Here is a 58,595-nt window from a genome sequence, read left to right on the forward strand (position 1 = left end):
CGGCCTGCCTGCCTCCCTGCTGGCTCTGAGGAGGAGGCGGCGGCAGCGTTCGCAGAGCGTCTCCTGCGCACGCGCAGGAGACGCTCTTGCACTTTCGGGGGGATTTAAACATCCCCCCGAAAAAATTTTTAACTTTTTTTATTTTTGTGCACACGTGGGGACTGGCCCACGTGTGCACAAACCTCCCCCGGCCCCCCAGCTGCCCCCGGAGCGCTGATTTAGCGATCCGCACTCCGGGGGCAAGTTCACTATTAGATATATAGATAGTTGCCCCCATTCAAGGCAATAGGGTAAAAATCATTTTTCTGGAGAGAGTGGTGAGATAATGGTGGAAACCAGGTGAGGAACAAGCAGGGCTTCATCGCATCCCAGATTCTCCTCCTGATTGGCAGTTGGGCTGTCCAGACCCCACCCCTGTTGTAGCCGGGAAGTGCAATACCAGTAGTGGTGCAGGCATTGACTGTCTGGCCAAAGGATCCCCTCTGTTCCAGAAGTCCCAGGGCATTGTAGCGCATCTCATATACCAACCCATCCTCTCATATATACACCAAAACCTAGGCATCTCTGCAAGGGTAGTTGGGGATGGGGTGTGTACTTAGGATTCATCCCCTTTCTTCCCCTCTCCACTTCCCTTCCCATGTAATGCCAGTGTAAACAGATAGTGGTAAGTTCTAGAATTAGATTGAAATCTAATAGCAATGAAACAACCTATGTTCACTGTTTTTCTCATTGCTTAGGGGGCTGCTGAATGGCCTAATTGCTTTCACATTGCTGGGGATAACAATCCACAGGCTGTGAAGAGAACAGCAAATAATATCTCCTCTTTGCTGAAGCAAATTCAAAGCAAAGAAAGGTAACAAGGAAAGTATAGAGCAGTATCTATTTCCACATTGTATTTGTTCAGATTTTCCCAGCAATGCCTGCCACACTCAAATCAGTTGCAGCTCAATCGCAAGATTTTTAAAATCATCCTTATGGAATATGTCCTCCCAGAGGAGATGAGGGAAGATGCTGTCCCTGGCTTTTTTGTAAATACATTACAAAGAATTATTGTTCCAAAGAGCCTTCAAAGGGTATTGATACTTTTGTTGGACGGTGGCTGGTTGGGAGGTATTGAATTTTTGGGGCTGTTTGGTATGTGTTTGTTGTTTTTTCTTTGTTATATACTGTGGGGTTTTTTCCTTTTGATACATGCTCTTGTAACCTTTGAGCCTTTGTATATGGCATGAAAGAATATAAATAAAATGCACTTCTAGACCATGTTCATTTAAGTAACTTCTACTTGTTTTACAAATGCTCATTTCTAAATTGATTTTTTAAAATATGACACGCATTTTTGTTTAAGAAGCTTTTTTTCTAAAATTGTAATTTTTTATCTGATTTTTGTTTTTAATTAATGATAGCTCATCTGTTAGCAAACCCATAGATAATATACAGTGGGATATCTGCAGTCTACCATTAAGAACTGGTTCTGTGGATGTCATTGTGACAGATATGCCATTTGGAAAGAGGTAAGGACTAATTAAACTTATGTTTATTTTATATTTATTTATTAGATTTATATCCCGCCTTTCCACATGTGTCATCTACATTTGCTCTCTTAAGGTTGCTATCAAGGTTTTAAGACCTGTTAAATTTCTGTGGGTCTTCAGATGTGCCCAATAATTGTCAACATACATGTGGCTCGTAGATATTTCTAGGTCTTGCGTGTTTTGTGTGATCATCTAAGCCAGTTGCTGTATCATCTAATTATGCCGAGCATGCAAGTTTGCATAGTTAATGTCCCTCCCCCCGATTCAGACAGCTCTGTTCACACAGGGTGGGTTTTTTTAAAAAGAGGGATGGTTTTCACAACAGGGGTGGGGGGTGGAATGAATACATATGTAAGGCTGGAGGCTTTGAGGCCCATAGGTTGATTGGAGGTACGCTGCCTCAGATTACGGAGAACACTGCTCCCTTTTCTGGACTTTTTTGAAATTGCTTGACACGTTTCAGAGTGTGCTTTGCATCCACAAATACCAGGAATTTTTTAAAAGAGTAAACATGAATTCATCAGGTTCTCCACATTACGCAAGTAATTAATAAGCAAGATTATATCAAAGTTTCTTTGTGTCAATTTGTGCTGTGGGTGATTAGGTACATGAACATGCAATATATTCAGCTCAGAAGGCTACTACGGACTGTATATCACTGTGGAAAGAAATTGGCTTGCAATAGCGAAAAATACTGAACACAAACTCAATTCACTTGCTGCTGTTTCTCAATTTCGCTATAGAATCGGGTCTAAGAAAAAGAATTGGGATCTCTATCCAGCCTGCCTTATGGAGATGGGTCGGATCTGCAGGCCACGGACTGGCCGAGCTGTGCTGCTGACGCAAGATAGGAAATGTTTTGCCAAGGTAGGTAGCAGCAGGCTGCCCTCAGGTGCTCATTGTCATGATTTTGCACTGTGCAGCTGACTCTCAATGGCTAAAAACATCATATGGCCTAAAGGGTTTATCCTGTTATTCAGAACAAATGTTTGGTAAGAAATACACTCAGCCTAAAGGAGGATTTATGGGAGGGTGGCAAAGGGGTCTGTGGATCACTAAGCTGTAGTGCCCTTGGCATTCTCGTTTTTATTGTCCAGCTGCAGTCTTAATATGCTGCATCCTGTGATTTATTTCAAAGCTGAAGATAGAAGGAATTTTCTAAAGAAAAACGGAGCACACTGGAAATTGCTTTTCTCTGTGACCTTTTTGATCATGATAGGAAAACAATGGAAGTTTCAGTTAAGTGTTTGAAATAAGTTTGGGAATTCAGTCAAATTTATTACTGCAGTTTAAAATAGACAACTGCTGTAACCTTGATGTCTGCCAGACTGTGTTAAGCCAAACTTGGAATTGTTTTCTATTCTAGGCCTTGTCCAAAATGGGACACATATGGCGAAAGTCTCACACGATTTGGGTGAATGTTGGGGGACTCCATGCTGCTGTGTATCTCCTGAAACGCCTTGAAGAAAAAAATGAAGAGACCAAATCAAAGTGGTAACTTCCTACACCCTTCTGGGTCTCTGAAGGCTCTTTGCAACATGTCTGCCTGAAGTCATTCCATCTTAAACCCTTGAATGGGCAGAAGATACAAGTCAGCAAGCAAGCACAGTGATGCAAGGATCCATTGGGATGGGATGGAGGGGAAAGGTTGTACTCAGAAGTTCTTAAGGGAGCTTTATGCGTTAAGTAGAAAAATGAAACTAGTAATCCCTTTCTTTGCCTGTAAGTCATACTCATGTTTCAGCATGAGTGCAAATGTAAGCTTGTTTTCATTGTGACAGGGAAGTTAACTATTCTGAGAAAAAGCAAGGGTGGCTGTATTCCCTCCTACCCCCCAGATTGCAGAAGACCTAATTTTTCTGCAGGTATTGTTTCAAATTCCTGAAGACTGTTTCCTTAAGTAATAGCCAGCTGGGGATATCTTTTAGGTACACAGGGGTTGCTTGAATGAAAACATTTTGCCAATTGAGAAAACTCTGGTTTTTTTTACATTGCAGTAATGGGCAACAGGGCAACATTGCGCTGTTCATGGTGGAATCTCTGGTAGAGGCTAGAAGCTCAGTAGTGCCACCTATGTTCCTACCTGCTACCTCAAATAAGTCCCTGTTTATTTTATGTTTACTTTTTTTGTGCCATGTATATTGCTACTGTTCATAGGGCTGAGTATATGTTCTGTCAGCCTTAGTGTCTGTAGTCACTGTTCTGATTAACAATAAGACTTGAAAAAAATACTGTAGCTATTTTCACATTTGCTGGTTTTGCTTTTGGACACAGGATAGAATTAGACTGGAATGTTTATAGTCTGTTGAATTTAAGTTTAAAAAGACAAGCAGATAGCTGTGCCATCTGCTTACATAAAACAGACTGACCAGTTAGACAGCAGGAACCTGCGTGGCTCTTGGGCACAAAACTTATGAACAAGATCTATGCAAGGTCACAGCAGTTACCAAGTAGAATCGTGTCCATAGTTTAATACATGTATTGTAACTGATTTGTCAAATTTGGGAGCCTTTTCCCACCAGCCTGAAAAGAACAGCTAAAACACTAATGGAAGGGTTTTAAAGAATATGGTGGATGCACTGCCCTTCAGTTTCAAAAATTTGTTAGGATCTTTCAGTCCATATATAATGGGGAAAAGTTTACTAGGTTTGGGATTTGTTGAAGCTTTCCTTTAAGGCATTCAGGAGTTGTGTGATCACTTGTGGGCTACCATGTGGACCTGAAAGGCTACTGAATGAGGTTTTTCTTAAAGAGAGCAAGCACACCAGCACTCTTCGAGTTGATAGAAAGATGGTATTGCCCCTCAACAACTTTGTAAAGCACTTTTGCCATCCCAAGTTGACAGCTTTTGCCTATGGGCATTGCTTTGGTATTTCTTAGTACACTTTTGTTGTTGCTGTTGTATTGAACTTTTAAGTTTACAATTTTACTTGTACGTAATAAAGTCTCTACAAAGGATTATCTTGCATTTGTACTGGCACTCTTTAAGATTACATAAAACAGGTAATTTCTTCTAACAGAAGTGTGTTTACATATGTATTTCCTTAGTACAGTTTTATTAGCTTTTAAATTCACCTTTATCCAAGCAAGGACTCAAGGGTGATGATGATGGTAATGAAAATAACGTAATTCACTTCTGAAAATCATAATAAGATTACCTTCTCCCAAAACATCAAAATATCCAACCAAATCCAGCAAACCACAACATCAATACAACACAATTCACCCCAGGATAGCCCAAGGCTTTAAAAAAAAAAAAAAAGTCAACTATTCATCCTTGTTGCTACCTCATTTTCTTTAACATTGCGTGCTCATACCTCATGTAAGCAATACTCTAATGGCCATATATTGTATCTTAAATATGGTACAGTTACTGAAATCCTCACTGAAGGACTCTGCCGTCTTTTCATGAAAAAGCAAATGTGTTTGAAAACTTGCAATGCTGGTCATAAGGGGAGAGTTGATATGTTCGTGAGGTTTTTGTAAGACAAACTGAGAAAAGGGAGCAGGAAAATATGAATTATAGAAACAAATATGGAGGAGACCTTTTTTTCCTGATACTGTAAAAAACCCTGAAATGTATAGAACTACATAACTTTGGGGACATTCTTCTGGGGCTACTGAAACACTAAACTTCACATACACTGCTTTCTTACAAATAGTATTCTTACTTGGTTCTCATGGAACATGGGTGGTCATACACGTGGATCCTAGAGTGTCAGTTGGTTCACAATATACATTACAGTAGATATTTTATTGGGTTTATTTTATAGTCTTCTCCGTAAATTGCTGAGTTAGCTATGGAGGGGGGGATAGTCTCTAGGCTTAAAGGAGAAAAATGCTCAGTATGAAAATAAACCACCTCTTGTCCTCACTACTCTTAGCCAACATTCCTTGAAATCAAGGCCGACTTTCATGGGAGTGGCTTATTTTGCTCTTAAAAAGGGGGGGGAAGAGCCAGTGTACAGTACATGAACCAAAAAAGAACACCACTGACTGAAAAAGAGCAAATAACAAGTATAATAATCATATAAGCACACAGCAAGTATAATATAATTCAATTGGCCAAAGCAGTAATGAAACATAAGCAGCACCATCTACAGTCTTTCCATGTGTCTTACTCCAGCGTAGAAGCAAATATCAAAGTCCAAAATGAAGTGCATGTAATCAATTTTCTGAATCATGTAATCAATTTTCTGCAATCCTCCTTGACTGACCATTTTGGCTTTGTATATGCCAGACTTTGAGACTGGGTCCCATTACAGCCATGCTTGAATAAGAATTATTCGAAACGCGGTATCAGGCATCCGGATTACGTGTTGGCTTTTGGCTTTTCATGGCTCAGGAAACTGGGCTTTTCATGATTCAGAAAATTGATTACATGCACTTCATTTTGGACTTTGATATTTGCTTCTACACTGGAGTAAGACACATGGAAAGACTAGATGGTGCTTCTTCTTATATGTTTCATTACTGCTTTGGCCAATTGAATTATATTATACTTGCTGTGTGCTTATATGATTATTATACTTGTTATTTGCTCTTTTTCAGTCGGTGGTGTTCTTTTTTGCTTCTTATTTTGCTCTTAAACAATGAAATCACCCAAGATTTCACACTAAATTTACCCATTTATATGAATAAAACTTACATAGACCAGAACATCCATAACACTTCTTACTTTTCCTCTCTTGCGTATACATACTTAGACAGATGATCAATACCTGTCACACTATAAGCAAAGGAGAGCAACTCCCACTTCTCACTGCAGCCATGTTTGCTTCCTAAAATCATGCTTATTCAGGTCTGCCAATTCAAAGGAACCTGGGGCTGGTTTTAAAGTGGGTGTATGCAGCGGGGGGGGGGGGATCAGACAAAATGGTCTTCTCTCTTCAATTGGAAAGGCCATTCTAACAGGAGCTTCTACACCAACTTTATGGCACCATCGGCCACAAACAGTAAGTGATAACACAGCAAAAAATCAAAAAATAAGCAAAGCTGCACAATAGAAGACGCTGAGAGTAGCCAAAGCTAATAAATACAATATTGTAATATATAGACAGATGAGAATAGAATCAAGAATAACAAAGCCATCAAATACAACAAGCACATTAATAAATCATGATGCTATAAAGCATAAGTAGGTCAAGCAGGTAAGTAGTCCGATGAGTTGATACGAAGGTTCTGGATATAAATAACTTCATTTCAACATTCTTCAGTTAAGACTATTACAAGTTATCTCAGGTATAATTTTCAATACAACCAGGATATACACATCTCAGAAGAATATCCCTCAGAAGGATATGCAGTTTGTATAAATGGCCAACCAGTCACTAACCAAAGAAACCTTAGAAAGAAATTCTAACACCATTTCTTGCTGCTGGTCAGGCCCTGTGTGCCTCAGAGTTGTGTTCCCATGACAAAAATGGCAAAACAGCAGCTGATGGAAAATTCTTGCGGTTGACCAGGAAACTAATGTGTAGTTTGGCTCTCAAAAAAAGTAAAAGTAAACTGATACAAAGTCAGCAATGTTAGATGTTGGTAAGAGATTCCTGAGATGCCATTTGAGAGTCTGTAGTATTTTACATCAAGTGAAATTCAAAATGCCATTGAAGGGCAGTGCCATGTTGTGAAAGTTTTAAACCATTTAGGCAGGTACTAGTGCCAACCTGTTTGCTTCTGATTCTACAGCATCTGAACAACATTCTTTCCACTCTTTTTGTTTTGTTTTCACAAGCTCATTCCCAAAATCTATGCTCGACCAGTGAGTTTTGAAGCTTCTGTTTTATGTGATATGCTTATTTTTTAGAATCCTTACATCTCATCTCTTCCATCTCCAACAGCAACTCAAAAACCAATAGACAGCCTGTGTGTACATGTAGGTTTGGATTCCACAAACCACAAACGGAAGACACTCACAGTCAGACCTTCCCCACTTGTTCCTTTCCCTAGGAGCTCCCATTGGCTGTCTGAAAAGCCAGTACTGGAAATCAGGTGCCTCATCTACAAAATATCCACTGCACGGGTGTTGAAATATGTACAAGTTCTCTCCCTGGTGTCACGAAAGAGTTAACAAAAAGGAAGGGAAGAGGGAAGGGGAAAAAAAGGGGTTGGGGAACTCAACCCAAAAAGTTGCTATGGATACACAAGGGTTAAGCTGACACTAAATATTATGAAAATGCAAAATTTATTCAGGTGTACACATTTTAAAACTTAGACTCATTAAAAATATATCATTCAGACATAAAAAAACTTTCCAACATTCATACATAGATGGGTTAGTGCTGTGCAACTGAACCAAACGTGTTTCGGCCCCTCAAAGGACCTTCCTCAGTGGTCACAATTCCAATTACAAATTTGACATACATTCAAATAATTTTTTACATAAGATGTTAAATACATATACAGTATAAGGCCAGATGTTGTTTCCTAAATACTTCTGTATTTGTTTATTATTATTTTATAAGATGGGCCTCCAGTCTAGCCAATTAAAGTCCACCAATAATTCTGGTAGCACAAACTTGCGTGAGTTGAATGTATGTCACTCCATCCTGTACAAATGTTGCAAGTCTCCATCTTGGAGTAAATATCAGCTACGAAGATGTAGCTTAGTCAGCTAGACTGTATATTGTTTTTATTCCTCCATGTAATCTTCCCTAATCGTGAACTTTTAGCTAATTCGCACATGTGTGATGCATTATTATTTTAATGTGCCAACAACAGGAACTAGTGAGACTGGAGAATTAGGCAAAACCTGCCCTCTCATTCTTGCATGACTGAGAAGTTTTCTAAGCTTCGTCCACTGGTGAGATAGGGGCATAGTTGTGATTTTGTTCATCTCCCCTTCCTCACTCCATTCCACATGACTCTCCTATCTTCCAACATGACCTTTTCAGGAGTCATAGGAGGCTGTTGTGGGAAGGAGAAGGTGCATTTACAGAGTCCTCACAAGCACGACAAGGAAGAGGCAGGCAACAGTGCAGGCATAGATTTGTATTATAACCACTTCTTTATACTCTCCTGTCTCCATCCAGGTGGATCACAAAGCTAGTGCTATGTGTAGTTAACAATGACAACAAGTTGCAAAAAATAAATGTCTACTGGCTTAATGTATGGAAATGGGCAGGTGAAGCTTTCCAAGGCATGGAGGTAAACAATATCACCTGGTAAATAGCATCCCATTAAGCATCTATTAAAGATACAGGGCACTTTTTCTCCAAGCTTTTGGCAACCTTGCCAATAATTTGGCAGGCTGGTCACCAATAATATCAATATGAAAATATAAAAGCAACAGTACACAAAAACAAGAACAATTTTCCTAAGCAAAATGGCTTAGATGTGGATGTAGTTTTTTAAAAAAACAGCATTGCTAGATCACAGAGGTTCACTCACTCCAGCATTCTGTTTCATCCACCGGCCAATCAAACATTCCCAGAATGCCTACCAGAAAGGCATGGAAGTTCTTCTGGTTTCACTCCATGGCACTGATATCACCATCTCTGAACATGGGGGTTCTATTTACTTACTGGGGCTAACAGCCTCTCATCTGAAAAGGTGTCTTATTCCCTATTAAAGACAGCAAAAGTAATAGCCATCGTAATCATAACATCCCGTAGCAGTGAATTCCACAAGTCAGTCATTTTTTGAGTGAAAAAAGAATTTTCGTCAGCTCAGGGAATATGCCCTACTTAACTCAATGTTCCTTATTTCTGAGTAAACAGATCTAGTTTGTGCTGATAAAGACTAAACTATAAACCATGGTAGGGCTGCCGGCCTCCAGGTGGGGCCTGGGGATCTCCCACTTTTACAACTGATCTCCAGCTGACAGAGATCAGTTCCCCTGGAGAAAATGGCTGCTTTGAAGGGTGGACTCTATGGCATTGTACCATGCTGAGGCCCCTCCCCTCCTCTCCCCAAACCCCACCCTCTCCTGGCTCCACCTCCAAAGTCTCCAGGTATTTTCCAACCCAGACCTGCAACCCTAAACCATGACCCCAATTCCAAGTTCACCTAAACCATGAATAAGGCAATAGGTGACATCACAACCAATCCTATGCATATTTTCTCAGAAGTAAATTCTGCTGTGTTCAACAATACTGTTATTAGTATAGAACTATAACCTTGGGAAGGGACCTGTTCCACTTGGGGATACCAATAGTGGCCTCTTTGCAGTGTTGTGAGAATTGCTGTGAATGTGTATGTGAATTGTATTAGGGTTACCCAGATGTTCTCTTTTTAAAGGGCAGGTGTGTGTCTATCCTCTTTTGGTCTCTTTTTTAAAAAACTAGTGAAAAATATCATCTTTTTTGCTTTTCAAAATATGGTAACCCTAATTGTATTAAACATTCTAAAGTAATGTATGTGCTACATATTACTGTTAAACCAGACCTTTTAATGTTCAAACATAAAAGACTTATCCTGTGTGCTCAGGCCTTCTTTATCCCTCCTCACTAAACATCCAGAAGAGACTTAACCATAGTGCAGCTGTGGATCATGTAAATGTTCCTTTGCTTCTATGTTGCTTCAGTCGCCACTGCCAGTAGTGTGCCATTAGCTGGACATAACACATTGGCATCACTCAGGGAGTGTTTTAAAACTTTTGTCATAATTATTTTAAACTCATAGGCCAAGGTGTTTTTGGATCTCTGCAAAAGATGGGCATAAAATATAAAACACAGAGACAGTTCTGTTTCCTATGGCCTGTTTAATAGAAGTGTTTTCTTGGCATATCTGTTGACTTCGTCATGAAGCTTCAAAAAATAATCTCTCTAGCATACCTCACAAGGAATGTTGTGAGAATAAAATGGGTGTGGCCGGCGTCCTGAGTCCCTTGGAGGAAGAGTGAGCTTTCCAAAAAAAAGAAAAAAAGAGTTGCAATAAAATATAAAGGATGCTTGTTGTGACAGCTAAAAGCCTGCCTGAATTACTATAGCATAGAAAACGGAAGCACACTTCCGGCAGCATCTCTCCTCAAGCCCCGCACTTGTCACCGTTGCTACATCCCCAATCTTCAAAAAGCATCCGAACTGCGCAGACGCAGAAAAGCAGCGCTTCATGATCCCCAAATAACAATGGCTGCCAGGAGGAGCGCATGCGTGATGTGCTGTCCATCTCCCCACAAAGTAATGGTTGTCTGTGTGGGTATAAGTGGGTAGGATTTCGTGTGCGGCTGCCTCGGGATACAGTCTTTTTTCCAGCGCCGAGCTCCACCGAGATGCCGCAGGAACCCGGAGAAGAGGAGGAGGAGGAGGCAGGCCGAGGGGTCTTGCGACGTCTGCGTTCAGTAAACACGCGAGAACCTTGTCAGGTCGTTTTCTGCAACCGCAGCCCCCGTACGGTGAGCCCCATCTGGCTGGGCTTCGACGGGAAACCGCGCCCCTATCCGAGCCTGCCACCGGGCACGGGACGCAGGATGCACAGCTACTTGGGTGGGTACGAGGAGCCTTACGGTGGAGGGCAAAAAGTGTGAGCGTGCGCTGTATAAACGCGTCATAATGGCCTGTTTGGCTTGATGGGCACTGAATACACAGGTTTTCCGGGTGGGCGGTAGAGCTGCCACTTCTCTGCTGCGGTTTCTGTGTATTAATTGCAAAGATTCAACAGGTGAAGCTTTCTGCTGTGGTAGGCTTATGGTGACTGCTGAATTTCTGCTTTTGGTGCATCTGTTTAAAGGCCTCTGCTATAATTGTAGTTAGTGAATTTCTGTCGTGGCTGTGTGAATGACAGGTAATCCCAGATGGAGAGCTGAGGACATGTCTTGCAGCTCTCTATCTGCTTTATAGTAAAGAAAATGCTGGTGAGAAGGAAAGATCCACTACCTGAATATGGATGGCTACCCCAGTAAAAGTTGCAAAGTTGCTGGTTGGATCCATGGCATCATTTAAGCTATGGTTTTGTAGGGCTAGAGGCTCAGCACGGGAAGTATGTATCTCTGAACGTGTCTAGAGTGCCTTTCTTTCTCTGACCAACAGCTGCATTGAGCTTCTGTTACATCCTGAACCCAAACTACATAATGACAGCAGCAGATTGGTTTTCAAATGTTGGTCTGCCTTCTGAACATTCAGAGTATGTGGATGAGGGTTGCTGAACTCTCTCCCTTGATGTTAAGTTTTCCCCTCCAGGGAAAGATTCAGACTCTCCACCAGCACGCTCTTCTGACCCTTTGATTGCATTTCACATGTGCATGGGGCAGACTCACATTTAAAGATTTGCGTTTGCCACTACTGTGGTGTTTGGGCCTTAGAGACATGGGAAAATATGAATTTGATCCATGTGTAAACTTTCACTGAGACCAGACAGTGTGCCTATGGGCCCTGGAGGCACTAGTAGAATTCTAACCAGGAAAGGTAATTGTCACACAGCAGAGGGCACTCCTCTGCTTGAGTACATGTAGTGAGGAAGAATGGAGAGGTTCAGAGATGATTCTGAAACTGTTCCTCATCCGGTGGCTTGGTAATTTTGATGGTAGATCTTTTTTTAAAGTTCAGTATTTTTTACCCTGTGCATTCAGTTTTGATTTCTCAAGGAGGATATCTTAATACAAAAGTCTGCTTACAACATGCAGGCATGATGTTTGATATTTCTGTTTCAAGCTTTGTAGTTCTGATGGGGGGGGGGGATAATGTATGCCTTTGCAGTAGTGAGGGGATGCTGTCACCAGTATTCCCTCTAAGCTGAGTTCGTGTGAGCTAGTTCACAGTTTTTTAGCCTCTGGCTCACACATTTTTGTCTTAGCTCAGGAAGGAGGGCTCCAGAGCAAACTAATGTATGCCGTAGCCAAATCGCTTGCTCACAAAGTAGCTCACAAAGTAGAATTTTTGCTCACAAGATTCCACAGCTTAGAGGGAGCATTGGCTGTCACTTGATACCATGTATTCCAGGGTCAGGAGCAGCCAGCAAAACAGTAAACTTGCCTTGTTTTCTTTGGGTACTTTTCTGGGCTATAATGTGTCTTTTAATAGTTACATGCTCAGTTTACAATAGTTATGAGCAGGCATTTCATTATTTCAGTTTTATTTTGTTTTTAGAACACCTTTGGTTGTTCAGAGATGCAGGGACAGATGATCGTCTGCTGGTCAATGAGACAGAGCTGTTTGTGGCTAGTCGCAATGCGAATGGACAGCCTATATTTGCAAACATTACATTGCCAGGTAAGTTATCAGTGCATATTCCAGGATGGACCAGATTAATGCCCTTATCCCTTTGTACTATGAAAAGGTGTATAAAAGAACTGCCAGTAGCAATGCTTTAATTAGCATTCAGTACCATTAACTGGTGTAGATCCTACTGTGAAACCTTTTGAGATTCGGATTGGGAGGTACTGTGTACAATTTGGTCTTTATTGGAAGCTAGATCTAAAAAGCAGGACCAGAGCTCAGTCCCTGGTATGATTGGAATGGTGTTTATGGAACCCTGCCCAGGAGATTTATTGTTCCTCCTCATGGGGTTTAGTTTATGGAATTCCTCAGGGTCAGCCTTGTATTCCATGCTATTTATTATCAACATGGAACCACTGGAAGAAGTCATTTTGTAGCATAAAATGTGCCGTCATCCTTTTCATCTAATCTAGGTGAAACAGAGGAAGTCCTGAGCAGATATCTGGACTGGATGAGGATGAGGGGATGATGGAAACTTAATCCACACATGGCAGGTGATGATGGTATAGGACACTGTGAACTGGTTAGGTGAGAGGAAATGCCTATTCTAAATGGGATTATATTCCCTGAAGGATCAGGTTTGTACCTTTCCAGGTAACAAGGGGACCTTTTTATCATTCTGCTTAGGCTGGTTTGCTCACTACTAAATACCAGGTTTGCTCACTACTAAATAATAGAGATGGGGCCACTGTTCATGCATTGATAACTCTTAGATTAGATGAGTAGCTGTGTTTGTCTGTAGCAGTAAAAAAGAGCAAGAGTCCAGTAGCACCTTAAAGACTAACAAAATTTGGTAAATCTCTTACATAGTTATGACTTTAATTTTTGAATACTTTAATAAAGCAGTGTAACAGTAGGTAAAAATATTCTGATCTGTTTTGCTTGTAGGGTCTCATGGCAATCTAAACTTGTTTGGATCATATTCCTGTTTACCCAAAGAGAACATCTTAGATGTTCAGGGCTATTTTTGGGCAGGAACGCACAGGAACGGAGTTCCAGCTGGCTCCCGAGTTGGCCACACCCAGCAGGAACTCGTTAGCATAATAGGCCACACCCAACAGCAGACACTTATTAGGACTGGCTACATTAGGAGTGTGTGGCCTAACATGCAAAGGAGTTCCTGCTATAAAAAAGCCCTGGGTTTTGACAACAAACAAGGTAAACAGAATAAGAAGCAAAAGGTGAGTGTGTCTGGATGACCACACTTCTGCGAACATGGGGTGTGTGGCCTAATATGCTAATGAGCTGTGCTGTCAGGGGTGTGTCCTAATAAGCAAATTAATTTCTGCTGTTGGGTGTGGCCTATTATGCTAATGAGTTCCTGCTGGGCTTTTTCTACAAAAAAAGCCCTGGATGTCATCATGCCATTCACATTACCCCAAATATTGAAAACCTATGGTGGGAGACTTTATATAACATTCAGGTGGAATAGAAAGAACTTTGAATCAGCAGAGTCTGGCAGAGCACAGGCTCTGGACGCATGATGTCCTGGGGTCAGTCCCTAGCCATCTCCTTTTAAGGGATCTTATGTAAGCAGTTGTTCAGGAAGATCTTTCTCAACTTTATAGTCATAGTGAGTCACACTCACTAGACGCTTCATATGGGTCCCCACTGAGGCAAAGGACAGGGTATAAATAAATACAATATATTTTTATTTAATTTTTTAATGCAACCTGAAAGGTCAAAACCAGCTTCTTGTGTTGAGCCAAGAAGGGAATTGGAAGCCAAAGTAAATGTTGCAGGTGTATTTGTAGTCATTATATGGGTTCCAATAAGGATCCTCACTGTTTTGTAGTAACCAAAGCTGGTTCATAATTCTGTGTTCACAGTTTTTTCTTCTTCTTCCAAGTTGTTTGTAACAAGATAAATATCATTTTAGTGTTTTCATTAGCTTTTTTTCCTATTTCGTCCACAATATTAAAAGAATTAGTATCCTGCGCATCTTAACTGTCTTAACACAGTTATTCAGGGTGTGTATCTTCAGCAAGACACTAAAAAGCTCATTTTTTCCATCTCTGTGCAGTGTTCACTCTAAAAGAGAGATGTCTTCAAGTTGTCCGTACTTTGGTGAAACCAGTGGATTACAGAAAACTAGACATTGTTAGGTCATTATATGAAGATCTAGAAGATCATCCTGACATTAGGAAGGACCTTCAGCGGCTTTCTTTTGAAAGGAGTGAAATGCGAAGGAATTCAGTCCCTGATAGAAGTGAAGACTCCTAACTGGACAATCTGTTTTCACTAATAAATTGTGGGGTACAAATAGCATTTACTGTGGCTTATGAATACCCTTCAGTGATGTCATGGGGTTTTAGGAGGCAGAACTTGTTTTTACGTAGAATGTATAGCTTCATAACACAAGGACAGCCACAGTTGTGAGACCATGCGCTACTATGTTAAATCTTGGTTAAATCTGGACACAACCAATCTTTGCATTAGTTTGATTCATGGAATACTAAGTACAAAAACTCATCCAGATGGTACACAACTGTAAGAACAATTGCTGCCGAAGCTATTTTCATGTTTCTTTCTCTTTATCAATTTATTATACATGCAGGGTATTCCTAAAAATTAGAAATTGGGCAAATGCATTCTCATACCAAAGGAGGAACCTTCCTGAAATCATAAATTGCCGCCCTAACCATCTGTGTAATGTAGCAGAAACTTACTGACTCCTTTGGTTTGCCCAAAGATTTCTTACACATTGCCATTTCAAATGGGGCTTTGATATGTCCCTGTCTGTGGTATTTGCACTGCACTATAAGCTTGCCCTAGGCAAGTATGTGATGCAGCAAAAAACTGGTATAAAGGGAACACCATTAGTAGTTATGTGTTATGTTTTAGTACTCTATCATTCCTGTCTAAATTGGTATCATCTCACCAGTGTTCTTCCTACTTCAGTCAAAACAAACATCTGACAACCCTGTGATCTGCTGATACCAGAACTCAGTTTTACTATGGTTCAGATCTCAGTATTGCAATGCAAGTGAGTGGAGTAAGTGTGGGAATCATACCTGGCTTTTCCTCTGGCAGGTTCCAAGCAAGAGCCTAACAAACTCAGCATTCTGTGAATACTTGTCAAGGGCTTTTTGTCTCCCCCACCCCACATACCTGTACAGAATATTAACATTGTGAGGCTGACTACTGAAAGAGTATCTTTTAGTCACAGGGAGGCTGAATGCAACTCTGTCATATTCTGATATCTCACACCTTCAACTAATAAAATTGCACAATTAAAAATGCTGTAATGTTAGACCTCAGCACCAGCAATGATTACTAATTGATCCTGTGCACTTATCTCCAGTCCAAAGGCAAATCCTTACAGAGATAATGTGAAATTAAATTGTTGGGAGCATCAGTTTAATTTGCTGTGTATTGTTACATTTTGTAAGGCACTAGTTTGTGGAACAAAATATGTACTGTCTTGAAAAAAAATCTCTCACATGTACATTCTGTGATTTTTAAAGAAATTTGTAACTTGGATGTTACCTTGAGGACTGCATTCATGAATTTAACTGGGGCTTTCCCTTGGAGAAAATAAATGCATGTAGTATGTGTAGTACAATACTTAAAGAGTTGAAAGAAGACTGTTTAAATGCCAGTTTTTTCAGTTTTTGGTGGAAGCCCTTGTCAGGATGGGGATTCGAAAGAAGTTGTCCGCCATAGCTGCCTATTGACAGCTTTCTACTGTGCATCTGTTTTGTACGTGTGCCTTTGGATTGCAGTCTTTGCAGACAAGGTACTCCTCCAGTTATGTATTAGGCATTCAAATTGTAACACTAAGGAACCCAAAGTGGAGGAAATGCAAGGCTCTTCCACTATCAGGGAAAAATTGGCTTAGTGACTACATAGGCCTACTTTAAATAAACTGCGGCCCCGGTCACACGGGAAGTTTAGGGCCGGAAGAGGGACAGATCGGGGGCGCAGCAAACGGGCGCGATCCCACCGCAACATCTGGGAAGCGTTGCGCACCCGTCCCCGATCCGGCCCTTCAGGTCGAAAATCCGTAGTTAAAAGAAACCACCTACAGAGGTGGACTTAACCAGAGGTGGACTTAACACATGCGCAGCCGGCTGTCTCGGTCTCCGGTTGGTGGCTTCCTCCCCGGCATCTGATCGTGCTGGGGAGCAACGGCGCGGCGGCTCAGGGGATCTATGTGATCCCGCTGCCGCGTGTTTGTTTTGGTGCGGCTCTGAATAGCCGCACTTTGCCCGTGTTTTTTTCTGCCGTGTTGCAGGGACCTGCATTAATTTTTGTGTCTGAATTGGGGGGAGCTGGCAGAGTACTTTCTGCTGATACTTTGAAATTAACATTTTGGAGCAATGTTACTTTTATGTTGATCTCATAAATATCCAACTCACATGAATAATATGTGTTATGTTTCTGAAATTTTAGAAGTTGCTTTTAATATCTATTTGATGATTTTTGTAGCACTCCATAGTTTAATGTATTTTTAAAAGATTTTCAAGATATTAAAAGTTTCTATGCCATTGTACTCCTTTAATTTCCCCCTTTCTCTGCCATTGTATTCCTTTGGTTTTCCGCTATCCACTAAGATTCACAAAACTCTATTGTAACTTTTACTAGTACTCTTAAATTTGAGTCATCCATGTAAGCAATGTTGTTTGCAAGCATTCCTATAGCCAGGATGGCTGCAGGTAGTTTAATGCTTTTATAGCCAGCATGGTGTAGGGGTGAAGAGTGATGAACTCTAATCTGGAGAATCAGGCTTGATTCCCCACTCCTTCACATGAAGCCTACTGGGTGACCTTGGGCCAGTCACAGTTCTCTCAGAGCTGTCTCAGCCAGTGTTCCCTCTAAGCTGAGTTAGTGTGAACTAGCTCATAGTTTTTTAGCCTCCAGCTCACACATTTTTGCCTTAGCTCAGGAAGGATGGCTCCAGAGCAAACTAATTTATGCAGTAGCCAAATCATGAGCTCACAACTTTAATGCCAGTAGCTCACAAAGTAGAATTTTTGCTCACAAGACTCCATAGCTTAGAGGGAACATTGGTCTCAGCCCTACCTAGCTCACAAAAGGTGCCTGTTGCGGGGAAAGGAAGGAAAGGTGATTATAAAGTGCTTTGAGACTCCTTAGGGTAGAGAAAAGTGGGGTATAAAAACAAACTCTTCATCATGTGATAGTTCTTTTTTCACATTCTTCATACTTTGGTCTCAGAATGGGCAGTTTGGTAATTTGGAACCTAAATGGTTTTTTTTTTTTAAAAAAAAAAACTGAATGCATACCCTTTGTATAAATTTGCCAGCTACCATCAGGGAAGTTCTTTTTTTATAAATTCTAAGGATTGTTCTTCCAAATCCCACCCATCAGATGAGTAAATGTTTCTGGGAAGCACTTTCTAAGGTCTCCTGCTGTAAACATCTGCATGTGAGTTCTAGTCGTCGTTTTTCCATCCAAGCCAAGCATCTTTCACTATATAATGCCATAGTCTTCAGTCTTTCTAGATCTTGGACTTGCTGATTGTGGGGGCCACTGAGCTGCAAAAGGGACAGTTTTGAGCACAGGGGGATCAAGGCGAAGAGCATAAGTAGTCAAAGACTCAGGGATCGGAGACATGAGCTAAGTCCCAGGGCTATGGATCAGTGAGTCTCTGCTTTACATACAGAGGGACCCATATTCAATCCCTGGCATTTCTAATTAGAAGGAACTGGTAGCAGGTGATGTGATAGACTAAGAACCACTGCAAGTCAGACTGGACAATACTGACCTTGATAGATCAGTGGTCTGACTCACTATGAGGCAGCTCCATGTGTGTTCATCACAAAGTGCACCATTCTGAAAAGCAAACCTAGGATCATGGAAGAATCCTCCACTTAGTGACCTTGGTTCATCATCCTGCTTTTTCTCTGAGCATGCCAAGGGAGGCAGGGGGGCATGGCTCCCTTGCTCTTTAGGCACTCACAATAGCAGCATAATCCTTTCAAAGGGCAGCAGCTCTGTAGGGGCTCACAGCTTCCTAGTGGAGATCATGGTCTTGACCACATGGACTAACCATAAATGTAAGTATAGCAACACTAAGGTTAGGGCCTTTTGCGCAGGGGGGGGGGCAACTGCTCTGCCCCCCCCCCCCCCATGGGAGGGGATCTTACCTAAAATATGGTTCAGTGTTTGAAATGATTAGATTGATCCTCTTCCTGCAAGGCAGAAAAACTGACAGGTTAAAAAGACCAAGAGTTATTTTAATGGCTTGGGATTCCCCAAACTTTCCAGTTCAGCCATCTGTTAACTTCAATGGACTATAGTCCTATTATGTCACCTGGAAATTTAATCAAGACATAGCTTGGCTGGTAGCCTGTGTGGAGGGTGTGGCAATTTAAGCAACTTTACCAGCAAAGAGTATTTACTTATGCAGCTAAAATTCCGGATGGGCAAAACTCACCTTGGGTTCTCTTTCAAAAATCTCACCACTTTGATACTAAAAAAAACTATTAAGTAATGAGGAACTCCGCCAGCCTTCACTACAGAGTAGTTATGCCACGAATTAACACACGTGATGGATGGTGGCAGGTGCACTGCCGATTAGCCTTCATACTTTGGAAGTGAAGTCAGCTATTGCCACAACTGAGCAACAAAAACAAGCACGCCCCACCGGGACTCAGCCGAAGGCCACTCCTGGCGCGCAAGACTGACGATTTCCTTTTCACGGATTGCAACGCGCCGCTTGCACAAACCTTGAGTAAACTACCCCTTGACGGGAGTTTACCACACAGCTCATCTGAGCCAAGTGCCAGAGCCTGCAGGGAAGTGACCCTCTGGAAACTGACGTCAGGAAGAGGGGGAGGAGGAAGGAAGGCGTCGGATCGGAGCGTGAGAGGGAATCGGCGTGCCAGTCGGTCCGTCCGGCTGCCTCTGCGAGGAAACCTGGCTAGGACTATCCGTGCCGAGGAAAACGAAAAAGCTACCTTATTCTGACGACTGTGAGAAAGACAGTCTTCTGTCTGCGGGGGAAAGAGTTCAGCTTCTCTGCCCCCCCCCCCGGTCCTTTCTCTTGATGGACGGCTGTTGCGCGTGACACGGCAGAAATGGCCCTGCAGCCGCGTCCCTCGCCGGCTTGCCCGAGGAGTGAGGGGGCTCGGCAATCTCCTTACGTGTACAACATCCCTTCCGACGTGTTGGGGAAGTTCTGCGAGCAGATGGACTGTTTGAATAATTATGACTGGATGCGCTTTGGTGAGGAGCACGAGAATCTGTTGGGCGGGGCGGAGAGGGATCCCGCGAGTTCGGTGGGCTTTTAATGATAGGCAGCGGCGGGGGTAATGAGATTGATGGGGGGACGGGACGCACACATGGGTGACCTGGTTTTTGTGGCTGTATACTCAACTTGGACAATCTGTGGGTAACTACGGTAAACCGAGAAAAAATTCTGACTCAGCTGCTCCTAATTGCTTAAAAGATTACGTAATGTGCATGTCTTAATGCTCTGTCAATCAGATCTTGCCAACTGGGGAGTTCTGGTCACCATCTCTCGAAAGGGACATTGCAGAGCAGGCGAAAGTACAAAGGAGGGCATCCAAGTTGATGAGGGGGTTGGGAGCACGTTGCCCATGAGGAAAGGCTGAAGAGGCTGGGACTTTTCACTTTAGAAAAAAGATGATTAAGGGGGAATGTGATAGAGGTTTATAAAATCATGCGTGGGGTGCAGAATTCTCTGCCAGAGGATGTAGTGATGTAATGCCAGAGGATGTATTGGTTAAAAGTACGAATTCTCATCTGGGAGAATCGAGTTTGATTCCCCACGCCTGCACATGCAGCTGCTGGTGTGACCTTGGGTCAGCTACAAGTTCTCTCAGAGGTGTTCTCTCAAGAGCAGTTCTCAAAAGAGCTCTCGCAGCCCCACCTACCTCACAAGGTGTCTGTTGTGAGGAGGGGAAGGGAGATTGTAAACTGTTCAGACTCATGACTGAAGGGCGGGGTATAAATCCGATCTCTTCTCTTCTTCTTCTGACAGCCACAGAAATAGATGCCTTATAAAGGGATTAGACATATTCATGGAGAATAGGTCTATCAGTGGCTACTAACCATGGTGACTATCTTCCATATTTGAGGCAATAAACCTCTGAATCCCAGTGTCTGGAGGTAACATCAGGGGAAGGCCTCGGCCTCTGTGCTCTGTTGGACCTCCAGAGGAACTAGCTGGGCACTGCATGAGACATGATGGACCACTGGTCTGATCCAGCAGGGCTCTTTTTATGTTCTCATGGACTTGTAGGAAAGTTCTTCTCATGATATTATGATTGGCAAAATCTGGCTTGGAATAGCAGACTAGTGGCTGAATCTCTTTTAGAAAATTAAGTACGTTTTCTGAAATGTGTTGGAGGAGAGCATTAAGGATACCATGGACCAACAAAAAGACAAATAAGTGAGTTCTAGACCAAATCAAGTCTGAACTCTCCCTAGAAACTAAAATGCTGAAACCGAAGCGATTGTACTTTGGTCACATTATGAGAAGACAAGGGTCACCGGAAATGACACCTGGAAAAGAGAAAGACCCAGCATGAGATGGGTTGACTCAATACAGGAAGCCACGTCCTTCAGTTTGCAAGACCTGAGAAGGGCTGCTAACTATAGGATGTTTTTGAAGAGTGTTAATTAATTGGGTCGGAAGTGACTTGATGGCACTTACGAAGAGAAGAAGAAGAGATTGGATTTATACCCCGCCCTTCACCACCCAAAGGTGTCTCAGAGCGGCTTACAAACTCCTTTCCCTTCCCCTCCCCACAACAGACACCCTGTGAGGTAGGTGGGGCTGAGAGACCTCTGACAGAAACTGCTCTTTTTTTCAAGAACAGCTCTTATCAGAGCTACGGCTTGCCCAAGGTCATCCAGCCAGGTGCAAGTGGAGGAGCGGGGAATCAAACCCGGTTCTCCCAGATTAGAGTCCGCGCAATTCACCACTACACCAAACACCCAACCTCCACATTTTATATATTTAAAAAAATATTTTGTAAAAAAAAAATCTTTGTACAAACATACAGTCTTGCTACAGCTTGCTCCAAATTGTTTCTTTTGAAGATGCAGAGAGCAGTAAGATATTCCAAGACTGCAGTCTTCGGTGAGTTTCACAGGAGATGCATATCAGAAGGACATTATTAGTGTGTCAAACGCTTACTTCACTACCACCACTAGGCTGAGTGATAACTTTGTGGAAAGAAACCTCCCCACTTTTTGTTCAGGGTTCCCCCCCCCTTAAGGACAATAAAGTCATGATGACCTCTTTTCCACTGTGGCATCATCCTTCTGGAATGCCCATGCCCATTAGTCTGCCTGATACCTTGACTACTGGTTTTCAGGCAATGTGTAACATCTTTTCGTTTTTTCAAATTTTATTGGGCATTTAATCTTAATTTCTTTCTTTCTCCATTAGATTTACTTGATCTGTTGATATTATTATTGTTTTATTTAGATGCCTTTTAATTGTCATTAGTTGAACAAATTGACTTTCGAGGAAGTAGAGCAAAAAAAAATCTTGTAGTAAATAAAATGTCCAGAATGAGTCTGATATTTTGGTCATAAGCTACTCATAGAAGGAACTGCAAGTGATTTTGTCAAGTTTATCAAATGCCTCTTTGTGATAGGGAATATATTCAGGAGTGATTTGTAAAAGCTAGTTTTATCTGAAGTTTTCATTTCAGTTGTAAGTGTGAGTTTAAGGGCTGAAAGTAGCAGGATTGCATTCCTGAATATTTTGGGGCTGATAGTCTGCTGGTCAAATAAGTTTCCCTGGTGCCACAACTTGGGAAAGCTGTTTAAGATGTTGTGCAGGTGCAATGTGAATGGCAAAAAGGTGCAGGATGGGAGGTGGTTGTTCCCTGCACTAGCCTTCTCCCTTGCCCGCTGAGGCCATATGTTCTTAACCAGGCAGATACACATTACAGCCAATGGGATCAACTATTGGAAAAGACAATGAAATGCCTAGGAACAACAAATGATATGATTAAAAATACAGAAACTAAAGACACTAGAAGACAAATTAAAAAATCTGTAAGGAAATTGGATGTTACAAGTACGTCTGTTAGGATGTGCAGGGTATGTTCGACACTTCATTTGGGAATTGCCCTCCTGACACGGCTGCCAAAATATTTTTATCAGTTGACATTCCCAAAACTAAGAAGAGCTTTTACTTTGGCAAGACTGAATGTTCTTCCCTTGGCAGTTTTGGAAGGCAGATATAATAAAGTATGGCCCCGGTCACACGGAGCATTAGGCACGCTAGAGAGACGGAAGATAGGCGGATTTTATCAGTTGACATTCCCAAAACTAAGAAGAGCTTTTACTTTGGCAAGACTGAATGTTCTTCCCTTGGCAGTTTTGGAAGGTAGATATAATAAAGTATGGCCCCGGTCACATGGAGCATTAGGCACGCTAGAGAGACGGAAGATAGGCGGATTTTCCGGGCGCGATCTCACCGCCACATCTGGGAAGCGTAGAGCTCCCGTGGCTCACCCGAGGCTTCACTCTGAAGATGCCCTATAAAAAACTAGTACCTCCAAGGTATTAGTTTCCGGAAACCGCGGGGCAAGGGCGGGCGTCAGATCATATTTCCGGTGTTAGCTCGTGGCATCCGGCGCCTGCCCATGTCCTGTCGCGAAAACTTTTTTTTTTGTCAAGTCTCCACTTTTTTTTGTCTTTTTTTTGGGTCAAGTCTTTTTTGTCAAGTCTCATTCTGGAAAAAATCCATAGCACAAGCACCCAATGGCGCATGCGAACACTTGGGTTAAAAAAACAACACAACCCCCACAGTGCCGCTTCTTTGCCGCGTCGCAGGAGTGAGGTATGATCGGCACCTCCCCCCAACCACGGGACGTCGGGCGGGACGTTTGGTTCAGCTGCTGCGCGGTAGTTCGCTCCAGGGCAAACAGCCACGCCTCCCCCCCGCGATATCCGGCCCATGTGACTGGGGCCTATCATACTCTAATAGAACATGCAGATGCTAATATCATACAGCCGAAACCATTAAACATATGATTATGGAGCGCCCTATATTCAATGAGTTGAGGGCTAATTTAGTCACCCCTTTACTTAAAGATATGGAACTGCTAAATGTGCGAGCCCAGGTGTCATGGCTATTGTCAGATACCAATGATCATGTCACCCTCTCAGCGGCAAAATTCATAGGTGCAATAATAAAATATAAGAGAAATAATACTGAGTAAGGTCTTTTAAAATATTTTTTTTGGTTCTAATTTCTGTTTAAGGTGATAGCCGTATGAGCAGTACTAGTTAGACAGACAGACCATACATTTAAATATCTACTCACAAGGTCAACTGTGGCAAGGACCAAGGAAAAAAGCTTATTGTTTTCTCCCCCCCTTCCCCAAAATGGAAAATGTGATTTTAGGCCACTGATGTATTGCAAATGACCTGCACTAGTAGTTGCAAACAGATCCCCTCCCCATTTTTGCTTTCAAGTTGGAGTTGACATAGTGTCTTCCTAGGGTTTTCAAGGGTGCCTTTGCATTGCAACCCTAGATTTCCTTGCTGGTCTCCCACCCAAGTACTAACCAGGGCTTAGGCTTCCAAGATCTGTCAAGATCAGGCTAACCTGGGCTATCCAGGCCAAGGCAAACAAATAGCATAGTAAAATATTGAATGGTAGTAACTCTTATAGACATCTTTATGAGGTTGGTTGCAAGTGGAAGTTATAAAAACCATAATGAGCACCATCAGATGGTCCACAGCCCAAACAGGGACCAAAATGCCAACAAGTTTGTATTCATGCAAGTCTGAATTCAGCAGCAGCCCTTAGCAGATATCTATGGGATCCAGCTGCTAGTCTTCTTCAGCTCACACAGTAGTAACTGAGGAACGGGTGGTGTGCTGATAGTTTTTCAGGACTTCTTTTGCTTCTTCCCATCATATAGCCAGTACCCTGCTGACAAACAGAGGATCAAATATCTGCCTTGCACAGTACGCTCTTCACAGTAGTTCTCACACAGCACTTCCTCAAGAGACTTCCTCATTCTTTCTGGATTCCTGCAGGGCTCTGTTGTCCACTGAGGAGCCTCAGGCAGTCCTGCCAGCTGTCCTTTTTTCTCCCTCTCCTCCAGCCTTTGAGACCAAAGGTAGCATGGGCACTCTCCCTCAGCTACTCTGTTGGAAATCTCTCCCTCGGATTTACAGAGTAGTCCTGAATCAAGACCTGATTCACCATGGAAAGGCATTCATCCATTGATGTTTAACTACATGTTTAAAAAGATCAAGGACAAACACTAACCGTAGCATATGCATAAATGAAACTCAATTGGGTGTTGAAGGGGCATATGGGTTTCTCTTTCTCGTGCTAAATTTATTGAAAACCAAAATCTCTCTGCTTTCTTCTTCTTTTAGCATCCAATGTGATAACTGATCAGACTGAGCTGAGGAAAATCAAGTGTCTGGAGAAGACAGGAATCAGTATAACGAGAGAGCTGATGTGGTGGTGGGGAGTTAGACTTGCGACTGTCCAGCAGCTTTTGGAACTCCTGAGTGAGCTGCAGTTTTATCGGGCAGCCAAAACCATTGCAGATTGTGAGTAGCTGGTCTTTTACTTTTGATCAGTTAGTCTAAAAATCTAGTATGCTTTCCATTTTTCCATCTTCATGGGAGAAATGTTCAAAATATCCAGATCAGCAGCACTGCAGTTCCTGTAACATTACACAGACATGCACAACGTCTCCCTTAGAACCTTTCACATCTGAAGCAAAAAGTAAAAATGACTGAGATCTATGTCTATGTCACTTTGCTAACTGCCTCCAATGGGTAGTGGAAGGGTATCACAGGCTGTTGAATCTGGACTAGACACTGTAAAACCCCACTGAATGCTACAGTATGGATGACTATTAAGGATCCATCTTTTCTGTATAAGAAAAGTAGCTTGACATAAACACTTTGTAAATTTAGAGAACTCTTACATCAAGGAAAACCTTTTAGGCATTTTCTACTATTTTCTAGTAGATTTAATAGAAATATTTGTAGCCCATCCATCACCACCCCCGCCAGTCGGGGATAGGCTCCATCCTCCCTGTCTGTGCTGTCTTTCTCCTCCATAAGAACCCAAAGTGGATTACATCATTCTCCACTTCTGCTCACAGCCTTGTGAGGAACACATGAAGCGGCCTTATACTGAATCAGACCCTTGGTCCATCAAAGTTAGTATTGTCTATTCAGACTGGCAGCAGCTCTCCAGAGCCTCAGGCTGAGGTCTTTCACATCACCTACCATCTGCTCCTTTTGACTGGAGATGCCGGAGATTGAACCTAGGACCTTCTGCATGCCAAGCAGATGCTCTCCCTGAGAGCCATGACCTGCCCAAAGCCACCCAGCAAGTTTCCATGGCAGAGCAGGGATTCAAACCTGAGTCTTCTAAATCCTAGTCCAGCACTCTAGAACTGCTACCTGTTTAGGATTGTCTCATGGTTACTGAAAAAATGAGTTGTGATGATGATAAAACTACTGCCCCATCAACGTATCAGTTCTGAATAGCTGTATGACAAGCCACAACAACTGAGAGAAATTCAGCTATGGCAAGAGTGATTTTTGTTGTGTGACTCTGACCAATATACCACACTCTCACGTGGCTTCATATTGGAAATCCTGCAGTCACCACTTAGTTTTACATGATAATGTCAAGTGGAAAGAGAGAGAAGAAGGATTGGCTACCAGTGTAGTCTGGGCATTATTTACATTTTTATCAATTCTGTGTACGTTAGTTGTTTTTCCCCTGTAAAAGTAACATTAGGACAAAACTTTGTAAATACAAAACTATTTGGGGAAGGGAATTTTTTCTAGCACAGAGAGAATCCAGATGTTGTTTTGTCATTGCCATTAGCAATTTCCTTTTTGCATTTGCTCTGCATAAGGCCCACCCAATATGGCACTGCTGAAAAGAGAGGCTGAGTGAATGAGTGTTGGTGGGGAAAAGTAAAAATATCTGATCCTCAGAGCCCTAGACTGGGTCTATGGTGCATAGTGAAAGGAGGATTAACTATCTCACCACCCCTATATGACTTCGCCTGTAAAAATTAATCCCTTAACTTCTGTCACAATCCTTGTCTCTCCCAGCACTCAGTTCACAGTTTTCTGCCTTCTCCTGCTGGGCTCAGTGCAGAGCTGAGTCACCAAGAAGGTGGGGTTCGTGCTGAAAGCTCTGAATTAGTTAAACCATATAGGACCAGAACCAGATAGTGTGCCATCTCCAGAGAAGTTCCAGCAATGAAGTGCAGATGACACTACGTTGTTCAGGGAGGACTGGTGAGGCGCTCCAGAAAAATCTGTCAAAGCTGGACGAGTGGGTGTCAGTGTGGCAAATGAGGTTCAACGTGGGCAAGTGCAAAGTAATGCACATTGGAGCAAAAATTATAACTATAAATATTTGTTGATGGGGTCCGAACTGGCGGTAACTGACCAGGAGAGAGATCTTGGAGTTGTGGTAGATAATTCACTGAAGACATCAGCTCAGTGTGTGACTGCAATAAAAAAAAGGCAAATGCTATTCTAGGAATTATTAGGAAAAGCTGCCCCCCCCGCCCCCAAGCTGCCCCCCCCCCGCTTCTGAATTTTTTTATGCCACTAAACATCTAATTAAACAGGAAACACAGATAGTTAGGCAAAAGTACTAGCAACAAAAGGGCACTATTGCAGTGTTGGCTAGGGGAAAAAAAGTTTAGCTGAATTAACATAACCTCTGTCCTCCTTGGCTGAGGGATGGGCCAGTCTCTGTCCTCCCCTGGAAGAGCTTATTGAGGCCCATTGTCCCTGAATTCCAGGACTAGACAAAGAGCATATGGTTGCATGTCTCCCCTCCGCCCCCCCCCCCCGTGGGGTGGGGGGCTCCCCTTCTTTGGACCATGACAACTGAGGGGCTTGCTCTCCAGTTCCCGCCACAGACCCATTCACCAATAGTATACCCAGTTATGGATTAGGAGTGTGCTAGCCTCACACTGTTCCCCATTTGTGTGGGGGGTAAATGGGGCTTTCAACAGAGGCAAACACAGGATCTTCCACTCCAAAAAATGCTGACAGCTAGCGGATACTTCACTGCCTCTTTCCATCACCTTAAAGGCACCACCACCCCACCCACAATGCAGCTGCACTGGTTTGTAGGCAAATTCCAAAAAACGAAACCTGTTAGAACCAGCTAAAGTAGCTCATAATAGCTTTTGGTTTCTGTAGAATTTGTCATCAGGCCTGTCGTTCACACAAACAAAGAAGGGGAGAGAAACTGTGTCAACTGAGGCATGGCAGTAAAGCCCCAAATCCCAGCAATTTAGTGCGATTTGAAAAGGTCCCGACACACATCCTGTTTAAGATTTCAACAGCAGATATTGGGCATTGCCAATTTATTTTCTCCCTTCCCCACTTTGGTTTCTGTACTGACTGCTCAGCCTTAGTTCTAAAGAATTAATTTGAAAAGTTACCACTGCTTTGTGATATTTTTGTTGGTCTTAATAAAAGATATGACATGACATTCATTGACAAAATGTGCAGTGGTTTTAAGTGGGTTCAGGTGGGTAGCCGTTTTGGTCTGAAGCAGCAGAAAAGTTTGAGTCCAGTGGCACCCTTAAGACCAGCAAAGCAGTTTTAAGTGATTGGTGTTATGATGTCATTCTAGAATTTCCAAAGCTGCCCAGCAGCGGACCTAATGTGACCTATTTTTTCTAGAGGTTGGTTTCAGATTTCAGGGGGAAAACTACTTAAACCTGGTGATGCAATCAGTTAACCCTTTGATAGTCAGCTTGCATTAGACAACATGTGCAGGGGTTGTAATTTATTTCAGGAAATCCCAGATTTGTTGTCTGGAGAAAGATATGTGAAATGAAAACTGCCTTTTTCAGCAGTAATATTTTTCTCTCTGGAATAATATTTATTGTATTGTATAAGATGTTTGGATTAGTTGTGGTTGCACTGTTGCATCATCATGATGATATTACTGTTTTTTTCCCCCTGTCAGCATATTGATTTTTGGTATTCTACATAACAAATATATCAGCCCTCAAGAAAGTATGTTAAAGGGAAAATAAAACAATAGAAATTTTTACACATCCCAGAATTAGCTGAATCATTACAGCAATAAGTGACACATTCCTATGAACCGTTTTGTTAATATTTTAAATGTTTGGGACACAATCCAAAGTTAAACACTTTTTCAGTCAGAGAGATATAAGCATATGCTTGATTGAAATTAAATGGGCTGTAAAAATGCTTAGTTTTGGCCAGGAAAACTTTGGAAAAAGCAATGCTGGAACTCTCAAGAGGGAAATGAAGTTTTCAATCTGTATACTAAAAACTCATAACCTTTTAAATATTTTTAAAAGACTTTTGTCGAAGAGGTTCCTGTACTCCGTTCTGGCGCATTCCCCCAGAAAAAAAGCCAGCTTTGGGCTGAATTGTGGTTTTAATAATTTTATCCTCACAACAAAAACCCTGTGAGGTAGGTTAGGCTGAAAGCGTGTAACAGGTCCAAAGTCCCCCAAAGAGTTCCACAGCAGAGTGTGGATTCAAACCTGGGTTTCCGAGATCCTAGTCTGAAACTCTAACCACTATACCACATTGACTTTAATGGGGTGGTTGCTGTTGAACAGTAGCCAGCAGCTGGGCCTGGGTGAGTCATGCAAGCCATGTGGTAGCAAGTTGCCTAATGGTTTCTACTGGTCTTGGCCCTGATGAGTCCTCCCTCAAAAGCAAAAATGGCCCTGTCCTCTCTCCCGTTTTTTGCTTAAAGGAACCAAGGCTGGAAGGCTAGCAACAGCCACTGAAGCCATTTGTTTCTTTAAAGCTACAGGCATTGCTTGTAACCCTGCTGAATTTTCCCCAGGTTTGTAGAAAGGTTTGTCTTGGTTGTTCATGGCTCCAGTTTCTGAATTAAGTATCCACAGATTTGGCCATGTTGAGAATTTAGATACATTGACTGCATTGGTGGGCAACCAGGCTGCATTCCATGAATATCAGGATGGTGTAATGTTCAAAGTGTCACACTTGTATCTGGGAGATCCAGGTTCAAATTACCACTCTGCTGTGCATCTTGTTGGGTGACCAAAGGCTAGTCACTCTCTCAGCCCAGCCTACCTCATGGGGTGTGGGTTGTTGTTATTTGGGTAAAATAGAGGAGGAGAAAATGATATACACTGCCCTGAGCTCCTTGGAGGAACAACAGGATGAAAATGTATTAAATAAATTTTGGACCTTATACGGAGTCAAACCAATATTTGCCATCAACCCTCTTTGCCCAGCTCATTTCTCCTTAGGTTTGTCTGCAACCTGGAGAAAAAATGTCCTGTCCCTTTAGTAGAAGCTTAATGTGTGGAAATGGGCAGTTGAAGCTTTTCATGGCACTGAGGTAAATAACAGCACCTGTTAAGACTCTGTTAAAGGGGCAGGACACTTTTCTTCCAGGTTGTTGGCAGCCCTATTCCTGGCTTCACAATTCACATGTGGGACAACTATGGCTAATTTTTCTGTACCAACCCACATGCTTCCCTAGAGCATACTTCTTTCTTAGGATCTAGAACAAATCGTCACTAGACATTCAAGGCTGGCATCTCTTTGAACAGAGAACCCCATCTGAATCATATTTCTAGACCTCCAAACAAGTAGAATTTCCTACCAGTCTGACTTGTGCACATGCATATTATATGTTATATACAGGGTTTTTTTTTCTGAATGGAAAGCCAACGTAACATCATTCTCCTTGTCACGGTTTCTCTCTCACCCCAGTCCAGGGATGGGAGTTAAACCAAGCATTCAGCAACAATTAAACAAATCCCAGGAGAATGTCTGTACACTCTCCAGGCTTTACCAATAGTCACTGCCACCAGGATCTCTCACAAAAGGTCCCCACCAAAGATCAGGAGCAGAGATCCCAACTCCTGCTTGATTTATAAGACTTAGCACTTTACCAGCTCTGTACCAGGGCTGCAAACAATTAATTAATACAGTGGTAGCATCCTTAGGCGAACATCTTAGACACAAGATTCAGTCTTAGAAATCAGGTTGCAACAGGGGAAACAAGTCCAGATAATATTGATTATATATTATCTTTATTCAGTGCAAAAGCATGCACATAACATGAGACTAGCAAAAGATAAGAAAACAAATGATATCTATAGCTTGTTCAGCTATAACTACACAATAGAGGTATTCCATAGTTACCAGGCTTTTAGAGGTATCAGATGATTCAGTGTGCAAATAGTCCAAGGTCTCACCAGGGAATCTTGAAAAGGAACCCTATGGTGCTGTGGGCAGCTAAGTCCAGCTTGGCTGCCTAGTAGTACAACTCCATGTTACAAGCAAACAGCCAGTCCAAAAGAACTCTTTGTTTCCAGAGAGGAACTCCTATTTTCCCATATGGATTATTGCAATTATACCCCTTCTGTCACCACCAGGTATGGCCATTACCCTATAGTGAGAGAGTGGGGAGGCGTGTCCAATCTCTGGTTACCATGCGTTGCTAGGCAAGGTATATTTTGATTGGCTAGGAGTTGGGCATCCTGTCTGCAGTTCAGTTGCTTCAACTCCATCCTCTTCAAGTGTCTATGTGTCATGTCAGGGAATGCTTTTGATGTGCTAATGTACTGGGCATAGCTCTTTCCCATGCTTGGGAAGGCGCCTACATGTCTCTCTGCCCTGGCAAAGGTATCAAAGTGTCTTGTGTATGGATATGAGGCCTGGCCATCTGGCAGGCCATCTGCACAGGTGACAAAAATCACACGGCAGTGTCACCAGCTAAGGCCATTTGGCCCAGGCTGGAAGAATTCAGAAAATACTTTTTCTGTGCACTCCTCTTCTCCATTTTATCTTCACAACAAGTACCCTGTGAGAGAATAACTGGCATATCCTCACCCAGAAAACATTCGTGGCACAATAGGGATTTGAACCGGAGGCTCCCAGATTCTATATATATATACTGGCTCTGTGTAAAAGTATGTGTGTGTGTTTGGCTTTATTTTACAGGGATGTCACTTCCTCTGTCTGCTGATTCCCTCAGGACTCCTTTAGATTCTCCTCAGCAGCAGAACACATCACTCCATCCACATGGAAACAGACATGAAGACATAAGAAATGGGACAAAAATCTCTTTACCGTCGAATTCGGCACACTCAGGTACAATAAAGACAAGAATGTAAGGGTTTTTTTTTAAAAAAAAATCCCCATCTTTAATGAACTGATACACCGAAGTGGTTCTTGGTCTGCTTTGACCACATCCACATTATCAGTGTATCTAATTCTCAACATGGCCCCATCTGTGGATACTTAAATCTAGACATAACAGCCATGAACAGACAAGACAGTCTCTATACAAACCTGAGGAAAACCCCAGGGTTTCAAAAAAATCTGGGGAAAAAAATTACCTGGAGGGTTGAAACCCTCTAAAATAATAGAAGGAGTACCTGTACCTTTGAGAAACAAATGTCTTCTACAGTGGCTGTTGTGGCGGTTTCTAGGCAACCACAACAATATTTGTTTGTCAGTAAAACTTAGAGGGGGGGGGCAGGGTCCTTTCCAGGCCTTTGAGGGGAGAGTCTTACTGCATTGCTTCTACTTTTGTAATTATATATTTTTTGCATTGGTTGTGACCAGTGTTCCCTCTAAGCTGAGTTAGTGTGAGCTAGCTCACAGTTGTTTAGCCTCCGGATCACGCATTTTTGTCTTCGCTCAGGAAGGGTGGCTCCAGAGCAAACTAATTTATGCAGTAGCCAAATCGCTCGCTCACAACTTTAATGCCAGTAGCTCGTAAAGTAGAATTTTTGCTCACAAGACTCCACAGCTTAGAGGGAGCATTGGTTGTGACATATTGTGCCTAATGCTTTGTAATCCTTGTCCTATTGCACTGTTTACTGAGTGTCTCATGCTATTAAATTGCATTGTTTCACACTGTGTAATCTGCTTTGAGTTTCAGCAAGAAAGGAAAGCTATATAAATATGGTGAATAAATAAAATGCATAGGACCAGTACATTTGTTCTTTCATGCTGTGAAGTTTCTAATTACATGATTTCTAGGCCACAGATGTTCAGAAGAAATAAAAAACCTCTTTCCTGTGGGCCCTCAGTAGGGTTGCCAAGTGGGACTTACCTTGCCGGCGGGGGACTCCCGGGTGGATCCCGGCGCGCGCCGCATGCATGTCACAGGGAAGTGACATGACACTGGGAACGCTGGGGGCGGGGCTACGACCATACAAGGGAAAACCATAGAGTTTTCCCTTGTATGGCCGTGGCCCCATGCCCAGCGTCATAACGTCACTTCCCTGTGACGCGCACGCCGGGGCGGGGTTCCCCCCGGGGCTGGATTCCCCGGCGTCGGGGAATGGGTCTCTGGGGCGGGGGTTTCTCCACCCCCCAGGGGGACTTGGCAGCCCTAGCCCTCAGGCCTGTATAAATAGTCGATCCCTAATAGCTTTCATTTAAACTGGTTTCAGATCCTGTTTTGAAAGCAGACCCAGACTGTCCTCCTTTGAGTCTACCTCCAGCTTCCATTGACCTTCCACATTCTTTACATTCAAATCCTCCTGCTTCATCAAGTGTTAAGGTAAACCTTGAAGAGAAATTGCTGGGGGGGGGGGGACTGTGGCTCAGTGGTAGAGCATCTGCTTTGCATGCAGAAGGTCCTGGGCTCAATCCCTGGCATCTCCAGTTAAAAGGACCAGGCACTAGGTGATGTGGAAGACCTTTGCCTGAGTCCCTGGGGAGCTGCTGCCAGTCTGAGCAGACAGTACTGATCTTCATAGACCAACGGTCTGATTCAGTATAAGGTAGCTTCATGTGTGTTTGTGTGTCTTCATGTTTTAGCATATCCTTGGTTTGGTAGCCAAGTATCTGCAGGACTGCCTTTCCTATTACTAATCCATGTGATAGTGTAACTCCCTGAACCAACACCTATAGATTTATTCTTTCTGTAGCGTAGTTAGGATGGCCACGGCTAAATCTAGCATTTTTAGTGACTGCTTCTATTTTACGGCATTGCCTTTTTGAAGTTGTCAGGAAGACTTCAGCTTTGTTGAGATTCTGCAAGTTGTGCAAGGAAGAATTATTCAGGAGGAATTTCGATACTGGTAGCTAATTTTTCATTACATCTGTTTGTTAGCCTTTATGGAGTGCTCATTTTATGTTGTTTTTATTATTATCGTAACACTCTCTCTGATGCTCGTTTCAGAGAAGGGGCAGGCTAAAAATGCTCCAAATAAACAGATGAAAATATAAACTATGAAGAACCTTTGGTTTGTAAACACTTGCCTCACATGCTCATTAGGAAGCCAGGATCCGCTGTAGCTCTCTGCTGATTTGACTCTCAGTGACACACTTTTGATTTGCCACTGTGTAGTATGTGTGTGTGTGTGTGCCTTTGCAAGAGTCCCGAGATCTATGCACTTCTTGAAAAGATGCCTTTGTTGATAGCAGCATACAGAATCTACTCTCAAATTTGATTTACTCTGGTGAAATATCACCATTGTCTTGATTTGCATAAATTTGATAGGTTACTGAAACCCAGCAATTCTGTGGCATAACGCAAAGTTGTGTGTTTAAAGAGAATTTATCTCTAAGGTAGTTGTTGATTGAGGTTAGTGAAAGGAAACCCAAAAAATGAATACAGGGAAACCATAAAGAAACAATAGCCTGGTATCTTAGTACCATTTCCTGTCATAGCCTTAAGCTTCTTGACAGGAAAGTTGTGCAATAAGCCACAAAAACAGATTGGCAGAGTTTCCTAGAAGAGAAAGGCAAAGGTTGGTGCTCTGACCCCACCCTGCCAATGGCTTCTTCTAAGACTCCAAGAAGTCCTGGTACTGTATGTTAATTTGAGGCCTGTCTTCTCACTACACTTGTGTTAGTCATTTTTTTCTTCTTCTCATGGATATGTATGTTAGTATTTCTGTGTTTTGACATCGGACTTTAATACAGCAGTTTAAGATTTATGTCTCAAAAACTGAGCAAAAACCTTTTGGATTCACTTGTGAAATAAAGCTACTCTTTCTGTGTCATCTGGATGTCATTTCACCTATTGCGTTATGATTTTGGGACCACTAAAGTTAGTGGGATGATGGGGAAAAGCTGTGAAATGGCATTATGCAGAAGCAAGTACCGGGGGCGGGGGGCGCTCCTCAATGGCTTTGCCACAGTGTCAAACTGATGGTCCTTTCAGTTTAATATGAAAAATGGAAAGCTGCTTCTCCTTTACCTTGCACATATATTGCAATGGCTGACAGTTTTAAGACCTGCCTCTTCCTCCTTTCTGTAGGGTTCTCTCCAGCTTGGGAAATTCCTGGAGATTTGGGGCAGTACCTGTGGAAGGCGGTGTTTGGGAACGGAGCTCAGTTAGGGGTGTGATGCTATAGTCCACTTGTTCCAAGGAAACTGACCTTCATGTTCAAGAGATCAGTTTTCATTCCAGAAAACTCCAAGCCACAACTTGAGGTCGATAATCCTACCTCTTTGCCTTACCTTGTCGTGTTGTGCAGCCGTCAGTGTTTTTCTTGCAGCCTGGCTTTAACACTAGAAATGAACTGGGCTGGAAGAAAAGTTCTGAAATGCAGCAAGGTAAAGCAGGGGCTGGGGGAAGTATGGTTTTGATTCCCTTCCTTATACACAGTTTTTTAATAAGAAAAATACCCTACACACACACAACTTTCATGTGTATGTGTGCATTACACCCTGCCCAAGCCCTGCCCTTCCCAGGCTCCGCTTGCAAACTCTCGAGCTGGCAACCCGACATTTCATTCAGAAATAGACACGACTCAAGCAACACTTATAACATGAGAACAAATCTGAAATAAAATGTGGTCCAAAATATATTTTACATGTCTTCATTGACTTGGCAGCTGGTTAAACAATACTACCATCGATGTTTCATTTCCTTAGAGACTTCTCAGCTGTTCCAAACGTCTGAATAGAAATGGTGGTAGAAATGGTTAGAGTCTCAAAGGGCAGCTCTACTGTTAAGCTGTTTTAAGGGTGAATGTATTGCAGCCATGCCTTGTGGTCTGACTTCTGTGCTAAGGGGCAAATTTCTCATGATATCAGGGTTGCCAACCTCTAGGTAGGGCCTGGAAATCTCCTGCTATTAGAGCTGATCTTCAAACAGTAGAGAGCAGTTCCCCTGGACAAAATGGCGGCTTTGGAGGGTGGACTCTGGCACTGTACCCCACTGAGGTCCCTCCCCAAACCATTCCCTCCCCAGGCTCCACCCCCAAAATCTCCAGGTATTTTCCAACCCAGAGCTGGCAACCCTACATGCTATTGTTCCAGGGAAATTGTTCCCAGAAGTAACAATGTAGTGTCTTTTCTGTGACATCCCCTAGGTGTGCAGTTCATCTACTCCTCAGCAGGAATCGCTTCAAAATCTCCCTAGTAGGAGCCTCGTGTGGACCAAGGATGAAGTTGAAACTGCCACTAATGGTTTCAGTGAGGAGAACCGAATTAATGAAAGCATGTTTGCTGATGCTTACAGAGGCCAAAGGCAAAATGCTCTGTATGTTGTTAAAAGACTAAAAGAGGTAAGTATCTTTCTTCCCTGAGTCATTTTTTCCGTTTTTCAATAGAAAAGCTGAGAAATTTGGGAGTAGACCGGGGAGACATAATGAAATATTTGAAATGAATGAAATGCTCTTTAAGAGAAGGTTTTACTTATCAAAATGTTTAGCATGAAAAAGTCTCAGCACTTTTTTCAATTTTGTTATTGAAAAAAAGTAGGAAGAACTGAGAGGTAGACTGGAAAAAAAACACTTATGAAATTATTTAGTTTAGAATGAGTGGGATATAGCATAGATATAGCAGTTCACAACTTTCACTTTAGTGTGTATTTGCAGTTTTGCTTGCAGGAAGCTAAGGTATTTATACTTTTAAATTACATAAATATGCCAATTAATACAATTTTATACACTAACAACATTATAAATGATGCATTTTATGTAGATAAAGCAGCATAATAGATTCCAGGCTTGATAGGGGAAAAATGTATTGCACATATTTCAATTTCTCCAGGGGGAGAAAAGGACATTTCCCCCCCTCCATGGCTTAAATTGCTAGTAAGGGGTTAAACTCTTCAATCTGTTTTGCTGATTGAACCTCCTACCCCCATTGTTAGAATTAGCATCTTTTAAAAATGTATCTTTTCCCCTTTCATGCACTAATAATGACATGCTATGGGGATCCATTTTAATTAGCAAAACCATGCAGACACAAAGCTTAATCCCCTTTTTACCCTCTCATCATGGTCCCAGTAAACATTTGCATGCTTTTTACAGATGACTGTGAATGACTCAGCATGTTAGTTTATTGTAGCAAAATAAAAAGTCCAATAGCACCTTAAAGTCTAACACCATTTATTTCAATATGATCTTACGTGACTGACAGCTTACTTCTTCAGATAGGTAATGTGAAGGAATTCCTCTTTACAGGGAAGATTATGGGGGGAAATTCCATTCAGAGATCCGGCATTATCTTTGACATATCCTGAATTTCCATATTGAATTCTTGAGATTTTTGCTCAACCCCTTCCAAATTCTGGAAACCCTTTCCTTCCCCATGCACTAGGATTCTCTAGGTTTAGATAAGATTTCCTTTGCTATCATTGCCATAATTAATCGTGCTGTATGTGTTAGGACTTGGCCTGAACCTAGCAAGGAACTCCTCACCAGAAGTAATTTGAACCTGTTGATAATTTCTGGATATTTTCAGATTCTTTCCAGACAAGAATGAATGAGGTTTATGCATCCTAGGCTAGACATGAACAGTTTCAAGTATTAGCCTTGTTTAGGGAAAATTATTTTTTTAAAAATTACATGTATTCCCCATGCTTCTTTCATCGTGGAACTCAAGAAGCCAGTTCAGTTATGATTCTCAGGTCATCTCTCACCTAAATACTGACCAGAGCAGTAGCTTAGCTCATTGGGGTTGTTGCATCTTCTGTTTTTCAACCATGTCCTTTAAAAGCACTGGAATTCTACTTTGTAAGGTTGGGCAGCCACTTTAATGAGTCTGAGTGAGATTTCTATGAGGTTGATGTGCTGATTAAAAATAAGAGAATTAAAGTACCAAACATATCACAAGTATTCATAACAGCTTCAATGTGGAAGCTTTTGAAGCTTTAGTTTGCAATGAGAGCTTGAGCATTTACTTAAGGCTTAGGTTTTCAAAATATGCATATATTTGTCATAGAAATAAAGTCGAGTCTTTGGAAAAGTAATTCATGTATCCTTCCTTATGCCTGTTTTAAACAGAAGGAGTGTGCAAACCAGAATCAGACACAAAGATTTTTTCATACTGAAGTGCAGATCTGTTTTCGGTAAGTTGATTGGTGGTGAAAGAGATCTGTGCAAATGGGTAACTTTATTTTTTCTAATAACATAAGCTTGCCTTGAAAGCGTTGCTTTGTTTTTGAACATTCTTTCTTTTTTAAAGCTGTAGCCCCATGAGGCATCAAGCTTTGCAGTCTCTACAGAATTTTGTGCACATGGAAAACATGCCACTAGCTTCAATAAAAGCATAAGCACCAAGGAGCTTTTTTTTTTTTTTTGCATTTCCTGTGTCTGTACACAAACACACCCACACACGCAGACAAGATAACAAAATGGAGAAAGATGTAAATGGCAGGATAAAAGGGCCATAAAATATAGGAAGACATAAAGTAAAGGTAAAGGTTCCCTTGCTCGAAAGCCATTAGAATCCGACTCTAGGGTTGTGGTGCTCATCTCCATTTCAAAGCCGAAGAGCCAGCGCTGTCCGAAGACGTTTCCATGGACATGTGGCCGGCATGACTCAACACCAAGGTGCACGGAACGCTGTTACCTTCCCATCGAAGTGGTACCTATTTATCTACTTGCAATTTCTTGCTTTTGAACTGCTAGGTTGGCAGGAGCTGGAACCAGAGACGGGAGCTCACTCCGTCATGCGGCAACCCGGGTCTTGAACTGCTGAACTACTGACCTTCCACAGCCTGCAGTTCAGTGTCTTAACCACTTGAGCCACCACAGCTCCACAGGAAGACATACTTAGGTTTAATTCAGATGTAATCGAGAAAAGTACACAGACCATTCACAACACTTCCTCATCTTTTCCTATGAAGAGACCATCCCTATTCTAAAAGTAAAGTGTACTGGGATTCCCCCTGGGAAAACCTAATTCTCTGAGCACATGAGAATTTCCATCCAGCAAACAAGAGGAAAGCCCCTGTTACACTTAGGGAATGCAAGTGTGCGTGCAAATCCTCTAGATCACAGCTATTGTCTTCATGTAAATTCACCATTTGGACTATCTAATATGCTTCAGTTTACTTCTAATTTAGTAGTACAGTTGTGGGCTCATCATACTAACAATCCAGATTCAGTCAAGGCAGACAAGCTGCTGGGAAGTGATCCCCCGCCACATGTCACGCACACTCCACTTCACTTTGAAAGCAAATTGAATACCCAGTTGGGTTGTTCATTTCTATGCTCAGGGAGGGCCAGTGGGGAAGCGAGAGGAAATATGAGAACTTGAGGTCTGCTCTCATTCTCATTTCAAGTTGGGAAGAGGTGGGGTGGGGAGTTAACATAGGAAAAGTCCCAGAATTAGTAAACTATCCTGTTAACCATGATGAGTAGCTAAACTGTGCAAGTGGGAAGAGGTATAATTGTTTAAATAGTCTCATTTTAGTATTTTGAGTTGTGTCTGTTCATTTTCCTCACATGATATATGTTCAAATGTCACGTAGGTGCTGTCATCATAACATTCTAAATCTTCTGGGCTTCACTATAGAAAGTGAATTGCACTGCCTAATCTACCCATACATGCATAATGGGTCACTGACTGACAGATTACAGTGCCAGGTAAGCAGAAATGTCACAAATTGAGTCTGAAACTTGTGGGTTGCCTTGTCTTAAACGTTCTTATTATGTGCTGTATTAATGTTGCATTCTGGCTGCAGAGAGGAGGAGAGGGACATGGGACCCAGACACCAGCCAGAGGAGGAAATGATGCAGGGGAATCATCTCCTCTTCCAAGGACACTGACTACGGTAGATCAGCCTTGCCCTAGCTGTTAGTTAGTGTAGCAAAAAACAAACAAAGGAGTGTATGTTTTCTTTGCTACACCAGAGGCCTAAGAGTGGCTGGAAGACTCTCGCCTGTATAGGAAGAATTCTGCTTAAATAGCGTCATGCTCCAACTCCCAAGGGATGGAGCCCAGGGCTCTTGCAGCCTCCAGTGCCCTTTCTCAGCAGGCCACAAACAATGCCTCAGTCATTTGGAGAGGAGAGGGGTTCTGTCTCACCATAGCCCCTCTCTCCCTTGCTCTACTCTTCTCTCCTAACTGCAAGACAGAGGTATGGCGCATCCACCGTGGCTACCTTGCTTCCTGCATGTTAAAGCAGGGTGTCAAATATGCGGCCCGAGGGCCGGATCAGGCCCCTGGAGGGCTTCTATCAGGCCCGCAGTGGAACTGGCTGTCTTCTGCTTCTTCTTCCAGTTCTGCTGCTGCTGCATCAGTGTAGGTTTGCAGCTTACAGATACATACCTGAACAGCATACTCAAGATTGCAACAGCACAGACATTTTGATGCAATAATTCAGAGCAAGAGGTGGCAGTTATCAGACACTGTTAAATAAAATATTGCAAGAGTGCTAATGTTTTAAGCATGTGTTTATTTTAAGTAAAAACATACCTTTGTGTTTATCTCTGCTACCTGGCATTACATTTTATGACACACATGGCCCGGCCCAACAAGGTCTCATTTATGACAGATCTGGCCCTAATAACAAATGAGTTCGACACCCCTGTGTTAAAGGCTCTCTTGTGAGTGAGGCAACCCTGGGCTTGTTTAAAGGCCCCTGAAAGAGGGTGTGGTCCTGATGGGTGTGAGTTACAGAGGTGGTTGTGTTCCCAGCCCAGGTCTTACCTTTCTGCACCTCCTCCTCCTCTGCTACTTTGGAGGGCCTGTGTCAACCTGAGAGGGGTGGGGACACTACTGGTCTCACCCATGGGGATCACCTGTGGGTGTGGCTCAGTGGCAGAGCCCCTCCTCCTCCTCTCTGTGCTGCACCCTCCACCCCTTCCTAGCCTGCTTTCAGGTGGGGCTTCTACCAGTGGCTTGCTGTAGTTGTTCCAGGCCATGGCCTTACTAGGAGTAGGATATAAATTGAAATAATATTGTTGAGCTGTTTTCATAAGACCTTGTCTCCAAACATTTCTACTGACTCATGTTTTTCTTAAGAGTTAACTTGGGAAGGCCTCTTTTTGTCTCTTACCTGATACACATCTTCCTGGTCCATTTACCTTTAGAATAATAGAGAAAAGCCTCTTGTGTCTATGCTAGGTATTGGGAAGAAAACTGCAGCCACTGTATAGGTAAAATATTTTCTGCTTTTTAGTTTCTAGTTTGGTTTATGCTTTGGTATGACTTCAAAGAGCCACACAACTGGTTCTGTGTACATATCTCTTTATTTTGTTCAGGGGCTAATAATGGGAAGATTTAAACCCCTTCTCCTCCCATGCCACAACCTTAAGCCAGTTTCCCTCACCCTGGCTGCAATTTCCATTTTAAAAATGCTGGGAAGATCCAGTCACAGATCTTCCAGCCAGTCATCTGGCTTGGCTCTCAGTGGTGTCTGTTTGGGGCTGGGTTAGGGTTGCCAGGTCTGGGTTGGAAAACGCCTGGAGGCTTTGGGGGTGGATCCAGGAGAAGGTGGGCTTTGGGGAGGGGAGGGGCCTCAGCACGGTACAATGCCATAAAGTCCACCCTTCAAAGCAGCCATTTTCTCCAGGGGAATTGATCTCTGTCACCTGGAGATCAGTTGTAAAAGTGGGAGATCTCCAGGCCCCACCTGGAGGCTGGCAACCATAGGCTGGGTTAACTTTGTTGGTTGTTTGAAAAGGAAATATAGCAATTGTTTGAGTTCATTTACTACAACATAATTATGATGAATAATCATCAATCTAATTTGTACCTTCTATCTGGTTACGATAGGTCATATAAATAGTTTATCAGGCCTAGTTACAACTTCTAAAATGTAATTAGTTTCTAGACAGGAGATCATGAAATCATAGCATACAATACATAACAGTATTGTTGATTATATGGAGAAAAAAATATCTTCTAACTAGTTAATTATTTGATTGCTGCGTCAGTCCAGCATGAGATTCCAGTATTCATTCATCAGAGAATTTGTCCCTGTGGCGACCTCCTATTTGGGAGGACTAGTTTTCCCTTTAAATGTGCTCTTTACTTCTGTAAACTGGGTAGATTCGGCTGCCACCAGGAATTTAAGGATTTCCAAACCTTCTCTGTTTCTCTTACTGGTAGGGTAACACAGGGTTTAGGCTTTTCAGGATCTAATGTGGTCCTGAGGAAGAATTGATATGACTTCTGGGATATATTTAAATAAAATAGGATTTATTGAAAGAGGAACAAAACAAGAGGTTGGTTATTATGTAACTGGCTGGGAATAAGGTTCGTATAAATATATTTGTCAACTGTATCACACATGTCAGTTTTAGTCCTGACAGGAATCTCTCACTTAGGCGACCACACAGTTTAATCTCTTGGTAAATTTAACTTCTTTAAGAACTTTAAAGATTCACTATTGAAGATATATGCTGCTCTCTCAGATACCACAAAGAACAAACTGAACTCTCACTCTGAACAACCTCAACTGAACTTTTTTAACTCCACTGCTTTCTCACTAACTGACTCTCCTGTCTTTCATAACAGACACTCTGACACACCCACACAGATCCACTTCAGAAACCCCTCCCACACTCTGTCATCCACCAATCACAGCACACTTCTCTCTCCCAATCATTCTAGTCTGCTAACACCATGCACTTCAATCAAGCATTAAAAGGCACACACACTCTCATAAAACAAGGAATCGTTACAGTCCCATTTTATTGTTTACTGCCATGCAGATAGACACATTGGTCTTGCAGCCCTTGAAAGGATAAAGAGCCACTTTTCCTTCTGTTGCAGGGTGGTTCTGAACCATTAACCTGGGAAAAACGCATTAGAATCGCTATTGGACTTATTCAAGCTATTCAGTATTTACATAATTTTGGAATTCTTCATGGAAATGTGAAAAGGTAGGGAGCTGTTTTAAAAATCTTTTTCATTCCATTTTAAATATAAACCTATGAAACTATTGTGGGAGTTGGGAAGCCCTACTGGGCATGTCATGTAGGGTTGCCAGGTCCCCCTTGGCCATCGGTGGGGAGATAGGGGTTGTACGGTTTCCCGCTCCAGGTTGGGAAACTCCTGATGATTTGGGGGTGGAGCCTGGGGTGGACAGGGACCTCAGTGGTGTGCAGTGTCATAGAGTCTACCCTCTAAAGCATCCATTTTCTCCAGGGGAACTGATCTCTGTTGTCTAGAGATGAACTGTAATTCCAGGGGGTCCCCAGGCCCCACCTGGAGGCTGGCATCACTAGGCATTTGACTTGTGCTGGGGAATGTGGATGGAAGGAGCATTAGCTTCTCCAGGAAGGATGTGGTGGTGGCAGCAGGGACATGGGGTGCTCCCCCACCCCAATTCTGTGCAGAGTCCACTGCCTAATCTTGCCTCATTGTAATTTGCATTGCTTTATAGCATGTTAAAATCAGTTGTGAACAAGTTGGGTCCCATGAGGAATTGCAGGGTATAAGAGAATGAATGGGAAATCCCCCCTGCAACCCAAACCACTTTCTCTAGCATACTACAATCCAATCCAAATACCTTTATTGGCATAAAAAGAAAAAAGGTCCAACATGGCCAGTTTACAGAAAATTTCAGTTATAAAAACCATCAAGCATCACATAAAAGAGCTAGACGTTTGCTCCCTGATTGCTATGGCAACCAGAAGGCACCTTGCAACTGAACTTGTAATGTGGGAACATTGGTCAGATAGTAAAAGAGATACTAACTTTGCCTCGGGTAGACCGTGAAAGTTAGACACAATAGGTTTAATTATACAGTCCTGCACTTCCTCATAAAAATCACAATGAAGTAGAACATGGGCTACCATGTCTGGGTGCCTTCCTTTACATGGGCAAAGTCTTTCTTGATAGGGAGTGTTGGCAAACCTCCCAGGCACTACCGCTGAGGGTAAAACAGTAAATCTTGCTAACAAAAAAGAATGGCATAACTGGGGTGAGGTAATGTGGGAAAGGTAAGCAGCAAGCAGTCCATATTCTGGAAAGATACCAAAATGCTAAAGGGGAGCAGGTTTTGTGTTCAAGAGAACAGATAGTCTGTTTCTCGATATCTAGGATCCTCTGTTTCAAAATTCTAAATGCCTGCATTTCATTTAACATGCAGCGGTTGTCCAAAGAGACGTCTATAGAATGAATTTTCTTCTGGATCTGACAGTACCAGTTGGAAACAAAAGAATCAGCTAGCATCATATGGATATAGCTAGCAGGTTCCGCTCTAAAGTGTAGGCGTAGCCAAAACTTTAGGGTTAATAGCCATGCCCTAGTCTCAATCAGATGCATACCAGTCTCTAAGCACATTGTAGCATAGCTGACACAGTTGGGGACCCCCAAAATACGGCGTAAGAACGTTGCCTGGATTTGCTCAAGTTGGGTATTGAAGGCACTAACCCAAATGGGGATCCCATATAATAGCTGAGAGATTGTTTTGGCATTAAAGACAAGAATGGCAGCTAGGACAAATTGATTGCCCTTCTTATAAAAGAAACTAACCACCGTGGATGAACTGCACCTTGCTGATATGACTGCTCGCTTGTGTTGTTCTGTCCAATTATGGTTGTATTGAAAAGAAACCCCCAAATATTTAAAGGATTTCACTTGTTCCATATTATTTCCTTTGACACGCCAGCTTTGTGGTTTCCAAGACTTTGAGAATACTAAAACTTTGGATTTTGCATAGTTTATGGACAGAAAATTTGCCTCACAATAGGAGGAGAAGGCAAGCAAGAGACGCTTGAGACTCTTCTGTGTGCTTGATAATATAACAGCATCATCAGCATAAAGGAATAACATGTGACCCAAGTTCAGGGGAATGACCATCAATAATATTTAGGGAGGGAGCCAAATCATTCAGGAATGAATTAATCAGGTAGGGGGCTAAAATACAACCCTGTTTGACTCCCCGGTTGGCGGAGATTTTTGAAGTTAATCCATCTGGGCCATTGTACCGCACTTGACAGCTATTAGAGGAATACATTTTACGAATAAGGAAAAGTAAGCATTTATCTAGACCCATGTTATCTAAAGAAGGTCCCTGGAAATGGAATCAAAGGCCACATTTAAATCAAGGAAGGCTGAAAACAGCCTTCTCCCCCCTGTACTACTGTATTTCTCTATCAGATGGTCGACAGTTATAGAGTGATCCAGAGTAGACTTGCCAGGGCGAAATCTGATCTGTTCCCTACTTGGGAGGTTTTGCTTTTGCATCCAGGAAATGAGTTTTTCCAAAAGGTGTCTCACATATAATTTGCCTGCTATATTGAGCAGACTAATTGAGTGGTAGTTCTCCAGTATTTGCGGGTCTCCCTTCTTATAAATCGGGACAACAATGGAATTTGTCCATGAATCAGACAAGTTCCCTGTTTTATCAATCATGGTAAAGAGAGTTGCCAGAGGAGGTGCCCACCAGTCAGAATTGTTTTTAAATAGTTCTGGAGGGAGTCCATCTGGTCCTGGAGCCTTCCCCACCTTCAACTAGTTAATTAGGTGGTTAATCTCTTTAGGACTGACAGGTGACCATTCAGGTAAATCAGAGGGGATTTGTTCATAGCATACTATAAACTGTTAGGGGCTCAAGCATGACAATTCCACCCCACTTTTCTCCCCTAACCCAACTAACATTCAACAGAACGTGACTCGTAGAGGCCAGTGTGCATGCTCTAGACTTGTCAGGCTATTTTTGTTTTAGTTCACAAACTAATATTATGTAACTGGCCAGGGAGGCAGTGGGGCCCTTGGATGACCAAGGGGTAAAAGGAGTACTGAAGGATGATAGGGAAATGGCTGAGAAGCTAAATGCATTTTTTGCCTCCGTCTTCACTGTGGAAGATGAGAGGTGCTTGCCCACTCCAGAGCCGATGAGTTCGGGAGTGGTGTTGAAAGACCTGAGTCAGATTGAGGTGACGAGAGAGGAGGTCCTAAAACTGATAAACAACTTAAAAACTGATAAATCACCAGGCCCAGATGGCATACATCCAAGAGTTCTGAAAGAACTCAATTGTGAACTTGTGGATCTCCTGAAAAAAATATGTAATCTCTCCTTAAAATCAGCCTCCATTCCTGAGGACTGGAAGGTAGCTAATGTCACTCCCATCTTTAAAAAGGGTTCCAGAGGAGATCCGGGAAATTACAGGCCTGTCAGTCTGACGTCGATACCGGGTAAATTGGTGGAAACCATTATTAAGGAAAGAATTAGTAGGCACATAGATGAACAAAACCTATTGAGGCAGACTCAACATGGGTTCTGTAAGGGAAGATCTTGTCTCACTAACCTGTTAATGTTCTTTGAGGGGGTGAACAAACATGTGGACAAGGGGGATCCAATAGATATTGTTTACCTTGACTTCCAGAAAGCTTTTGATAAAGTTCCTCATCAAAGGCTCCTAAGCAAGCTCAAAAATCATGGGATAAAAGGACAAGTCCTTTTATGGATCAAAAACTGGCTAATTAATAGAAAACAGAGAGTGAGTATAAATGGGCAGTTCTCCCAGTGGAGGGGTGTAAGCAGTGGGGTACCACAGGGATCAGTACTTGGTCCACTGCTTTTTAACTTGTTCATTAATGATTTGGAGTTGGGAGTAAGCAGTGAAGTGGCTAAATTTGCGGATGATACGAAGTTGTTCAGGGTGGTGAAAACCAGTGAGGATTGTGAGGCACTCCAAAGGGATCTGTCAAAGTTGGGCGAGTGGGCGTCAACATGGCAAATGGGGTTCAATGTGGCCAAGTGCAAGGTGATGCACATTGGAGCCAAAAATCCTAACTATAAATACACGTTGATGGGGTCTGAACTGGCAGAGACAGATCAAGAGAGAGATCTTGGAGTTGTAGTAGATAACTCACTGAAAATGTCGAGACAGTGTGTGACTGCAATAAAGAAGGCCAATGCTATGCTGGGGATTATTAGGAAGGGTATTGTAAACAGATCAGCCAATATCATAATGCCGCTATATAAATCAATGGTGCGACCTCATCTGGAATACTGTGTGCAATTCTGGTCACCACACCTTAAAAAGGATATTATAGCTTTGGAAAAAGTGCAGAAAAGAGCAACTCGAATGATAAAAGGGTTGGAACACTTTCCCTATGAGGAACGGTTAAGGCGCTTAGGGCTCTTTAGCTTGGAGAAACGACGACTGAGGGGTGACATGATTGAGGTTTATAAGATTATGCATGGGAAAGAGCAGGTAGAGAAAGAGGTACTTTTCTCCCTTTCTCACAATACAAGAACCCGTGGGCACTCCATGAAATTGCTGAGCGGTCGGGTTTGTCCTGGCCCCACTGGTGGACCTCCTGATGGCACTGGTATTTCTGGCCACTGTGGGATACAGAGTGTTGGACTGGATGGGCCTTTGGCCTGATCCAACATTGGCATCTCTTATGTTCTTATGTTCTTAATATTTTTCTGCATGTCTCATAGTCCCCCTTTGTGTTTTGAGGGACTCCATTTCACTTCCCTATGGAGAGGCATTTGACCATCAGCTTTGCTAGCGCAGGAAACCAGTTAGGGGCCTATGAGGAATAGTGTGAGAAAGGGGAACAAGCACATGTGCAAACAAGCTTTAGTGCAAGACAGCTTATCTCCTGGGCTGGATGAGTGGTTTCCTGCTCACCCAGCTGTGTAATCCTCAGCAGCCTAATGCTGTTAGTGTGATCGCTGTATAGTTTTGACTTGCAGTTTTAGGGACAGGTGAACAAGATCCACTCATGAATTTGAATGATGTAGCACCTGGCGGAAGGTATTTTTCACTTCAGAATCACTTTATTGTATGTGGCCATAGGCCTTCACAGTAGTATTTTTCACTTCCTTCTGGCTGTTCTGCAAGGAAAAGTTTGCAGGTGAGGTGCTTTATGTACTCCAGGATAATGTCGCCTGTTAAGGACCCAAGCAGGTCATTCTCACCTTTACTTATTTTCTCTCTCCCTCCCTCCCTCTCACTCCCTCCCTCTCCCTCCCTCTCTCTCTCCCTCTCTCTCTCTCTTTCTTTTTTTTATGCTCAACTGCCCCTCAGCTCCACAGCTCCTGGAAGGCAATGAATATGCTCAGTCTTCCTCAGGCTGCTTTTAGATAAAGATGGGTAGCCGTGTTAGTTTGTCTGTAGCAGTAGAAAAGAGCAAGAGTCCAGTAGGACTTTAAAGACTAACAACATTTGTGGCAGGGTATGAGCTTTTGTGAGTCACAGCTCACTTCTTCAGATAACTGCTTCACTGTTTCAAGCTGCTTTTGTTTGTTTCTTGCTATTAAGAGGAGTGGTGGGGAGGATTATGATGAATGGTTGCCAGTTTCTTTTTCCTTCATCTACCCCTATATTTGTTGTCTCTCACACACAGTTCCAATGTTTTGCTGGATGCCAACTTTGTTCCAAAGCTTGGACATTCTGGTCACAGATTGCAACCTGTGGAGAAAAAAACTGAGAATGGAGGGACAAAGACCAAAGTCATGCAAGCTTCCCTTGCTTACTTCCTAGAAGATTTCATTAGGCATGGGCAGCTAACTGAAAAAGTGGATATATTCAGCTGTGGAATAGTAAGTTTGTCCGTTTTTCTGCATTAACACTGTGAGACTCATAGAAGGAGACTAGCAACTGGGTGTACGGAGTACCAGGTATATTGTGTAAATAGCCTGAATGCCAGAGCCCTGGAAAGGGCTGGCGTCAGTGGCCCTCATTACAGAAGTAGCAGGTGGGTCTCCCTTTGAAAGGTGACTGTGCACGCTGGGCCAAGGGATGTTGAGGGAAGGGTTTACTATCCTGTGAGGGTCTCTTGCCATGTGTCCAGAGTTCCACAGCCACGGAGGTGCATGGAATATAAGCTTTATTAATTTTTGTCATGTCCAATATGATAGATACAAGCATATGCTTTAAAAGAAGCCAGAAATAGTTCTTTAGATCTCCAAAGGTAAAGAGTGAAGGTTTCGGTATCCCCCCTCTCAACTCCTTGCCTCTTCTCTGGCTATCAGGTGCAGGATTAATTAGGCAACATAAGCAAATGTGTCACCTTAGTATATCACCTCAAGACAGATGGTAGAGAATATTTCTAGCACAAAATGTACAGAACTTTGAATATAATAACTGCCCTGGACTAAATTTCTGCTTGATGCTTATGGCCGTTGAGCACAGAAAAATATATGAACAACATCCTGGCAACTAATATTCCTTTGATCCTACTGAATAATCTACTCTAAAGAGAGCAGTCTAATAGTTTTAAAACATGCTTTCTAGGTTCTAGCAGAGATACTGACTGGCATTAAGGCAATAGATGAAAGAAGGCATCCCATTTTCCTGGTAAGTGAAAAAGGGTTTTTTTGGTTTTTTTTAATGAGACAGAATTGAAGCAGGGTAGCTCAAAACAGGCGCTTTTCACCCTGGCCTAAAGAACATAATCCTTGTACCAAAATTTGTGTCTTCATAAAGACCTGCAGTATTGGGTGTGCAAAGTCTTGTCTGACACCAGCCTATTACATCTCCAAATCTGATGTTTCTTACACCCCATATTAGTCTCTCCTACAGCCACACTTGCATGTGCTAGGCACTGTGTATAGAATTGTCAATGCTTCATAGCTTGTTCAGAACCTTTGGGTTCCTATACTGCATGCCTGCTTCCAGATACATTCATCAGTGATAGCAAGTCACCTATCTGGTTCAGGAGTCTGAAAGTTGTTAGGAAAGGTTTCCCAAGCAAGACCCCTGGAAAGCAGGTAAGCCTGTCAAGGGAAGGAGTGATCATTTGCTTCTAGCAAGAGGCAGCTAGGAACTGTGGTTAACCTTCATCCACAGCTCATACAAGTGGGCTCTTAGTCTAATCAATGTTTATTCAACAAGCAGATAACAAACAACAGAGCCTGAGAACTATATAGAGCAACTGGATTTTACTGAGGTTTGAACAGACACAGAGAGATGAGATATTACCTAGGCTAGGTGTTGCAGCGTATGATTGGAGACTACCTGGGCATGAAAAGGCAAACCAGAGAAAAAGCTTCTGGCTCTCTTATACTTTCCCCCCTATACCCATGTTCAGTGTTCCCTCTAAGCTGAGTTAGTGTGAGCTAGCTCACAGCTTTTTAGCCTCTGTCTCACACATTTTTGTCTTAGTTTAGGAAGGATGGCTCTAGAGCAAACAAATTTATGCAGTAGCCAAACTGCTCGCTCACAACTTTAATGCCAGTAGCTCACAAAGTAGAATTTTTGCTCACAAGACTCCACAGCTTAGAGGGAGCATTGTTATAGGATAATTGTATGTCATGTTTCTACAGCAACAGGGGTGGGATGTACTCCTTACACATGTTTAATATTACATACAACAGCTATAAGATAAAGTCATACTGGGCCTCTTGCTCTTCTTTCTGGTCTCAAGCTGTACTCATACTAGTGTGGGCACTTTGTGTACTTCATGCCAATGTACTATAAACATTGTTCCTCTTTTAGGCAATGGACTTTAGACCTCTGGTAAACTTCCCCCGTGTGTCTTACATTCCATTGTAGGGCCTATCTCCGACACGCTTCAGCCCAAGAAGCAGTTTTTAGAGACCCAGAGAAGACAGGAAGATTCTATAGAGCAAAGATGGCTACACTTTAGTTTATATAGAGATCTTAAACTAAAATACATGGTTTGTTTTTATTTTCTAGCAAAGGTCCTCAAATTAAAAGGGTAAAATGGCTGAAGGGCAGACTGGTATGAAATAGAATTGTCTTGCAATAAACTAGTAAAACAGAAAACCCAGTTAGTATTTTTTCCACTTTCCTAAGCTTGCCATTTTTGCATAGCGTACTCCCCCCCCCCCCCAAGTAGCAACTGACTTATAATGACCCTGTAGGGAGAGACAAGGCAAGAGACATTCAGAGGTGGTTTGCCATTGCCTGCATCTGCATTGTAACCCTGCCATTGATAAGAACGTAAGAAGAACCCTACTGGATCAGACCAATGGTCTATCTAGTCCAGCATCCTGTCTCACACAATGGCCAACTAGTTCCTCTGGAGGGCCAACAACAGGGCATACAGGCCGAGGCCTTCCCCTGAGAGCCAGTTTGGTGTAGTGGTTAAGTGTATGGACTCTAATCTGGGTTGAAGACTGGACAAATACAAAAGAGACAGACCATCTGCATTTCTCTCTTTTTTAACAGAAAGATGCCCTCCTTGATGAAATCCAGGTGGCCAAGGAACTATCCTGCTCTAAGAAAGGAACCTTTGAAAACCTAGCTGCTAAAGAAATATGTCGCAAGTATCAAGACAGGAAAGCACTCCACTGGCCGGCAACGTCTGCCATTTGTTTGGCTACCGCGGCCTGTGTGTGTTTGCGGAAAAAGAATCCTGATATGGCAGAGGTAAGCATGGCAACTCCCAACTCCTCTCTGATATCACGGCTTCACTTCTCAGTCCTGCAGATATGTGCAGCAACATCAACAAAGATCTGCGCCGCTGCCAGTATTTTGTACATAGTAAACTGGGATGAAAAAGGAAGGTGGATAGTTAGTATATATGCAGCCATTTAACATGGGAGACCCAGGGCTATTTTTGGGCAGGAACGCACAGGAACAAAGTTCCGGCTGGCTCCTGAGATGGCCACGCCCAGCAGGAACTCATTAGCATAACAGGCCACGCCCAACAGCAGAAAACTCATTAGGATTGGGTACATTCAGGGTGTGTGGCCTAACATGCAAAGGAGTTCCTGCTACAAAAAAAGGCTCTGGGTTTTGACAACAAACAAGGTAAACAGAATAAGAAGCAAAAGGTGGGTATGGCTGGATGACCACACTTCTGGTAACATGGGGGTGTGGCCTAATATGCTGATGAGTTTCAGCTGTTAGGTGTGGCCTATTCTAATGAGTTCCTGCTGGGCTTTTTCTACAAAAAGAGCCCTGGGGAGACCTGAGGTAAAACCCCCACTCAGCCATGATGCTATTGTTGAGCCTGTCATATTCTCAGCCTGACCCAAAGGGTAGTGTGAGGTGGGGGAGAAATATGGAAGAATGGGAAAAAATAGGATCGATATTTTCTAGCATGCTGTTACACAAGCGGGATGCTACTGAAGAGCCCTATTTCTGGTAGTCACCTACCTTCTGGAGGTGTGGAAACTTGGAGAAGTACCTCTGAGGATGGTCTTAGACTTAGAGCATTAACACTTGTTTCAACAGGTAAATGCATTTATGGAAATGGCAGATCATCAGTTACAATATCGGAAGATGTCTGAAGGAAGAGAATATCCTGGACTGTCTCTCAACATCCCTGAAGAAACCAACGATGAACCAGCCAGCCCCTTCAATGATGGCTTTTCAGATGACAATTATGATGGCAGCATGAATGCTGAGTCGTTGAACTGTGTGGATTTGTTACCTCCATTGATCAGAGTCATGTCTCCTGAAACATACTCTGAGCAGAGATTGCGGGTCCCTTGTGAGTCCGATGAATCAAGTAACTTTTCTTGGGATCCTATGGGGGATGTTGCATACCAGCCACCAACCAATGGCCTTCCAGGTCCAGAAAATGTTTCCCCCATAATGCTTCATGCAAATGATCCAGAATACGATGATGATGTCACAGCAAAATCTGTAGTCTCAGAGAAACATATTCCACCTCAGGAAGCAGCTGTTTCTTCAGAAGGAACTTTCTTAAATATAGAAAATTCTGGTGCTACCTGTTCTTCACAAGGTAAAGCTTTTAAGTATTCTTTTAAGAATATCTATTGAGTATTTCTTACTGAGGCAACCAATTTTCAAAATATCCCATGAACTGAAAGGTGGTAGCTAAGTTCTGTATTTAGTGGCATGTGATTAACATAATTTGGGGGGGGGGTGCCTGTGTGATTATCTGTCTATGTACCCATACACACATCCATAGTTCCCTCTAAGCTGAGTTGGTGTGAGCTAGCTCACAGATTTTTAGCCTCCGGCTCACACATTTTTGTCTTAGCTCAGGAAGGATGGCTCCAAAGCAAACTGATTTATGCAGCAGCCAAATCGCTCGCTCACAACTTTAATGCCAGTAGCTCACAAAGTAGAATTTTTGCTCACAACACAGCTTAGGGGGAACATTGCATACAACCCTTGAATCAATTCTTAGAAAAGAAAGTTGGCATAGATTTGCAGTGAGATTGAAAAATAATAATTTGGGAAACCTGTTACATCTCATTCCCATTCTTTTCATCGACTTGCCATTACGTTTTTTATATGAATAATTGAAGCCGCTTTATATGAAATCAGACTATTGGTCTGTCGAAGTCAGCATTGTCTTTTCTGACTGGTAGTAGCTGTCCAGGGTTGCAGGCAGAGGTCATTAAAATCACTTACTGTCCAGTCCTTTGAAGTGGCGATCTCAAGGGCTGAACCTGGGGACCTGCAGGCAAAGCAGATCCTCTACTGCTGAGTCACAGTCTCTTCCTCTTTCTCACGCATCTCTGTTAATATTAAGAGACAGAAATTCTCACGATTTTAAAAAGTGCCTGACTTTTGCCCACCTTTGCTAAAGAGGTAGAGCTGTGTGTAAGAGAGAGATCTCTTCCTACCTCTCTACCCTGGAGGATAGATACAGACTCTAAAGGCACCTTTTGATGAGTTTTGCCCCAAGGATGGACATCTGTAGGCCCAGTGTGGGTCTGCTGCCATTCTAGTGATGTTTTTAATGATGGTTTACTGTGGTTAATGTTGTATCTGTTTTAAATCACCTTTTTAAAAGGTTGATTTGTTAGCTGACTTTGAGCTTTAAGGGGAGGTAGGACATAAAACATTTTGAATGAATGAATGAATGAATGAATGAATGAATGAATGAATGAATGAATGAATGAACGAACGAACTGTGGGGCCGTTGCATTTCTTCTCCGTAGTTTTCCTTCACTTCCATTTTACTTTATAGATTCGAGTCCAGTAGTGTCTTACAGACCAACAAGACTTTGGGGGGGTAGGTGCTTTGACTTTTGAAAGCTCATACCCCCCAAAACCCCCACCACCACCCCTTGTTGGTCCCTCAGTCACTCCTGGACTCCAGTCTAGCTGTCCTGCTGCAGGCCATCGTGGCTGCCCTCTGAAATGTTCTCCTTTATATCTCCCCACGGAATCCGTGGCAGTGCTGCGGTTCCCTCCTTTCTCCCACCCTCCACTGCGGAGTGCCACGAGGCTTTGTGTGTAGAGTTGCCAGCCTCCAGGTGGTGGCCGGAGATCTCCCGCTATTACAACGGACTTCCAGGTGACAGAGATCAGTTCACCTGGAAGAAATGGCAGCTGTGGAAACTGGACTGTGTGGCGTTATGCCCCAAACCCCGTCCTCCTCAGGCTCCGCCGCCAAAACCTGCAGGTATTCCCCAACCTGGAGCTGGCAGCCCTCTCTGTGTGAGTGCTTAAAGTGCCATTGAGTCGCAGGCAACTTATGGTGACCCCAGGAAGGGGTTTTCAAGGCAAGTGAGAAGCAGAGGTGGTTTGCCATTGCCTTCCTCTGCAGAACCTTCCTTGGTGGTCTCCCTTTTAGGTACCGACTCTGCCTAGCTTCCAAGATTGGGCTATACCATGTGGCCTTCCTTTCCCCACAAGGCTTTGGAGAACCCTAAAACGTTATAATTCAGCAGTGGCAGAAAGCTTGTTCTTCAGACCCTTTCCTTTCTCCATGCTGAGACCCAGAATTGTCCAAGGAACTGTTTGAACAGGGTGTGCATCAAGAGAAGTGCCTGATGGCTGGAAGCTCTCCTTGTGGCATTAGCACTCTAAGTTACCCATTGTAGTTCTTTAATGTGGTTAGCTAAGACAGCTAGTAATAGCACTGGAGTAGGAATGGGAACATTCAGGAGGGGAGATCCTCATACATTGTCCGGAGTTTCTTTACAGGAGGAGGCTAGGATAGAAGTGGGACCAATAGATGGTGGTTTTGTACTACATATTTAACCTTTAGTATTCAATCCTTTTAAAAGACATTTTCCCTAAAAATAAGCACTTGTCAGCAAATGCCTGCTTTTACAGGTTGGAATGGCAGTTAAAAGCAAGTAACATTGTTAAGCCTGACTTTTGATTTGGTTTACAAATTTACTTGATTTACCAGTGTGAAAGTAATTGTGTTCATTATTGTGTTGTTATCTAAAGTATGGTAGTCGCCTCAAGCAGGTCTCTATAAATGTACTGAAGAAATAAAATATAAATTCTGTTTGCTTTGTATTTCAGCATCAGCCAAAGAAACTATTAGGGAAATAAAGATCAACAATCAAAAAAAGAAGATGATACAAGATATTTTACTGTATAAAGAAAAAAAGCTCAACACTTGTGAACTTCTGAATCTTAACTAAATCATCACCAATGCCATTTTCAGAAGAAACTCCTTTTTTGGCATTATCAGCTACAGTGAAATGCATTGGCCGAAGGGTTTCTGAGAACAAATTGTATTGAATTGTTTTACTTTGAAGTTCACCAGCTGTCATTCAGCCACGTTGTCCAGCTTGTAGGCAAGATAGTATTATGCATATACATTGTTTGATTACTTCACTGTATAAATGACAAACATTGTATTTTAAGGTGATATGGATGTTCTATCACCTATTGTCTGGTTTGTGATGGCTCACACACGGGTAACTTGCCACCTAATGCAGCAGCCATCAAACAATGACTATGCAGGTGTGAATCAGCCTTCCATCTGACAAAATCTACATCAGGCATTACTGGCTCTCCATGCCTTAAGTTTGCTTACTGTCAGTCGCTTAAAAACAATGGCACTCTTTTATAAAGCAAAAGAACCCAAGGTGCCTGGTCAAATACCTAAACATTCCAGAAAACATAGCATATTAGGGCTTAAGTTTACATGAAGAATGACCAAAAGTGCTTGCTACTTTTGCAAAGTTATTTAAAAGTATATGCCTGACTTCTGTACAGTTTATTATGCTTTAAAGTACTGAATATGAAGGCTGTTAGAGTATTTTCGTTTTTATAGAGTTATGCCTTAGATGATGATTCCATCAAATAATTAATGTGCAATCCTATTTTGTTTTTATTTAATGTAAACCTGCAGCCTGATTTGAGTTAAAGGTTAACTTGACCTCAGGTGAAAGATTACATGGAAGCTGCTTGTTTGTAGTGTTCCCTTTTGCATTTGATCGAACTCGGCAGGTTTATGCCCAGATAGTCTGATCCAGCAAGGTTCACCAGTAACTGACAGGCTTGTGCATATGGATTATGCTTCCTATTGTAGCTGTGCTTATGCAGCAGGATACTATTGGATAAACCCTGCATACACTTCACACTAAACTGACAATTGGTACTTTCAGTTCTCATAGTACTAGTAATCATCTATTTGGGGAGGGGGGACTGGATCCACCTAAGCGGTGATCAGCAATGTGAAACAGCACTGATAGTAGTCAGAGGAATTTGAGGGAACTTCCATGTTCAGAAGCAGTGTAGCTCTGAGATGACACACTGATGATAAACAGCTATGAACTTCATCCTCTGTATGCAGACTTCTCTGAAGAATGTGACTGGCCACTGTTGGATTGGCTAAGTGGACCCTTGGTCTGATCCAGCAGAGTTTTTCTTATGGTCTAATTTCTGCAGTGGAGTTGAATCACTGTAGTTACACCATTGCAGGGGAATTTCTGGATTGAACTTGTAGTTAATGTTAATTAACATTAAAACAAAATATATAAGGAAAGCTGGAATGACTACTGTCTCTGACATATTTTAAGAGTGTTTTTTTTAATGAGTACCAGTGTTTTCTAGTTTTATAATACTGGGATAAATCCAGCTGTTCTGCTCAACAAACATTGAAGCCTTCCTCCACTCTAAGGACCCTTCCTTTAATTTAACAGTGCAATCCTAAGAACACTTTCCTGAGAGTAAGCCCATTGGATAGGCCGCCTGGGTAAGGTTATGAGTAGTCTTGATTGGGATTGCTATCACAGTGGCTGATTCTGTCATGGAAGAACCACTTAAGCTGTAGAAAGGCTTCAAACTCAGCAGAGCAGAGTAACTGGATCTGGGGGTGGGGTGGGGATCTCAGTGGAAAATCCCAGGATTTCTCATCACCACCTTCCTGAAATAATGTATTTGAAGCACTTAATGAAGATAGTTCCAGGTGGTCAGCCATGTTAGTCTGAAGCAGTAGAACGAATTTAAAGTCCAGTGGCACCTTTTAAGACCCAACAAAAGTTTATTCAAGGTATGAGCTTTCATGTGCGAGGCATTTTTTTCAATTTTGAAAAAGTGTGCCCAGCACACGAGAGCTCATACCTTGAATAAACTTTTGTTGGTCTTAAAAGGTGCCACTGGACTCTAAATTTGTTCTACTGAAGCACTTGATGCATTTTAAAGGTGATAAAATGTTATTAGGAATATGTCTGATGTTTCTTGATGGACGCAGTTGCTTTTCCTCTTTGAATAAATCATATTTTTAATAGTTCATATACTCATTCAAGCAGCTACACCGTGTTTGTTTCTGTTCCTTGGAGGATGAGTGCAATAGAAGACCTTCTGCCTGCTATTGTGCAGCAGGATTATTCCATATCAAGTTGTTCCACTAAAAGTTTGGACTGTTCTCTTAAAGTAAACCAACAAATGAGCAAGAGAATGTGGTGCTGACGTCTGCTTAGGAGGTGACTTTTTCATTACCTATAGGCATTGACCTAGAGGCAGAAGAAACAGAGAAAGTGGTACCTCATCTGATTTTTATCTCATCCTTTCACCAAGGTATTCAGAGTTAATTGGTGTCCCCCCATTTTATTCTTACAACCCTGTATAATGTGTTAGATAGAGATATGACAACTGTCCCAAGTTTACCTAGGTTTTTACCACAGTCATTGTCCAAGACTCTAACCCTGTGATACTAAATCTGTGGCTTAGAGAGAGCCATGTTTGCTATTACCATTAACCAGAAGAGAGCCATGGCTACTGCATGCCCTGCACACCATCCCAACAAATACATATATCATCAATATATTTATCTCTCCACACGGCCAAATCTGTATGTACTTAAATCCAGAGACTGGAGCCATGAACAGACAAGACAGATATTTCAGCAAGCCCTAGATTTTCAGAAAAATCTGAAATCTTAAAAATAATAATAATGGGGATAAAAAACCCCACAATTATATAACACCTGTAGGTTTAAGAAACAAATGCCTTCAGTGGCCATTGCTAGGAGTCTGTACTTTGATCTAAATTTTGGCTTAATTCCCCACTCCTCCACATGCAACTGCTGGTGTGACCTTGGGTCAGTCACAAGTTCTTTCACAGCTGTTCTCTCTAGGGTTGCCAAGTGAATTTTACTCACCGGTGGGGGGGCCTCGCCGTGCTCCGGGAGCCGTCCCTTGGCGTGCGCGTGTTTGCCGCCAGCACGTCACCGGAAGTTATGCGCGACGTCGATCATGTTGAGGTCATGGCCCTGATCGTCGGAGGGAAAACCATAGAGTTTTCCCTCCGACGATCAGGGCCATGACCTCAACATGATCGACGTCGCGCATAACTTCCGGTGACGTGCTGGCGGCAAACACGCGCACGCCAAGGGACGGCTCCCGGAGCACGGCGAGGCCCCCCCACCGGTGAGTAAAATTCACTTGGCAACCCTAGAGAGAACAGCTGTGAAAGAACTTGTGACTGACCCAAGGTCACACCAGCAGTTGGCCTCACCCAGTGCCGGATTTACGCATAAGCTAAATAAACTACAGCTTAGGGCCTCGCAATCTGCTGGGGCCTCAAATAAAAACACCAAAAAAATTATAAAAACTGATTTTAAAAATCTCATAGAAAAATCACTCAAATGAAGTCAGACATATCACAATGATAAATTCTAAATAATTTTAAATATACAAAAT

The 58,595-nt window shown here is 42.6% G+C and overlaps 3 protein-coding genes across 4 annotated transcripts in view; all 3 read left to right on the plus strand.

The window, feature by feature from the left end:
* THUMPD3 (THUMP domain containing 3) overlaps positions 1-4,369 on the plus strand; it is an 11,962-nt gene extending 7,593 nt beyond the window's left edge. For both annotated transcript variants that reach the window (XM_015425257.1, XM_015425258.1), the window contains exons 7-10: positions 738-853; positions 1,404-1,511; positions 2,276-2,399; positions 2,899-4,369. In XM_015425257.1, the coding sequence (XP_015280743.1) occupies positions 738-853; positions 1,404-1,511; positions 2,276-2,399; positions 2,899-3,030 (480 nt within the window). In that variant the 3' untranslated portion in view covers positions 3,031-4,369. The remainder of the gene's footprint in view (positions 1-737; positions 854-1,403; positions 1,512-2,275; positions 2,400-2,898) is intronic.
* A 6,195-nt stretch (positions 4,370-10,564) lies between these two features.
* On the plus strand, positions 10,565-16,603 carry VHL (von Hippel-Lindau tumor suppressor, E3 ubiquitin protein ligase). Its single transcript, XM_015425261.1, has 3 exons — positions 10,565-10,957; positions 12,557-12,679; positions 14,709-16,603. The coding sequence occupies exons 1-3, from the start codon at positions 10,621-10,623 to the stop codon at positions 14,906-14,908; spliced, it is 660 nt and encodes a 219-aa protein (XP_015280747.1). The 5' UTR covers positions 10,565-10,620; the 3' UTR covers positions 14,909-16,603.
* A 3,125-nt stretch (positions 16,604-19,728) lies between these two features.
* Positions 19,729-56,908, plus strand: IRAK2 (interleukin 1 receptor associated kinase 2). The gene is made up of 13 exons (XM_015425227.1): positions 19,729-19,876; positions 25,034-25,213; positions 31,634-31,783; positions 33,097-33,206; positions 35,974-36,168; positions 37,894-37,958; positions 39,366-39,480; positions 42,617-42,726; positions 48,158-48,353; positions 49,048-49,110; positions 50,947-51,147; positions 51,958-52,471; positions 54,964-56,908. Exons 1-13 carry the CDS (start codon positions 19,729-19,731, stop codon positions 55,083-55,085), a joined length of 2,169 nt encoding a protein of 722 aa, XP_015280713.1. The 3' UTR covers positions 55,086-56,908.
* The last annotated feature ends 1,687 nt before the right edge of the window (positions 56,909-58,595 follow it).

Source organism: Gekko japonicus, unplaced genomic scaffold, assembly GCF_001447785.1.
Source record: "Gekko japonicus isolate JY-2015 unplaced genomic scaffold, Gekko_japonicus_V1.1 scaffold2, whole genome shotgun sequence".
Taxonomy (NCBI): Eukaryota; Metazoa; Chordata; class Lepidosauria; order Squamata; family Gekkonidae; genus Gekko; species Gekko japonicus.

Bases quoted from the DNA above. Each gene is read 5' to 3' on its own strand.
- IRAK2 (XM_015425227.1), top strand. From the start codon at position 19,729: ATGGCCCTGCAGCCGCGTCCCTCGCCGGCTTGCCCGAGGAGTGAGGGG. The intron at 33,207-35,973 runs GTAAACCTTGAA...GACATCCCCTAG, and splicing joins CTGCTTCATCAAGTGTTAAG to GTGTGCAGTTCATCTACTCC. The intron at 37,959-39,365 runs GTAAGTTGATTG...AATGTCACGTAG, and splicing joins GAAGTGCAGATCTGTTTTCG to GTGCTGTCATCATAACATTC.
- VHL (XM_015425261.1), top strand. From the start codon at position 10,621: ATGCGTGATGTGCTGTCCATCTCCCCACAAAGTAATGGTTGTCTGTGT. The intron at 10,958-12,556 runs GTGGGTACGAGG...TTTTGTTTTTAG, and splicing joins CAGGATGCACAGCTACTTGG to AACACCTTTGGTTGTTCAGA. The intron at 12,680-14,708 runs GTAAGTTATCAG...ATCTCTGTGCAG, and splicing joins TGCAAACATTACATTGCCAG to TGTTCACTCTAAAAGAGAGA.